The sequence below is a fragment of the Arvicanthis niloticus genome, unplaced genomic scaffold (genome assembly GCF_011762505.2).
Source record: "Arvicanthis niloticus isolate mArvNil1 unplaced genomic scaffold, mArvNil1.pat.X pat_scaffold_195_arrow_ctg1, whole genome shotgun sequence".
Classification (NCBI taxonomy): Eukaryota; Metazoa; Chordata; class Mammalia; order Rodentia; family Muridae; genus Arvicanthis; species Arvicanthis niloticus.
The window spans coordinates 1-61,082 of record NW_023045816.1 but is presented as its reverse complement, the minus strand read 5'-3'; the positions used below and the strand labels follow the sequence as shown (position 1 = coordinate 61,082).

At 49.4% G+C, this 61,082-nt stretch overlaps 2 protein-coding genes across 5 annotated transcripts; one reads left to right on the top strand and one right to left on the bottom strand.

The window, feature by feature from the left end:
* The first annotated feature begins 11,534 nt into the window (after positions 1-11,534).
* LOC117701702 (conserved oligomeric Golgi complex subunit 2) lies at positions 11,535-44,565 on the top strand. Of its 2 annotated transcripts, XM_034493227.2 has the most exons (18): positions 11,535-11,683; positions 16,157-16,318; positions 17,633-17,698; positions 19,657-19,737; positions 20,576-20,679; positions 23,011-23,119; positions 23,790-23,969; positions 25,756-25,880; positions 27,172-27,298; positions 33,813-33,952; positions 35,690-35,751; positions 36,795-36,946; positions 37,899-38,072; positions 38,754-38,826; positions 39,089-39,231; positions 41,317-41,456; positions 42,746-42,926; positions 43,947-44,565. In XM_034493227.2, the coding sequence occupies exons 1-18, from the start codon at positions 11,612-11,614 to the stop codon at positions 44,055-44,057; spliced, it is 2,202 nt and encodes a 733-aa protein (XP_034349118.1). In that variant the 5' UTR covers positions 11,535-11,611; the 3' UTR covers positions 44,058-44,565. The 2 variants fall into 2 exon arrangements, with proteins under 2 accessions (XP_034349118.1, XP_076562400.1); XM_076706285.1 differs by lacking the exons at positions 11,535-11,683; positions 16,157-16,318; positions 17,633-17,698; positions 19,657-19,737 and adding an exon at positions 19,851-19,974 and having other exon boundaries at positions 43,947-44,205.
* Positions 44,566-47,082: 2,517 nt separating this feature from the next.
* On the bottom strand, positions 47,083-59,675 carry LOC117701700 (angiotensinogen). 3 transcript variants are annotated; one of them, XM_076706286.1, is made up of 6 exons: positions 59,536-59,565; positions 59,080-59,260; positions 53,725-54,574; positions 49,651-49,918; positions 48,158-48,302; positions 47,083-47,539 (listed from the first exon to the last, which is right to left on the bottom strand). In XM_076706286.1, the coding sequence occupies exons 3-6, from the start codon at positions 54,542-54,544 to the stop codon at positions 47,348-47,350; spliced, it is 1,425 nt and encodes a 474-aa protein (XP_076562401.1). In that variant the 5' UTR covers positions 54,545-54,574; positions 59,080-59,260; positions 59,536-59,565; the 3' UTR covers positions 47,083-47,347. The 3 variants fall into 3 exon arrangements, with proteins under 3 accessions (XP_076562401.1, XP_034349114.1, XP_034349115.1); XM_034493223.2 differs by lacking the exon at positions 59,080-59,260 and having other exon boundaries at positions 59,536-59,675; XM_034493224.2 differs by lacking the exons at positions 59,080-59,260; positions 59,536-59,565 and adding an exon at positions 59,322-59,479 and having other exon boundaries at positions 47,268-47,539.
* Positions 59,676-61,082: the final 1,407 nt, after the last annotated feature.

Sequence of the window (61,082 nt, the reverse complement as noted above, 5' to 3'; positions counted from 1 at the left end):
AACATTAATAGGACAGTGGGATTGTGGGCCTGTTTAGAAGTTAGTTCCTTGGGGTGACTCCAATCCACCAAATCAGCCCAAGTCTGTGGAAGCTGCAAGAATCAGCTGGAATACCACGAGAAGTTCTGTGGCGCATTTAGTTCTATGAAGTGAAGACCGGGGAAGACCAGGGAACAGTTGCAAGGCGTAGCAATGCAAGAGTGTCCTCTCGATGTCTGTGGGGTTATATTTATACTCTTTCTAAACATCACACACCCTCTCAAGCGTTTACTCCAGCAAAATGTCACATGACCCCTCACGTGTCTGCTTCGCTTCGGCAAAACATCCTCTCCCAAGACAGCTTCCAGAGAGATATCACAAGACACAACTGAGTTTCCAAAGAAACCAGGAATTTCTACCTCAAGCGTGCATTAAGACTACTTAATGTGTAGACATTTATTACACAGCGACAGTACATGGGAACCAGAGGTCTAAGTACCCAGGGCTGAAGGGGAATCTCAAGAGAAGCTCACAGGCAGGACCCCAGGGGGGCTTCCAGCACCCAGGGTGGATCCAGAAGCCAAGGAGTGTTGTTGGAAAAATGGAGTTACTGCTGAATCAGTGCACAACCCTAGAGTTCATGGTGCCCATTGTCACAAATGTTAATGAGCAAAGATAGGAATTAAATTCTTAAGTTGTATTTCAGAGAGAGAAGGCAGTGCACCAGCACCCTAAGAATTGCCTTTCATTTCACCTCCAGCCAGCAGGCCTTGCACCAACAGGAGCAAAGGCTTTCAGTCGTGCCACAGTTTACGGTCAGGTGGTCAGCCAGGGTGCTGAGGTTCATGTGCTGGGGCTTCTCTCACTGTGTCTCCCGCACTTCATCTTCATGACTGCTTCTTACTTTGTGTGCAGAGAGGTTTGCATATTCCCGCTTGTTTTATCCACGGCCACGGTGCCTCGGAGTCCTCCTGCAGTGCCACCAGGGATTAATACAGAGGAGCTAACCCAGGGCAAACAGAAGTATTTACACTGTCTAAGTGCTGATCGTCTCCTACAATATGAAGAAGGAATGTGTTCCAACGGCGGAGAGTATAAAAAGTGTTCCTGTCCATGCCTCTTGCCCCCCTCTTCCTTAGGACAGATGATTTGGGGTCTGGAACTCTGAGACCGGATTTGGCCACCTCAGCCCTACCAGTGACGTTAGGCAACTGTTGTAGAATAACACCACACAGAAGCCTGATACTTGTGCCTAGGTCAGAAAGATGTCTGGTTTTGGCTGAGGCCAAATCTTTGGTAGCGCATTCACCCAGCGTGTATGAGACCCTGGGTTCAATCCTCAGCTCCACACGAAGGTTCAGATTTAGGAAACATGAAGAACCATGAGGCTGGATCCTGTTCGGTAGTAACATTAACAAGACTCACTGGCAGTCTAGACACAGGGACAGAGAAAGGAAGAAATCATTTCAAGGGGGTGCCTCTCCCCCCAAGGTGGGGGAGTCACTCACCCTGTTAAAAGAAGAGGTTGGCTACTTTTCCCATTGATACAGGCGCTCAGTTATAGTAGGATATCCTCCCGCCTCCACCCCCCCCCCCGAAGGTGGGAGGAGCTAAGGTGGGAGGAGTAAGGAGAGGAAGAAGAGGAGCTGGGGAAGAGAGGATGAGAGAGAGAGAAAGAGAGGGAGAGGGAGAGAAAAAGAGAAAGGGGAACATGGAAGCGGATGTGTGCATGTCTCTAGCAGTTAAAGGTAGTTGGTATATCTAGGTTGGGTATTGGGTTACACCTCTGTGTGAGCATCTTGTTATTGAGCATTGCCAAACATATAAAGCCCTTGGATAATCTAAACATTAGAGTCTCATTTGTACCGAGCTCATGTGGATGGTGGGATGGTCTGGGCGCTGCCCAGCCTTGTGGAGACAGCGTGGGAGATTGGCAAAGCCATCTCCCACTCTGGTGTCTCATGGGTGGCAGGGCTGATGTCTCTGGTCGCCTGAGCTGTCGGCCTGAACTGAGCAGCAGTGGTGAGCCGCCACCACTTGCAGGCCTAGGCTAGTCAGGAACATGGCGGCTGACTGAGAAAAGCCAGATTGAGTGTCACCGTCTTAAATATCACCCACGACACTCAGCTCACTTTCTCCTTTTTATTTAGTCCAGGACCCAAGTCCATAGGATGGAGCCACGCATTTGTCGGGTGCTCGTCCCATCTCCCTTCATCTTGTGCAGAAACTCCTCACATGCAGGGCTTTGTTTCCTAGGTGATTCCTAGAAGCTGACGATCAGTATTAACGAACACAAGATTGAAAATGATTTTATCAAGATAATATAGAAAAAAATAACTTCACTGGGATAAAATGTTCCTAATATAATTAGGATTTTAAAAAGACACTTAACAATATTCCAATTATTTCACACACTATACCACCCAGACTCTGAAAAATATAAATCAAAATTGCTACTTGTATTTTCTATTGCATATGAGAATACGATAACTTGGTAATCCCTCAAAACAAACAAAAAATTCATTTTAATTTTAAAAGACAGCTGCCCATCACCTGAATCAAAGCATTTTAACATTTGCCACCAAACTTTCAACGTAAACATATAAGAGATGCAGAAGTCTTTAAGTTGAGGTCTTTGACCCACTTGGACTTGAGCTTTGTGCAAGGTGACAAATATAAATCTATTTCCATTTTTCTACATACTGACTGACAGTTAGACCAGTACCACTTATTGAAGATGCTTTTTTTCCCCATTGTATATTTTGGGCTTCTTTGTCAAAGATCAAGTGTCCATAAGTGTGTGGTTTTATTTCTGGGTCTTCAATTCTATTCCATTGATTAATTTCTCTGTCTCTGTACCAATACCAGGCAGTTTTCATCACTATTGCTCTTCAGTACAGCTTGAGGTCAGGGATGGTGATTCCCCCAGAAGTTCTTTTATTCTTGAGAATTGTTTTTGCTATCCTGGGTTTTTGTTTTTCCACATGAAATGGAAATTTGCTCTTTCCATGTCTTTGACGAATTGTGTTGGAATTTTGATGGGGACTGCACACTGAGTCTAATAGAAGAAAAAATGAGAAAGAGCTTCGAACTCAGGGCATGGGCGGGGCATGGGGCGGGGCATGGGGCGGGGCATGGGGCGGGGCATGGGGCGGGGCATGGGGCGGGGCATGGGGCGGGGCATGGGGCGGGGTGGCAATTTCCTAAACAGAACTCCAATGGCTCAGGCTCTAAGATCAAGAATCGATAAATGGGACCTCATGAAACCGAAAAGCTTCTGTAAGGCAAAGGACACAGTAACTAGGACAAACCTACAAACTGGGGAAAAAAAATCATCACTGACCCCACATCTGATAGAGGGCTAATATTCAAAATATATAAAGAATTCAAGAAGCTAACCTCCAAAAAAAAAAAAAAAAAACCCCAAACAACCCAAAAAACAATGGGGTATAGAACTAAACAGAGAATTCACAACAGAAGAATCTCAAATGTCAGAGAAGCACTTAAAGAAATGTTCAAAGCCCTTAGTGATCAGGGAAACGCAAATCAAAATGACCCTGGGATTCTACCTTACACTAATCAGAATGGCTAAGGTCAAAAACTCAGGTGACAGTGTTAGGAGCCGCAGTGAGCGTGACAACATTCGCCATTACAAGATGGTGCGGGCATCCTGTGCTCCCACAAGTAAACATCTGACTGCGCAGGTGCAAAAGGCAAAAGCTCGCCAAAGTCACTGCCCAACCCGGGGCATAATATGGGGTGATGAGTGAACAGCCAATCAGAAGTGAGCACGCCACTCTAGGGTACATATAGCAGTGCCTTTCCTGGGCTTTGGGTCTTCCGCTTCTGTTGATACAAGAATAAAGCCTCATTGTAGTAACCACCCGAACACTGCCTCACGTGTCTCTTTCGCGGGCGAAGGGGACTTGAAAAGGGGCGCAGAACATGACAGCACATGTTATCGAGAATTCAGAGAAAGAGGAACACTCCTCCATTGCTGGTGGGATTGCAAACTGGTACAACCACTCTGGAAATCCATCTGGAGGTTCTTCAGAAAATTGAAAATAGATCTACCTGAAAACCCAGCTATACCACTCCTGGGCATATATCCAAAAGTTGCTCCAACATATAACAAGGACACATGCTCCACTATGTTTATAGCAGCCTTATTTATAATAGCCAGAAGCTGAAAACCACCCATATGTCCCACGACAGACGAATGGATACAGAAAATGTGGTTCATTTACACAATGGAATACTACTCAGCTATTAAGAATGATGACATCATGAGTTTTATAGGCAAATGGATGGAACTAGAAAATATCATCCCGAGTGAGGTATCTTAGACCCAAAAGGACATGCACGGTATGTACTAATAAGTGGATATTAGCCAAAAAAGTACAGAATGCCTAGGATACAATCCACAGAACTCAAAAAGGTTAACAAGCCAGAGCAGCTAAGACAGACACAGATACTTACACCTAACCAATGCTCTGAAGTTGGGGACCCCTATGGTTGAATTAGGGAAAGGCTGGAAGAAGCTGAGGAGGAGGGCAGCCCCATAGGAAGACCAGCAATCTCAACAAACCTGGACCCCTGAGATCTCTCAGACACTGAGTCACCAATCAGGCAGCATAGGACTGCATGATCAGGCCTCAAGTGAGAGAAGATGCACCTAACCCTTGAGACACTTGAGGCCTCAGGGAATGGGGGAGGGGGCTGGTTGGGTGGGGGATGGTTGGGGGGTAGAGACATCCTCTTGGAGATGGGGGAAGAGGAATGGGATGAGGAACTGTCTGAGGGCAGAACGAGAAGGGGATAATGACTGGACTGTAAAAAAAGATTAAAGATAATAAATAAAATACAATAATAATAAAATAATAAAAAATAATAAAAGAATAAAGAATCCTTGTTTATCATTTTAAAAAGAGATGCAGAAGGGCTGCCAGTACTGACATCATCCTCTAGAGGGCGTTTACCTGAAGTGTAGCCTCAATTCATCCTTTGGTATCAGCCCAAGGCATGAGCTGGGCAGACCCCCATTCTGCTTGTTCTCTGGCAAATCCTTTTGTTAGTTTATGACTTTTTTTTTTTTTTTTTTTTTTTTTGAGACAAGGTCTTTCTCTGCAAATCCAGGCTGAACTCAAATACATTATGAAACTCAAGCTGATCTGGAATTCCCAATTCTCCTGCCTCAAACTCCCGAGTCCCAGAACTACAAGCGTGTACCACCACACAAACACCTAGCCTCATCTCTCAGTTTTCCTGACAACTGTACGTAGAATCAGGAGCTCTGAAGTGGGACTCACTCAGATGCATCTCTGCGCAGTATTCTTCAGGGAGCTTGCAGGGATAGCTCAGCTTGGCAACTACAGCTTATTTTAGCAGCTGTCCTCTGAGTAAAGGAGGGCAGAGAGAAATACAGGAGTTACTGGGGAGACACACAGGGTCAAGTCAAGTCTCATGACGAACAGCCTGTAACCCCAGCTACTTGGGAGGCTAAGGCAGGAAGATCACAAGTGCAAGGCTACCTGTGCTACATAAGGAGTTCATGGTTGCCTTGGGAACGTAGAGGAGTTGGAGAATGGATCAGTAGCTAAGGCTGCATACTTCTCTTGCAGAGGACCCAAGTTCATTTCCAGGGCCCATGTCAGACAGCTCACAACTGCCTGTAATTCCAGCTCCAAGTAGACCTGATACCTCTAGCCTCAGTCTGTGGGTACCTGTACTCATATGTACACACAGAAACTCACAATTAAAAATAAAACACTTTTTTTTTAAAGTAGAGCTAAGACTGAGGATATAGATAGTTTAGTGATACAGCCCATAAATTCATGGGGGCCTTCATTTAATCCCTAGTGCTTGGACTGGTGAAGACCTGGTAGGATTCAAGAAAGGCTTTTGAAATATTGATAGGATGCATCATGCATCCTCATGAGCTCCCCAAGTCTTTGTAGACATGGGAGCTGAGAGTGATCTTCCTTGCCCTAATAACCCCATGTGGTGGTTTGAATAGGTATGGCCCCCCAAGATACATGTGTTTAAATGCTTGGCCATAGGGAGTGGCACTATTAGGAGGCGTGGCCTTTTAGAAGAGGCGTGGCCTTGTTAGAGGAAGTGTGTCACTGTGGAGGAGGGGCTTTGTGGTCTTAAATGATCAAGCTGTACCCAATGTGAAAAACATCCAGTTCCCTCCTGCTGCCTTCAGATCAAGAAGTAGAACTCTCAACTCCTCTGGCACCATGCCTGCCTGGATGCTGCCATGCTTCCCACCATGATGATAATGGACGGAACCTCTGAAACTGTAAGCAAGCCCCAATTAAATGTTGTCCTTTATAAGATGGTTATGGTGTCTCTTCACAGCAGTAAAACCCTAACTATGACAACCCCACTTTGCCCGATTTCCTTTAAGGACACTGAGGTCAGGCTACACACTCAGACTCTGGGGTAGGTATACAATCCTTTAAAATCGGAAAATCCTTGGTCATCAGCAGTGAGCAGGCCTCTAGTTCTGTGTGGTGATGACCAAAGAAAATGCCCACATGAGTCTCCTGAGTGTGATATTTCTCTTTGCAGTTTTTGAGTGTTCAGTTGCAAACCTGCCAAAAACGGGAAGCCTATAAATAGGGCAGAGTGGGAAGGAAGAAATGGGACTTGTCACAATGCCACTGGAAGTGGGGAACTAAGAATTTTCCAGAGATGGCAAGTCGAAGCAGGGTAACTGTTTACTTAGAAATAAAGTAGCAGGTGCGTGCTTCACGAGAAAGGAAAAGATCAAGGAACAGAGGAGACTTAACAAGACAGAAAGATGTGCCAGCATAAGGTCTCCTGAGGAAAAGCTGTAGATCAGATATGGGGCAAGAAACAAGAAATGTCAGCCACTTACCGGGTCTGCCACTGCTAGGTTAACTTCATATTCGTGTCCTGACTACTCTTTCTTCAAGTGCAGTGAGCGAGGCCTTGTTATGAGATTGTATTGTGTTCATTAATCTTTTTGTTGCTGTGGCCAAACATGTAACAGTAAGTAACTACAGGAGGAGCTACAGGCATTTGGTTCATCTTGACAGGGAAGGTATGGCAGCAGGAGCCCAGGGCAGCTGGTCACATGACCTCAACAGTCAGGAAGCAGAGATGAACGCTGGTACTCAGTTCGACATCTCCTTTTTAGTCAGTTGGGAGCTTGTGGAATGGTGCCACTCACTATTCCAGCCGGGTGGTTGACTCTCAGGTAAACGCCTCTGGAAACACTGCCACAGACACACCTGCAGGCGGGTCTTGTAGGTGATTGCAAATCCAGTCACACTGACAATGAAGAATTAACCATGTACTTAAATATGAAGAAAGAGATGCATGGCTGAAGAGTAGGCACCAGGAAGTGGGAGGTAGCCATGACACCCCTCATGGCTGCCCACAGCCAGAGGGATAAGGACAAACAGCAGAGATGCAGGCCGCTTTGGAGAGAGGCTGTCCACTGACTTCTGAGGAGGTGTTGTATGCACTGTGTAACACGGCAGAAAATGGTCAAAGTGTGAGCTCGGAGTGGATGTCAAGACCGTGCTCTTGGGCAGGTCTTGTCTCCACCCTCTCCCAATGTCATCCGGATTCTTTAGCACCAAAGCTGATGTGCTGCTCCTGCTAGGTGCTGGGTTGAGGCAGAATGACAGTCCATTTGAGAGGCTCTAGGCTGCTCCCTACCAAATTCTGGGAAGAGAACAGACTCCAGGACTCTGGTCCATTCTCCTCTGCCATTTGTTTTAGTTAGGATTTCTATCGCTGTGATGAAACATCATGACCAAAAAAACAACTTAGGGAGAAAAGAGTTTATTTCACTCACATCTTGGTATAACAGTTTATCATCAAGGAAAGTCAGGGTAGGAACTCAGACAGGGCAGGACCTGGAGGCAGGAGCTGATGCAGAGACCATGGAGGGGTGACACTTACTGTCTTGTTTCACATGGCTTGCTCAGCCTGCTTTCTTTTAGAACTCAGGACCACCAGCCTAGAGGTGGCACCACCCACAGTGGGCTGGGCCCTCCCCCAGTGATCACTAATTGAGAAAATGCTTTCCTGCTAGATCTCGTGGAGGCACGTCTTCAGCTGAGGCTCCATCCTCTCTGATAACTTTAAATGTCAAGTTGACACAAAACCAACCAGTACAGCTGACCCCTTGTCAACTTGACACACATCACTATTTTTGACACACATCACTATTTTTTGACACACGTCACTATTTTTTGACACACATCACTATTTTTGACACACGTCACTATTTTTGACACACATCACTATTTTTGACACACATCACTATTTTTGACACACATCACTATTTTTTGACACACATCACTATTTTTGACACACGTCACTATTTTTGACACACATCACTATTTTTGACACACGTCACTATTTTTTGACACACATCACTATTTTTGACACACGTCACTATTTTTGACACACGTCACTATTTTTGACACACGTCACTATTTTTGACACACGTCACTATTTTTGACACACATCACTATTTTTTGACACACGTCACTATTTTTTGACACACATCACTATTTTTGACACACGTCACTATTTTTGACACACGTCACTATTTTTTGACACACGTCACTATTTTTTGACACACGTCACTATTTTTTGACACACGTCACTATTTTTTGACACACGTCACTATTTTTGACACACATCACTATTTTTGACACACATCACTATTTTTGACACACATCACTATTTTTGACACACATCACTATTTTTTGACACACATCACTATTTTGACACACATCACTTTTTTTGACACACATCACTATTTTTGACACACATCACTTTTTTTGACACACATCACTTTTTTTGACACACATCACTATGAAGCCTCAGTCCTTCCTTTCTTATGCACACCCAAGATCTCACATTAAAAACATAACTTTAAATGTCCTACAGTCTTTACAAATTCCAACATTAAAACTTCAGTTCCTTTAAAATATCTGATCTCTTTTTAAAATTCAAAGTCTTCTAAAAATCAAAGTCTCTCCACTGTGGGCTCCAGTAAAATACTTTCTTACTCCAAGGGGGGAAAAATCAGGGCACAGTCATAATCAAAGCAAGACAAAATTAAACTCCAACTGTACCGTCTGGGATCCACTCACGATCTTCTGACTTCCCCAAGTGGCTTGGTTCAGTCCTCCAGCTCTGCCCTCTGTAACACACACACACACACACATCACACCACACACACACACACACACACCACACACACACCACACACACACCACACACACACACACACACCACACACACACCACACACACACCACACACACACACACCACACACACACACACCACACACACACACACCACAAACACACACACCACACACACACACACCACACACACACACACACCACACCCCCCCTACACCCCCCCACACACACTCTATATCTTGTAGGCTTTGGCTGGCTCCACTCCACTGCTGCCGCTGCCGCTTGTTCTTGGTTGTCCTTCCATGGTACTGGCATCTTCAAAATGCTGGGGTCTTCTACTGCAACTGGGCTGTACTTTGACCAATAACTTGTTGGCACCTCATGGTTCCAAGCCTCAACTTCAACTGCTACTGAGGCTGCACCTTCAATGATGGCGGCCTCTCACAGTGCTAAGCCTCAGCTGCTCTCCATGACCCCTTCATGTCTTTAAAACCAGTACCACCTGGGTGATTCCTATACATTACCAAATCCAGCTGGAACATGAGGTACAACCTTGGCCACCTCTGGAGCATAGCTTCTCTCCGCTCTCAGAAAACACTTCCCAGAAAATTTCACCTCAGGGATGCTGGTCTCTTCTTAATCATCACTCATTTCTTAAGTCCAGATAACCAGCATCGATAGTCCCAGTAATGTAAAGGATTCACTTTGGTAGTTCTGGTATCTTATTAATCACAGCCGATTCTTCAGCCCCAACCAACCAGAACCATAGACTTAAATCAAAATAGCTGACAGCCCTGATAGTCTTTAAACTTTCTTCTGAAACTTCACAAGCCAGGCCTCCATCCTCTGCATTGCTCTCAATATTCTTATCTTCCAAGCTCCTACAGAACATCCCACTGAGCTCTTAACACTCAATGATTCTTCTAGCACAAAGTTCCAAAGTCCTCCCACAATTCTCCCTGAGGTCACAGAGAGGTCACCACATCACTGAGATCAGGCTTGCCACAGCAATACCCCATTCCTGGTACCAACTTGTCTTAGAGTTTTCTATAGCTGCAACAAAACATCATGACAAAAAAAAAAAAAAAAAAAAAAAAAAACAAAAAAAAAACCAAGTTGGGGAAGGAACGGTTTATCTGGCTTATACTTTCAGATCACAGTTCATCATTGGAGGAAGTCAGGACAGGAACTCAAATAGGGCAGGAACCTGGAACAGGAGCTGATGCAGAGGCCATGGAGGGTGCTGCTTACTGGCTTGTTTAGCCTGCTTTCTTATAGAACCTAGGACCACCAGCTCAGGGATGGCTCCACCCACAGTGGGCTGGGACCTCCCCGCTGGATCTCATGGAGGCATTTCCTCAGCTGAGGCTCTTTTCTCTGTGACGACTCTAGCTTGCATCAAGTTGACAAGCAAAGCCAGCCAGTACACCACGGAATCCCTTCAGCAATTGCAGGATTAGCTCACTAGGCTGTACATGTTCAGGTTACTTTCTTTGCTAAAGGATGGAGAACAATATCAGAAGGGAATGTCAAGTTCTAGCTCCAAGCTTCTATAAATCAGGCAGGTTTCCCAGGAGTCTTTGTTTCTCTCTCAGCCAACACCTGGGTCCTTCCCTTGGTACTTCCAATTTGCCACTCCGTAATTATAGCTATAGAAGGCCACATCTTTCAGACCAATATCAGCAGAGAACTGTTCACTTTATTAGGTACGAGGATAATATTTTGAGTTGGCAAGAAGGGCTTTGTCTGTTCTTTTACAGGAGGAATTGCTAAATAAGGTGTTGGTAAAGGGTTCTAACAATATCTTCCATTGTCAGCCATGCTGGTGGCGGTGCCCTGGGTAACGAGGACCTGGAGACAGGCTGGGGTTACTAAAGCGTAGTCAGTACATGGAGAGTTAGCATTGCCGAGACTTGGACTTGGTAATAAAAATAAAATATATTTGCCCATCCAGCGCAAGCTCAGGCGATAGGGTCTCTGAATTTTACCCCAACATTCAGATGGAGGGATCGTTTCCTGTCTGGGCTAAACTGAAATGCAAAGGGATCACCTTCCTCTGACCATCTTTAAGGACCATCTTTAAGGGCAGTGACGTTTTCTCCTCGGAGGCGGTCACTCTGGAACTCTCCCCAGGAGAAAAGAACAAGGTTATCCTGGTTCTTGACTTTTCTCCCGGGCGAGCGGCTTTGGTGCGTGCATGAGGCTGCAGTACCACGCTCGTCTACCAGAGGCAGTAGCGCCAGACTGCGTGCGTCGGGCTCCAAGCAAGCGTCTCTCATCGCCAACAGTGCGCAGCCGCCCGCGGCGCTCGTCTATTGGCTGCCGCTCGCCGCTGCCCTGCTGGCGGAAGCGGAAGTGGAGCTGGGACGGTTGGGGGGCGGGGCTGCCGCGTCCCCTGCGGTCTTGGCGTTGAGAGCCAGTGGCTGGCGTGATGGAGAAACGCAGGATGAACCTGCCCACCGGGCCGGACACGCTGTGCTTCGATAAGGACGAGTTCATGAAGGTGAGGGCACCTGGCAGATCCGCCGCCGAGTTGCCCGACGCTCAGGCCCTGCGGTTCCCAGAGGTTCCGGCCGGTGTCAGGGACGCGGGATGGAAGGTGGCGGGGGTGTCCAGGCTGAAATCGCTTTGACATTGAAGGGAGCCTGACAGCCTCGCCACCCTGCAGCCCAGCAGCGACTCTGCTTACAAATCCAAACCGAAAAGACTTCGCTGATAGCTTTTCACCAAGCAGGCACAGCCTCCGAACGGCTCAGGCTTTGAGCCGAAACTGAAGGAGCTTGGCCTGTTAATTGCACCTCTCCGCTGTTGTCACTTAACAATCCCAAACATATCTACACCCAGTTTCTTTCTTGCGTCAGGGAGGGTTTTGAGGTGTAGCCCAGGCAGGTCTCCATGCTCCTGTCTCAAGCCTTCCACGGGCTGAGATAATATTAAGCAAATGAGTGTGGGTATTACAGAATAGTGTGTGTGTTGTGTGTTTGTTTGCATGTGTGCACCCTGCTCCCCTTTCCCGTGGTAATTTTTCCCTCTGAATTAACTGGCCTATCTCTGTTTTGGTATTTGCATTTAGGTTACATGACCAAAGAAAGCGCTGAGGTTTTGGTGTTTGGTTTTAATTTATATGTATCTACCTTACTGTGCCCACATAGGTTTTCATGTATGTGAAAGGTTTTTCTAGAGCTAGGGATGAAGTACTGTGTGTGTGTGTGTGTGTGTGTGTGTGTTTGCCTTCCTGAGTTTATGTGCACACTGTGTGCAGAGGCCCCCAGATTCCCTAGAACTGGAATTACAAGTGGTTGTGAGTTGCCATGTGGGTGCTGGGAGCCAAACTCTGGTCCTCTGTAAAAGTAGTAAGCACTGTTAACTGCTGAGCCATCTCCAGCCCCAACAAATGAATTCAAATGGGATACTTGAAGGACTGCTTCAGAAAGCCCCTGTTCCATCCCGTGACTTATGGATACCTTGGAAAGAGGGTAAAGAGAGCAGAAGGTGCACGTCGGGCACAGGCATCGGAGGAAGAAAGCTTGCCCAGGGAGCATGGCCTGTTTTGACTTTAGGTGAGAAAACTCACTGCATTCACCGTTTAACTGGGACCTCCTGCATGCCTAGTGCCAGCAGCCTTTCTGGGCCATTGCCTCAGGCTTGGGCATTGCCTGTGACTTCCTCACTCACACTGACTTGATGGCTCTGTTAAATGCAGGGTCTAAGAGTAGATGGCACAAACCGAGAATAGTTAGGCAAGCAACATGAGCCAACTGGGGACGGAATGGCCGGCCTCTTCCGTGCGCTTTCATGCAGTCAGCTCTCTGAGTGGGCCACGCAGTTTGTAGTTCTGCTGATGTGACCAGTTCAGTTCGATTGTAGAGGAGACGACATGGAGCAGCCATTGTGCGTAATGTTGGTTTTTCTAGGTGGAGCCAGAAATTAAGGTCCTGTGTTATTTGCACTTCCTTTAAAGAAACGTTTTATGAGTTAGTTTGGTGGCAGAAAGGACAGGAGTGCCTGTTATCCAAACTGTATGTATGTTTGTATTTTATTCAACATATGTTTCAGTGGCACAGGGGTTTGTGTCTTCTTCTTCACAAGGTTAGGATGTCAGATGTGCGCACTAGGAGAGTGAGGCTACTCGGACTGCAGGCGTTTGGTTAGAAATGTGTTATCTTGACAAGATGATGACAACCTCCCGAGGGGTGGGAGCAGTTGTTTGCTCACTTGTTGGCCACCCTACTGTGTGCCAACTACAAGTCTAGATTTGAAGAGACAAGGGCAGAAAGGCGGGGCTTGAGTGTTGAGCATGAGGAAGCATGTGTGGGTTCAGAAGCTGAGCTTGGTCAGTGGTGGTTGGAGTGCAGAGGGATGTCAGGACCCAGACTGGAAATACAGGTGGGTCAGGACGGGAAGTGCAGTGTGCCCCGAGTGTCCTGCGAGGGGTTTATGCTCCACCCAGGGCTCTTCATGAAGCCGAGGTCACCTTTAAACGGGAACTTACAGGATTTTATATCATTGTATCAGAAGGAGCTGGGGCTGGAGAGATGGTTCAGCGGTTAAGAGCACTGACTGCTCTTGCAGAGGACCTGAGTTCAATTCCCAGCAACCACATGGTGGCTCACAACCGTCTGTAAGGGGATCTGATGCCCTCTTCTGGTGTGTCTGAAGATAGTGACAGTGTGCTCATATATACATAAAAAGAAATAAATCTTTAATATATATATATATATATATATATATATATATATATATATATTGCTTTAAAAATTATTTTTAAAAAGAAGGAGCCAGTGAAGCAGGTAAGAAGGTGTTGGTAGTAGAAGGCAGTATTTCTGACAGAGGTCAGAGGTCAGACCGCATGCTTGGGCACGCTGACATCACATCCTTCCCGGCTGTCAGCACATGACGTCATTCCTGTTCAGGAAACACAGAACATCCTCCCCTTGCTGATGACAGCACCAGTCTGGCATCTGTATGTTCCCTCCTTGTGGCTGCTGCGGCCTGCCCCTGGGCTGTGCCATCAGCTGCCCTGAGACTCTGCTTCTACATTCACAGGCCTGATGTCTCTGCTACGCCTTCCCTGGTTCTAGCCTTCTCCCTTCTCTCCCTGTCACTCACAGCATCTGGCTGGAGAGTTGTTACTGCTGTCTCACTGTGTTCTGTTCTCAGTCCTAGGACCAAATACCTGACAGAAAGCACCTCAGAGAAGGGTTTGTTTCAGCTTACGGTTTGAGGGACTACAGCCAGACTATCATGGCAGAAAGGAATGGGGACAGAGCTTCAGGCCTCTCGTTGGTCTCTTCGCACTTGCAGATAGGGAGCAGAAAGTGATGGATACTAATGCCGACCTCACTTTCTAGAAACCCCCTCACAGAGATGCCCCGACATTTGTCTCCAGAGTGAGTCTCATCCTGTCAAGCTGACAGGACCAACCGTCATGCTCATCTTCCCTCATGAGATCCCAGCAGGTGGTCCTTGCCCCTTCATCCCCTCACATCTCTGGCAGTCACCTGGATACTACTTTTTCTTGACAAGCAGACTGGAAGCTCTTTTCCTTTTCTCTCTTTCTTTTCCCTTTTAAACAGTAATTTGCTGTCTAGCCCAAGCTGGCCTTGAACTCTTGATCCTGCTACCTTAGTGAACTAAGTTACTACTGATTTTTTAGCCTTTTGGCTACAGACAAGGCTAGAACCAAGCTACTTAGAATATCTTTGATTCTACACCGAGTAGCTCTGCTGTGACAACCAGCAAGCCTAAATAAAAGTCACTTGGAATAAGACCCTTAGTTCACGTGTCAGATGTCTTGTCCAAGGTCATGTACCTACTTACACTTAGCTGGGGTTGTGGACCGTCTTCTCCCCAAGCATCTGGCTGTGGCTACAGAAGGAGAAGCAGGTGGCTTCTGTGAATGACTGAGGTGGTTTGGTCTGGAGGAAGTCTTTTTGTCTAGATGATCACGGAGGGTATTTGGTTGGCTCACTGAATTGTTAACCAGTACCTGAAGAAGTGGTGTGTGCAGACCTTAGTATTTTAGTTTAAGATGTATGACTCTGAGGTCACTCTGCTGGCTCCATTTCGGGATGGTCTCTTCTGTGCTCACTTTGTTTCTCTCGGTGGTGGGAGAACCTGTGGGCATTTGCAAAGGGTCTGCTGCAGAGTCTTCTGGATTTGTGGTTTTCCCACCCCATCCTGCTGGGTTAACGCCACCCTTACGTAATTCAGTAAAAAGTGGTCTCAGCAAATCGCCTGTTTCCAGCCACTCCACAGCTCTGCTTTACATCTCATGGAAACGAACGCTTCTTTCCAATCACACTCCGGGTTTATACACTGTTAACGGAATTATGCAGTCATAACAACGCGTTCTGGGGACTTGATCTTGCCTTAACAAGTTTGGGAACCGTTACACTAGATGGAGCAGGTGAAATAGACAGTAACCTGCTGGCTGTAGGTCCATCAGCCTACCAGGAGCTTAATGCTAGGAGGATGTGGCTGAGAGCCTGGGTGGCCTGAGAAACTGCGGCGGGAAGTGCTGGGCTCCATGCCTGTTCCACGGAAGCCCATGCTGTGGACACTTGAGTGCACACTCAGTGTTACAGGAGACACCAGAGGTGTGTTTTCTGGGGGAAGAGTTAGGTGCATGTGTGCACATGTGCATGCAAACCACAATGTCAAGTGTGTGTCTCATAAAGCACAAACATTTCACTTTCTTTTTTCTTTCTTTACTGGGTTCATAGTCTATTGGCTACTCTTTTTCCACTGAACATTTAATACTTTTAGAGTTAAGGGAAGAAAGCTGTTTCTGTCTTTAGAAGAGCCTTAACTGAATCGTGTCCATTTAGAAACTTAAGGTCCCTGTAGAATGAGATCACAAGATGGCCGCCCTGGCCCTGTGGGCACCTGTGTGAGTGACAGGCCCTGTGAGTGGTAGACTGTCCCCTCCTCCTGTCTTCATGTGTCACTCACTTGGCTTTTCTGCTCATTCCAGGAGGATTTCGATGTGGACCATTTTGTGTCTGACTGCAGGAAGCGGGTGCAGCTGGAGGAGCTGAGGGACGACCTGGAGCTGTACTACAAGCTGCTGAAGACGGCCATGGTGGAGCTCATCAACAAGGACTACGCCGACTTTGTCAACCTCTCAACAAACCTGGTGAGCGTCCCCCACTTCCCCACCAGTGGTGCGACATGAAGGTCCTCTCTCCCGAGGGCCGGTACTTACAGTGCAGCATTGTGGAAACCATGTAGTTGCAGGGTTCAAGCACTCGGTGACATCAGTCGGGCACAGAAGAGCTGTTGATTAGTTCTTGCTGACATAGAACTGTGTGGCTTTACAACTCTCTTTGTACTTTTGGCTTTCCTGAGATGGGTTTTTATGTGCTCTTGTTGAGGCAGAGTCTCTCTATAGCCCTGGCTGCCCTGGCACTCTGCGTATGCACCGTGCTGGTCTGAAACTCAGAGATCCTCCTGCCTCTACTTCCCAAGTACTGGAGTAAAGGTGTGTGCTACCATACCTGACTTCTGAGACAGGGTCTTAATCTGTTGTCCTGGCTGTCCTGGAACTTACCGTGTAGCCGAGGCTGGTCACAAACTTGCACACAGTTGCCTCTTGCCTCTGTCTCTGGAGTGCTGGGTTATAGGTGTTCATTACCGTGCTGGCTGGCTTGATTATTCTTGAGTTTGTGTTGGGTATTAGCTGTGAGCGTGGTAAAGGGAGGGGCAGCAAGAGGCCATTTTTATTAGATCCTGATAGGTTTTCAGGAAGTCCCATTGGTTAGGCTATTGTGCCAGAGCACATGACAGCCATTCTTGGGGAGAGCCTACTCCCTGGTGTGACACATGCACATGCCAGCAGGGAGCAGTAGCAGTGATCTGCAGGAGGCTGGCCTTCATGAGCAGGGAGGAGCGTGCCAGCAGCTGGGCAGAGCAGCATCTTTTTTTTTTTTAAGTCTTATTCATATTTTAATTTACTTTTAAGTGTTTGTCCTAAGAAATATAGAAAGCACAACCTCTAGGAATCTTAAGAAACATGAAAATGAATGAACTGTGTTTGCTTTGTGAACGTACTTTAGTTATTAAGGTGACTGTTCCAGTAGTAGACTTAGAAACTTGAAGATTATTTCCCTGCATATAATTTGGATATTCCCCGAGAGTTATCGGATTTAGGTGAGATTCTCTTTATCAGACTCTGGCACCAGCCAATTGAAAACCATCATGTTCAGATTGCAGTCACTGTACTTGATGTGGCTGCCAGGCCTTAGCGGTGAGCACTTGTCCTCAGCTCACCCCAACATCACAAAACCCCCAAATCTTCCAAAGATAACTTGTATGTAAGGAGGCTTGCATATGACCTCCTTCTTCTCAGACTTCAGGGGTAGCCATACCCTGCCAACAGCGGCCATGGGCACGTAGATCGTTACACTGGATTAGGACTGATGATTTTGAGCTGTCTTGATTTTGCCTCTAGGTTGGCATGGACAGAGCCCTCAACCAACTTTCTGTGCCTTTGGGACAATTACGAGAAGAGGTTCTGGTAAGTTCCTCATGGTTACTAACTGGTCTGTTATAAAGCACGATGCTCCTGTCTGCTTAGCAATCCAAGATTCTGGTCTGTCTGTTGGTCCTCATGGTCAGTCGTTTTAGTTTTCATCTCAAACATTGCCCATAAATGCTTCTCTGTCTTAGCATGTGATATTACTGTCTGCAGCATGCCTGAGGGCAGAGTCTCCAAGTGCATGGCTTTAAAATGGCCGACAGCTCAGCCTGTTAGTGACCAGCCACCTGGCTTGTATCCTAAGTATTTGTTATTTTATAAGTATTTTCCCAGATGATAAATGGTGTGTGGTTAGGGTCCTAGCCAACAAAGCTCTTTAAACTCCAAGCAACTGAAGGAAGACACCAGTTTAACAGAATACCCTATGCACAAGAATTTAAATGTTTCTCTGATGTACTGTGTGGCACAAGAAAGCCACCAGGGGTAGACTTCTGGGTGAGCGTTACAGTGTGGAGGTTGGTGTCACCCTGTTCTTTGTCTGCTGGTTCATCCCATGGTTCATCCCACAGTCTCAGGTCCCCTGACTGCTAGGCCCTTTGGTCCTGTGAGGTTTTCACATGCTTGGTGTTCTGTACCTTGTGTGTGTCACCTTGATGGTGAAAAGCCTTAAACCATGTCTGAACATGTGACATGTGTGTATAGTATTGGGGAAATAGTGCCCATGTCAGGCGTCCTTAAGACAGGAGACAGGCAGGAGGAGGCCTGCATGCCACCTGAGCTTGGCTTGGAGCTCATGAGGAGCACTTCTGAGTTACTCTTCACAGAATGAAAGCTAAAGATTCTGTGGCCCACTGCTGGGTTCCACATCCTTGGCTGCCTGGAGCTCCCATATCCGCATCTCTCAGCTGTCTGTGGACTCTGCCAGCAGCCAGCTCTCATACCGACTTGTTCTCTGTTCTTCCTTCCCTCAGCCCTTCCCTCTGTCCCACTGTCTGCCTTGCCACCACATCCTAGACACATCAGCCAGACTCTGCTGGGTTTGCTGGCCTTTGAGATCCTGAGATGGGGAATTGTTGTTTGCCTCATCAGGAGCCAGTATTACAGAACTTTATAGCATTTAGAGAATTGACTTTCTATAGAATGTTTGTGATTCCCCACTTACCCTAGTCTCCATCACCTTCACTCATGACTGTCTCCCACTGGGCCTAACTCAGCAGCTCCAGGATACGCTACTGTTTCTGTCCTTCTGGCCTCTTGTTCTAACTTCCCCATTCTTACCAGGCTTTTCCCATATTGCTCGAGTGGATTCTAGTCTGAAGAAGCCAACACTCACCCCAACCCTTAAATTCTCCTTCTCTTCAAAGGGAAGCCTGCAGATGCCAGGATGTGCCTCTCCACCAGGTGTGGGGCTGTTCTCTCTGGCCGTTTTGGTTTTTTTTTTTTTTAAAGATTTATTTATTTATTTTATGTATGTGAGTACACTGTCGCTGTCTTCAGACACCCCAGAAGAGGGCATCGGATCCCATTACAGATGGTTGTGAGCCACCATGTGGTTGCTGGGAATTGAACTCAGGACCTCTGGTAGAGCAGTCAGTGCTCTTAACCACTGAGCCATCTCTCCAGCCCCTCTAGCCTTCTAAGGATCTCCCCTTGTGAGTGTTGCATATTTGCAAGGTCTCTCCCATATGGCACCCTCTTTAAATCCCAGATGCTCCCAAACACAGGCTTTGATTGTCCTTCCTCCACTGCAGCTGACTGTGGTGTCTCTTGTTTGTTACTTCTCTGGCAGTTAGTCTGCTGTGACCTTGGCTTTGTGTTTCACTGTGCCTCCATATCCTAGGTGCCTTACAGGGATGCATTCTATCCCATGCTTTGTAACTTTGTTGATATCTGAATATTGGCCTGGATATACTAAGTCTTATGAAATAGAATTGAATGTGTCAGCTTTATAATGTTACATTTAATATTTGCAAAACATTTTCCTTATTCTTTTCAAGAGTCTCAGGTCCTCTGTGAGTGAAGGAATTGTGGCAGTCGATGAGCGAATGTCTAAGCAAGAAGACATTAGGAAGAAGAAGGTGTGTTCTGCTGTCGACCTTGCTTCAGTCTAGTTCTTATCACCACTGTGGGGCCTGTGGTGCCCTCGCCCCAAGTACTCTGCTGAGCAGAATGATGACATCAGTGTTTATGCAGACGTCTTCCCATCGCTGGTCTCTCTGAGGAGAGAGGATATGTTAATGTTTTAAGGCAGCATGTTACGTGCCACAAACGCCCGTCCTCAGGCTGCTCATGGTCGTCAGTGAGGACGCCCTGAAGTAAGACAGCATTGCAGATGTCCCTGAGTGGTCACTAGCTTAAGTAAATTAGGTAGTAAAACTGAAGCTTAGCTCAGCGTGCCATTTGTCCCCAGCACAGAGGGTGTTCTTGTGCACTTTGAGAGATGGGAGCTCAGTGCCTGCCCGCAGCTCATCCTTTGGGCATCACCTCAGTGAACCCTGTGTCTCCCTCTGCCCCACTGTGGACGTTTTTGTCAGTAGTAAGTGTGTTTATTGACTTGAAGATATAAGTTACCATGTTCATGTAGTTAGAGAAGATATATATATATGATATATATATATATCATATATATATATAACTAACCATGGAAGTACATTTTAAGAAAATAAATGTAAGGGCTGGCAAGATGGCGCACCATCTTTTTTGTTGTTGTTGTTTAACTATGATAGAATTTTGAAATTCACCGTAGGAAAGCCAGAATTTACATCCTTGGGAATTGAGGATCTTGTAAGAATATGTAAAGTGTGTGATGTTGACCTTTGTCTCTCCTTTATTAAAATGAGGAAGTAAGTTAATTAAGATTCAGCAACCTGATAAGTGCCTCGTCTGGCTTGGTTTTTGTTTGCTGCCCTTTTATAGATGAGTGTGTTGAGACTTATACAAGTTATTCGATCGGTTGAGAAAATTGAAAAAATCTTAAACTCCCAAAGTTGTAAAGATGTATCTTCACATGAAGCCAGCAGGTAAGTGTTTTCACTGAGTACTTCACATCCAGTCTAAAACATATGAGGGGGACTCTTTTCTGGACAATAAAGAGAAAATCTGAGTGTAGTTTAGTATTTTTAAGTGATTCGGCCAGGTGTGGTGGCTCCTGCCTGTGACGCCAGCATTTGGGAGCTGGATGTTATGCTGAGGGACCAGTGGTGTTGACTTTGCTTTGCCTGCTCTGCACCCCATGGGGACAGTCCTTCCCAGCCTGTCCTCAGTCGGCACCTGACACAACCCCAGCTTCTTTCCTGGCCACCTGTTCTATTGCCCTTCCTCACATTCCTGCTCAGTCTAGGGCACAGTCTCAGAACTCTGCCCTTAGCACACACCGTGGGAGGCCTCTGTGATCTTACAAGGGACACTGAACTGTCCGCTGCCAGGAGCTCTTGCAGCCTCAGACTGGATCACTGTGACCCACCCAGGCCCTCCAGCTGCTCCTCAGACAATGCAGTCATGGAGGGGACACTGATGCTTGTATTTCTCCTCGCTCTGCCCAAGGCAGAAGAGCTCCACACAGGCCTTCCTCCTTATCTCAGGGAGTGAGTGCTTCTTCCTTCCCTGCTCTCCAGGGTGAAACAGCTTCCCCTTTCCTCATCTCTCATCTCTAGAACTGCCTGCTTCCCCCTGGTGCCAGCTTGGAGCCTTGGAGGAGCCATCCCCCAGTGTGCACAAGGCTGTCGCTGCAGGCTGATGCTGTGTCATTGCCACACATGCCTTCTTTCACTTTCTCCTCCATGCCAGATTTAGGCCTGCCGCCCACCCTGTCAGTCTGTGAATTCAAACCCCCAGGCCTCCCTTTCCATGACACGGTTCTCCAGACTTCCTGGAGTCTGCTGTGGCTCCAGTGTCCAGACCCCGTCCGTCCTCAGGGCTTCTTTCATTCTCGTCTCCCCATGACTGCCCAGTCCACTTGAAATGCATAAAGTATGGCCAGCTGGTGTGACTATGTAAGTGGAAGTAAAAGTTAAGTGTGGGGCTCGGTGACATTCCCCCTGTCATCTTGGAGACTGTTGATCTCTCCTGCTCTGGGAAGTTTCATGCGGTTCTGAATCCGAGTGTACAGACAAGACACACAGAAGTTACCACAGAAAGCCCCCCCTGCCCTCACCTCCCTGCTGCAGACCACCCAGCAGAAGCAGAAGCTGTTGGTTGACTTGAGCCCTTTCCTGTAGATTGTTGGGTCCCTGGCATCAGGGTCCAGTCCTCATTACCAGTGCCAGTTGCTGGCAGGTTCCCAATAAAGGTGCCAGGCAGTGCCCCTAGGGAAGAGTAGGCTTCCTGGTAACTACACGTGTGTCATTGTGCCTGCCTTGCTCTGTGCCACCTCTGGGAGTTTTGCTTAGCTCAGATCAACACTTGTCATTGTCACAGAGGGAAGGCAAGGGCATATTAGTGAACAGTTAGGCTGAGAAGTATTTAGACACCAGATAGAAGCAATCCAGGCTCCAGAAGAGCTGCAGACACTAGAGACAGGAGCATCTTCTGGGCAGCCTTTCTCCTCTGTGCTGAACTAGCTTTGATGGCACAGTCCAGGGTCAGTCTGTCCAATGGCCTCACCGCTGTTTCTCATGTCCTTATGCTAGGGTCATCTTTCCTAGCCCAGCTCCTCCAATAAACCACACTGTCCCTTTCTACTCTCCCCCCTCGAATGGCATTGGTGCTTATAGCTCGTGGTAGGGGACTGGAGCTCACATTGTACTTTGTGCCAGATACTCGCTCAGTGGCTTCTCTCTAGGACCTGCAGCATACAGAGAATGTTCTTTTAGCTATTGGTCACATTACTGTAAGCTATTATTTAAATTGAAAGATATTTCAGAGGTTATATTTATTGCTACTAGATGGCCACCTTCACTAAAATGACAAAAGTATTAGGGGTTTAAGAAGTGTCAGAGGCAATTTAGAAGCAGGGACTTACGTGGATAATGAGAAGGTTGAGGGATCACGAAGCAGAGAGACACACAGTCAGAACAGGGGCAGTTGGGAGCAGGCCTTGGAGAGAGGTGACCTTGGAGAGAGGTGCTAGGACATGGCCCCCTGTGAAGCTGGCAGCCTTGAGGCATCGCCGGTGACGTGCGAGTTAACACTGGCCCACTGTGGCTGGGATGTTCTGGGCATGCCTATTGGGAGGAGATAGAGATGGCACAAAGATTGATTTTGACCTTGTGGCAAGGTGGCCACTGTCTCAGAGCTGGGCACCACTGTCTGAAAGCTGAACACTGCAGTTTGAACCCATATGGCCTGTCAGCTGCCGTGTTCTCTGGGAAGTCGGTGCCTTTGCAGCTTCATTCTCTGCTTGTCTCTCCCAGCCCACTCTTGACTGGACAGGTTTTGGAGAGAATTGCCACAGAATTTAACCAGCTTCAGTTTCATGCCGTGCAAAGCAAGGGCATGCCCCTTTTGGACAAAGTGAGACCCGTAAGTGTGGGTTGGGGCTGGGCTGTGGGCTGTAGAGACTCAGTCAATGCTTTTGTCTATCAGCGTGCCTGGCACCGACGTTGACCCCAGGCTTCGGTTTGGGCTTTGAGACTTCTATTCCCAGGTGTCAATCCCTACAGATTTTGTGAAAAGTCTAAGTCACACACTCCAAGTTGTAGGGTAGCCACTCTAAATCTGAGACCATATGGCACAGATGACATTGAATTTTCCCAAAACCCTAGACTGAGGGTTTTTTTTAACCATTTAGTGCGGCTGTGGGCATGGGCGTGGGTGTGCTGGCATATCTGCAGATGTCCATAGAGTCCAGAAGAAGGTTTTAAGTGTCCTGAAACTGGAGTTAGAGGTGGATGTAAGTCACGCAGTGAGGGTACTGGGAGCTGAACTCTTCACATCTATAGTGTCTGTCAGAAACCAGTTTACCTTGTAACTTCAGAGAAAAGTGGCATTTCTCAATATGACAGTCTCTCCATAAATTCTTCTAGTGATCTACTTGGAGAACAGTTCATGGGAGGAGATTGGCTGTTACCCCAGGTGGGGTTTCTCCTAAATGTCCACGTACTGTCTTCTGTGGAGTTACGCACCAATGTGCATTGTACAGCCCTTTGGAGTTTGAGAGCCATTGAGCGTGAGCTTTCTGCTGTCCCCACAGCGCATAGCTGGCATCACTGCCATGCTGCAGCAGTCTCTGGAAGGCCTCCTGCTGGAAGGCTTGCAGACCTCAAACGTGGACATCGTCCGGCACTGCCTGCGTACCTATGCCACCATCGACAAGACGCGGGATGCAGAAGCTCTGGTTGGCCAGGTCCTGGTGAAGCCATATGTCAATGAGGTCTGTGCTGCTGGTGTAAGGGGTAGAGCTGGATACAGCAGAGATGCAAGGAGCTTGTTTGTGTGTGCATGTAGCAGAGGGTCCTGCTCACAGTTAGCAGTTGGAACTGAGTGCACTGATGGATATTCACAATGCAGCTTGGGTGTGTCTTCAGCTCTGCTGTCAGTTCCACCCCGAAAGAAGGCCTGGGTCAGAACCCATCAGCTCTGTTAACGTGGTACGCCGTGACCTTAAGTCACTAGAACACAGGCTCCCCACCGGTCCTATCGGTGAAATAGACTAAGCGATCAGCTGGTACAGAACAGCGTCCAGAGCGGTGAGACACTGCAGAAGGATGGGTGGGATACTCGCCCACAGCTCCTCAGGGAACAGAAGACTTTGGTCAAGGCTTGAGAAACAGGAAGGAATTGTGGGGCTGGGAAGGTGGGGATGTTCAGAGATCGTCCTTCTCCTGTTGGGTCAGCTATCGGTAGGGGATGGTGTGTCCTGCTAGGAACTGTTAGCATCTGTGATGGCAGAGGGCTGGCCTGTCCTCCAGCCTGCCACTGTACACATTTGTCATTAAGTACAGAGATTAATTTTAATCCTGGGCAGCCTTAGAACTGCTAAAATGAGCTTTCAGCTTCCCGTGTTCTCCCTCGTTACACTCTGTAGTTGTCTGTGGAGGGAAGAGAACAAACTGTCAGCAGGACATCTCAGTCACAGAGACAAACCTGAGTCAGTCAGCGGGACATCTCAGTCACAGAGACAAGCCTGAGTCAGTCAGCGTGACGTCTCAGTCACAGAGACAAGCCTGAGTGTTTCACTCGACTGAGTCTGCAGTGCTGCCTGCCGTAAAGAAGTTTGGAGTTTGTGGTATACTGGGTACACTAGTTTGCTTTCTGTTGCTATGGTGATACACCATGATCAAAATCAACTCAAGGAAGAAAGAACTGTTTTAACATACAATTCCAGAGGGACAGAGTTCATGATGGCCGAGAGGACAGTGCGTGCTGGCAAGAGCAGGAGGATGGCTGCTTGCATTTTTATCCAGTACAGGAGGCAGAGAGCAGGAGCAGGAGATAGGGTGAGGCTGGAGCCCTCAAATGATGCCCACAATGAAATACGTCCTCCACAAGGCTCTGCCTCCGAGAACCGAGCACTCAAACATGAACCTGTGGCCAGCATTTCTCATTTACAGATACCACTGAGTAACTTGTAGCCTTCTGTCTTTTAAAAGTTAATGAATTTTTGTTAGGATTTGAGTTTCAATCTTATAGCCAAAAATAAAATATATACATGAAGTATATTTTTATTTCTCTGCCTCAGACCCTGTCCTAAGCCCAGTAGTGATAGGAGAGGCCAGGGTTAGGCTGTAAGGAACTGAAATGAAATGGGCCCCTGCTCTGCCCTTGGCCTGTTCTGGGGGAAGCAGGTTCTTCAGCCTCAGGCCAGTCTCTGCCACCTAACCTCCTCCTTCCCTAGAGCTATGGGTAAACATAGCAACTGGTTCTGAATGTGACCAGCATAGTCTTACTGATTAGAAAATACACAGCCAACCTGCATGTGAGGATCCACATCTAATCTACCAGCACTGGGAAGGCTGGGGCAGGCAGATCTCTGTGCGCTTGAGGCCAGCCTGATTTCCTTAGTGAGTTCCAGTCTAGCCACACAGTGAGAGTCTTAAAAAACAAAAACAAACAATAACAGCCGAACAGAAAGCGGCCCAAGTGTCCCTCCCACCTCTAGTGTCTAGTTCATGGTTCCTTTTGAATGCCATTTTTCAATAGTTTTCGTTTGTCCGTAGGTGATTGTTGAACAGTTTGTTGACTCTCATCCCAGTGGTCTTCAGCTCATGTACAACAAGCTTCTGGAATTCGTCCCTCACCACTGCCGCCTTCTCCGGGAAGTCACGGGAGGAGCTGTGTCAAGGTAAGCTAAAGGCCTCAGCCTGACCTGCACCCCAGGGCTGGCTCAGTGAGCAGGTCCTGTGTGTCACTGCTCCTCCCCTGCTGGCTGGAATGCAGCTCTGAGCTCAAGTGCAGGATGAAGCCAAGGCCCCTCCATACTCCTCCATGTTCCTTTTCTCAGCTGCCTTCCTCCCAAGTCCAGTTTAAACTGAAAGTGCATTCTTTTCATGGCCCACACCCCGTTCTGTATCCAGAACAGTTGTTTTCTGGTTTTGTGGTGCTGAGCTTAAACTCATGGCCATGTACATGGCAGGCAGAGCTGCCCCCAGTCCACAATTCACCTCAGGCTGTCCTTAGTTCTCCTCCCTTGGTCAGTTTCCATTCTTCAGTAAATACTGGTTTGATTTAACCATTGCTATCTGACTGTTCTGTGATCTGACTCAGGAGGATCCTGAGCAGGCTCCAGGCTCCAGGCCTCTTGGTTCCAGCCATAGACTTTCTCAGACCAGCGTACTGAGCCTTCTCCCAGTTCTCAGGACTTGGAAGTGCTCATGGGGACGGGGTAGCCCTCTTGGCACAGTGGAGAAGGCCTTAGCTGTCTGGTCCCGCACTGCCAGCTGACCTCTGCATACAGAACCCTCTTTGTGAGCTTGTGTGCTCTGAACTCAGTGCCAAGTTTTCAAATTAGAAATCCAGCACCTAGTGTAGGACACTAAGGAACAAAGCACACAGACTGACTTAGTGTCTTCTCAGTCAGGATTGGGACCAAGATTTTACATGAAATATAATAGAATTTCAGAGCTGAATCCACGTAAGCGTGTGAAACACTGATAAGTTAGTGAATTTATCTGCCTTATAGTAAGTTTCTTGAATGCAAGGGTTGCTTTCCTGTGGTATAAGGCTCCTGGTTTTGATGCCAAGTCTTGTTTTGTGGCCCAGCCTGGCCTTGAGTTTGTAACCCTTCTATCTCAGCCTCCCACGTGCTGAGGAAGCTGACCTGTGCCAATATTGGCTTATGGCTGCTGTTTCCCAAGCTGAGGGTTTGGGTGATGTCTGTGAGTAGGAGAGCTGTATCCTGACAGGGTGGGGGAGGGAGGGTGGGGGTGTCAGGATCCTGACAGGGTGGGGGAAGGGTGGTTGGGGGTGTCAGGGTCAGTGTAGCACTGAGACCCAGAAGTGAAATCGAAATAACCCAGACAGAACATACGGTCTTCAGAACAGTTCAAATAGATGAGGCTGAGGTTCTCTAAGTGAACACAGTGCAGAAAGTAGAAGCTGGGTGAACTGACCAACCCTGCCTCCTTGTTCCACAGTGAGAAAGGCACTGTCGTTCCTGGCTACGATTTCTTGGTGAATTCTGTGTGGCCAGAAATAGTTCGAGGACTGGAGGAAAAGCTACCCTCGCTCTTCAACCCTGGGGACCCCGATGCCTTTCACCAGGTAATGGCTTGTCATTTGAAAAGTGTCCTGTGCCTCAGAAAAATGGCAGTTTGATTGATGTAGTCTCAGGCTGCTGAAAGGCAAAACTGTTGTTTTGATTGTTGACGGAGTGTTCTTATTGGACACACACTGCTTCTCTCGAGTGTGGATATGATACTTGGAGGAATGAGAATGCTCTCATTTTATCTTAAGATTGCATTTCTATTTATCCATATGTGTGAGTAGATGTATACTGTACTTGAGTACAGTATACAGAAGAAAGTTTCAGGCCCCCCAGGGCTGGAGTACAGTAGATTGTCAGTCTCATCGTGCATGTGCTGGGAACCAGACTCAGGCCCTCTACAAGAACCATATGCAGAGGACTGGAACGATGGCTCAGTGGTTAAGAACACTAGCTGCTCTTCAGAGAACAAGGATTAGGTTCCCGGCACCCACGTAGTGGCGTACAACTGCTTATAGGTCAGTTCCGGGGCATCTGAAGCCTCTCTGACTTCCTCAGGCACCAGACATGCAAGTGGCACAGATATGCATACAGGCAAAACATCCATACCATTAAAAAAGAGAGAAGAGAGCAGTATGCACAGCTAGCTACTGAGCTGTCTTTCCAGTCCACATTCTCATCTTAGATCGTGCTCATAATTCAGTCTAGAGGCCATGTATATAGATAACACACAACACTTTCTGCATTCCTTTAAAAAGTCTTAAGACTTCACAAAACTAATATCCATGCAATTGTTTTTCATGAGAACTCGGCTGTGGGCTAGGTAAGAGCTCGCGGTGTGGGAAAGCGTGGGACCCTGAGTTCTGATTCTCAGCACCCCCACACGTGAGGTGTATACCACGGTGGGAAGGAGGAAGCTGTGCAGATCGCAGGAGCCCCACGTGTGTGCTGCACCACAGGTGTCGGAGCGTGGCGGTGGCTGCCGAGCCTGGTTTGACCACTCTCCCTCATAAGCAGTATTTACTGTAGTCATGCGGCTCTAAAGGTGTGGTGGGCATGCTCGCCCCCTCTGCTCCAGCTCACTCCTGTGTTTACCTCCCCTCCTCTCCCGTTCCTCTCTCCTTTTCCTACCCTAGGCTTTTGAGGATTTTTTTTTTTTCCTTTAGACGGATTTTTTTCCTTCTGCAGAGGCAGGTGTGTCCTCCCTCTTCACTCAGTAAACTTACAGAGGATTCGCATTCTGTGCCGTCTTCCTCAGTAGGATGTGAGCTCTGAGCTCCTGGTGCCGCTCCCTGCCACTTCCTGTGTGATGTGTTTAAAATAGGCATTTCCTGGTGTTTGGAGTCATCGCCCTGCAGACCCTCCCTCCCTGTTGTTGGCTGCTGCTCCCTGGGGGATGTCAGCACATTCTTTCTTCTTCCTAATTGCAGTCCTTGGAAGGTTCTGTAGCATCATTCTCAATCTGTGGGTCACAACCTGTTTGTGGGGGTCGAACGACCCTCTCACAGAGGTCACATGTCAGACATCCTGCATATCAGATATTTACATATGATTCATAACAGTAGCAAAATTACAGTGATGAAGTAACAACTAAATAATTTTATGGTTGAGGTCACCACAGCACGAGGAACCCCATTAAAGGGCCACAGCCTTAGGGAGGCTGAGAACCACTGCTTCATAGTAAGGCTTACTGATGGCACATGTCGTGTCTTTATAATAAAATCAGTTTATGTCTGTCGGCACATAATGACCTTGAGTTTCTTTGGGGAAGGTAGTTTGCTAAGAAGTCGACCTCTGCAGTTGGAGTGAAGACAAGTATTTTCATCCATTCTGGAGTGTTTGTGTGTGTTGTCTCCCCAGCTGTTACTTTGATTCCTCAGGCTCTTGGCCCTCCTCACCCCTGTGTGTTGCTGTGCTCCACGTGGTGCTCAGGACCTTCCCCCGGGGCAGTGACCATCCCTTCAGTTGTGTCTGAACGGTCTCTGCTGAGTGTTCAGCGCTCCCTGGTTTTCTAATCTGCTCTATAATGTTAGTGCCTCCCGCGGTCTATAATGTTAGTACCTCCCACGGTCTATAATGTTAGTACCTCCCACAGTCTATAATGTTAGTACCTCCCGCGGTCTATAATGTTAGTGCCTCCCACGGTCTATAATGTTAGTGCCTCCCACAGTCTATAATGTTAGTACCTCCCACGGTCTATAATGTTAGTACCTCCCATGGTCTATAATGTTAGTACCTCCCATGGTCTATAATGTTAGTACCTCCCACGGTCTATAATGTTAGTACCTCCCATGGTCTATAATGTTAGTACCTCCCACGGTCTATAATGATGTTAGTACCTCCCACGGTCTATAATGTTAGTGCCTCCCACAGTCTATAATGTTAGTACCTCCCACGGTCTATAATGTTAGTACCTCCCACGGTCTATAATGTTAGTGCCTCCCGCGGTCTATAATGATGTTAGTACCTTCCGCGGTCTATAATGTTGGTACCTCCCGCGGTCTATAATGTTAGTACCTCCCACAGTCTATAATGTTAGTACCTCCCACGGTCTATAATGTTAGTACCTCCCACGGTCTATAATGATGTTAATACCTCCCGTGGTCTATAATGTTAGTACCTCCCACGGTCTATAATGTTAGTACCTCCCACGGTCTATAATGTTAGTACCTCCCACAGTCTATAATGTTAGTGCCTCCCGCGGTCTATAAGTGCCTCCCACGGTCTATAATGTTAGTGCCTCCCACGGTCTATAATGTTAGTAGCTCCTGCAGTCTATAATGTTAGTACCTCCCACGGTCTATAATGTTAGTACCTCCCACGGTCTATAATGTTAGTACCTCCCGCAGTCTATAATGTTAGTGCCTCCCGCGGTCTATAATGTTAGTGCCTCCCGCGGTCTATAAGTGCCTCCCACGGTCTATAATGTTGGTACCTCCCGCGGTCTATAATGTTGGTACCTCCCGCGGTCTATAATGTTAGTGCCTCCCGCGGTCTATAATGTTAGTACCTCCCACAGTCTATAATGTTAGTGCCTCCCACGGTCTATAATGTTAGTGCCTCCCGCGGTCTATAATGATGTTAGTACCTCCCGCGGTCTATAATGTTGGTACCTCCCGCGGTCTATAATGTTAGTACCTCCCACAGTCTATAATGTTAGTACCTCCCGCGGTCTATAATGTTAGTACCTCCCACGGTCTATAATGATGTTAATACCTCCCGTGGTCTATAATGTTAGTACCTCCCGCGGTCTATAATGTTAGTACCTCCCACAGTCTATAATGTTAGTACCTCCCACGGTCTATAATGTTAGTACCTCCCACGGTCTATAATGTTAGTACCTCCCGCGGTCTATAATGTTAGTACCTCCCACGGTCTATAATGTTAGTACCTCCCGCGGTCTATAATGTTAGTGCCTCCCGCGGTCTATAATGTTAGTGCCTCCCGCGGTCTATAATGTTAGTGCCTCCCGCGGTCTATAAGTGCCTCCCACGGTCTATAATGTTAGTGCCTCCCACGGTCTATAATGTTAGTACCTCCTGCAGTCTATAATGTTAGTACCTCCCACGGTCTATAATGTTAGTACCTCCCACGGTCTATAATGTTAGTGCCTCCCACAGTCTATAATGTTAGTGCCTCCCGCGGTCTATAATGTTAGTACCTCCCACGGTCTATAATGTTAGTACCTCCCGCGGTCTATAATGATGTTAGTACCTCCCGCGGTCTATAATGTTGGTACCTCCCGCGGTCTATAATGTTAGTACCTCCCACAGTCTATAATGTTAGTACCTCCCACGGTCTATAATGATGTTAATACCTCCCGCGGTCTATAATGTTAGTACCTCCCACGGTCTATAATGATGTTAGTACCTCCCGCGGTCTATAATGTTAGTACCTCCCACAGTCTATAATGTTAGTACCTCCCACGGTCTATAATGTTAGTACCTCCCACGGTCTATAATGTTAGTACCTCCCGCAGTCTATAATGTTAGTGCCTCCCGCGGTCTATAATGTTAGTACCTCCCGCGGTCTATAATGTTAGTACCTCCCGCGGTCTATAATGTTAGTACCTCCCGTGGTCTATAATGTTAGTACCTCCCACGGTCTATAATGTTAGTACCTCCCACGGTCTATAATGTTAGTACCTCCCGCAGTCTATAATGTTAGTGCCTCCCGCGGTCTATAATGTTAGTGCCTCCCACGGTCTATAATGTTAGTACCTCCCACGGTCTATAATGTTAGTACCTCCCGCGGTCTATAATGTTAGTACCTCCCGCGGTCTATAATGTTAGTGCCTCCCGCGGTCTATAAGTGCCTCCCACGGTCTATAATGTTAGTGCCTCCCGCGGTCTATAATGTTAGTACCTCCCGCGGTCTATAATGTTAGTGCCTCCCGCGGTCTATAATGTTAGTACCTCCCACGGTCTATAATGTTAGTGCCTCCCGCGGTCTATAATGTTAGTACCTCCCACGGTCTATAATGTTAGTGCCTCCCACGGTCTATAATGTTAGTACCTCCCGCGGTCTATAATGTTAGTACCTCCCGCGGTCTATAATGTTAGTACCTCCCGCGGTCTATAATGTTAGTACCTCCCACGGTCTATAATGATGTTAGTACCTCCCGCGGTCTATAATGTTAGTGCCTCCCGCGGTCTATAATGTTAGTGCCTCCCGCGGTCTATAATGTTAGTACCTCCCACGGTCTATAATGTTAGTGCCTCCCGCGGTCTATAATGTTAGTACCTCCCACGGTCTATAATGTTAGTACCTCCCGCGGTCTATAATGTTAGTACCTCCCGCGGTCTATAATGTTAGTGCCTCCCACGGTCTATAATGTTAGTACCTCCCGCGGTCTATAATGATGTTAGTACCTCCCACAGTCTATAATGTTAGTACCTCCCACGGTCTATAATGTTAGTACCTCCCACGGTCTATAATGTTAGTACCTCCCGCGGTCTATAATGTTAGTACCTCCCACGGTCTATAATGTTAGTACCTCCCGCGGTCTATAATGTTAGTGCCTCCCACGGTCTATAATGTTAGTACCTCCCGCGGTCTATAATGATGTTAGTACCTCCCACGGTCTATAATGATGTTAGTACCTCCCACGGTCTATAATGTTAGTACCTCCCACAGTCTATAATGTTAGTACCTCCCACGGTCTATAATGTTAGTACCTCCCACAGTCTATAATGTTAGTACCTCCCACAGTCTATAATGTTAGTACCTCCCACGGTCTATAATGTTAGTACCTCCCACAGTCTATAATGTTAGTACCTCCCACGGTCTATAATGTTAGTACCTCCCGCGGTCTATAATGTTAGTGCCTCCCGCGGTCTATAATGATGTTAGTACTTCCCACGGTCTAGAGAGACACAGGAAACTTCCCGAGACTTTGGCTCATACAGATATGGATCGTGTACCAGAGAAACCCATTCGTCCACTGTGCTGTTTGTCCTGTGTATAGAATATTGAATGATGTGATGACTTGTGTTTTCGATAAGCTGTGTAAGCAAGTTTCATGATTTTAGAAATGCTGTGTTTTAGGTTGGATGCTGTATGTGGGGTGAAGGAGCAGTGTGGTGTGAGCCAATCGGGGTCTTTCTATTTTGCTGTGTTCTTCAGAGACTCATATGGACCATGGTGGCTCGGCAGAAGTTTGGGCTCAGAAGGGAAACTTCTGAGAGAACCTGAACTCCAAATTCTGAGCAGGCCTTCTGGCCCAGGGTTAATGGCCTCATTTTCTGTGGGTCTCTATCACTTCTTTAAGAAATGCCTCTCGCTTGAAGCCCATACCACAGTTCTTCTGAAAGTGTGGTCCTCTGTACTCTGTCAGCCTTGCTGTTTCTAGAGACAGTTCAAGTACCTTTGTCTCAGCTCCTCACACCTAGACTACCCTCAGAGAATAAGAGATACCTGAACTAGCTAAAAATATTTAAGATCTGTGGCTTAGTCTCCAATGACGTTCCTGTCTGTGTGACAGGAGCTAAGTTCAGGGAATTAGTGACATGGGGTTGAGCCCTGTCTACCTGAGAAAGTCCAGTAGGGTTTTCAGGGAGCCTGGGACTTAGAGAATGGAGACCCCACAGAAGGTAAGTGTGGCTTGCTATGTTTCCTAGCTGTGTCTGAGGGGGGAGGGTGTCATGGTGACGGTGCACATGTTTAGCGCGTCTGTCAGTCCTATGGTCTTTCATCCACAAGAATCATACAGTGTCTCCTCCAGTGGATTTTCTTTCCTCATTTCCTTTTAAAAGACCTCTGCTAGGAGAGATGAATCCTTCTCTTAATCTTCTGCCTGTGATCCCATGGGAAGCTCAGGGCCGCCCTGGACTGCAGAGGAACACCTGGCTTCAGATGGGCTTTTCTCTGACACCTGGGTAGTAGCACAGTCGCTGTGGTCATGCTGACACTCTAATGAAGGGGGAGTTGGAGTTATTAGGAGGCCGCCCTGAGGACAGGTGCTCCTGCCTGATTCTGCGTTGATCTCTGCAGTCTAGGCTACAGTCTTGAGCATGTGCTCCTGACTGTCTAGTTTGCTGATGGAGAAAATCCCACTGCTTGTTCCTGTTCTAGAGATACACGGTGAGCATGGACTTTGTGCGGAGGTTTGAACGACAGTGTGGATCCCAGGCCAGTGTGAAGCGACTGCGAGCACACCCCGCCTACCACAGCTTCAGCAACAAGTGGAACCTGCCTGTTTACTTCCAGATAAGGTCAGTCACTCACCCCATCCTGCCCTCCCGTAGGTGTTGGAAAATGGACGTTTGGTCCCTGGTAGAGAAAGTAAGTGCACATATGACCCACACAGCTTCAGACTATACAGAGGTTGATTGGAGTTTCTGGAGTATGATGCTAGAACATTCGTATAGTGTACAGTCTGCAGTTCCTTCTACGATGTGGACTCCATGATGTGAAGGTTTAGGTATCTTTACTCCCCCTCCCTGTCCCCACCTCAGAGCTGCATGTCCACCGCACATATGCGCTTCACTCTGTCTGGTACTTAGAGCAGAGGAAAGCAACACCCTCGCGCTGGGATGCCACAGGTGTCATTCTGTAAACATGCTTTGCTTCCCTATAGACCATGATGCTCAAGGAAAGATATGAGTAGAGTCTTTCCCCAAACCCAAATGTTTCCTCTCCTGAGCTCCCACAGACAGTGACACTCAGTGCATCTGGAGGCTGCCGCATGGCTGCTCAGGGCTCACCGTGGAGGTCAGCAGCTTGGCCTCCATAAGGCAGGTAAGCCTGCTGGCTTGGACCTTTCTTTCAGAGTTGTGTTCCTTGGTTCAACAGCAGATGTCTCACTGCTGAGCAGTGCTGACTGTCAGGGCTCTGTTCCTATTGTTTCCGTGAACTCTCTGAAGCATTCATGTAGCCTGGGGCCTCATGCCTTTACCTAGGTTGCTAACTAAGCCTGGTTTTCTTTCCAGCTTCATGCTCTGTCGGGTGCTATGTTCTAGTCCACTGAAGACCGTAGCAATGGCACATCCTCACCTTGGGCTTCTTAACATGGCTCTACCTTTCCATTGTGGACAGTAGAGCCAGGCCCTTGGCCTCTGCATCAGTCTTCTTTCCTATGTTTTGTGTAGATTGTGAAAGATGCCAGGCAGCATTCTCAAGGCTGGTGTGCACCCCACCACCCGTAGCCCTTTCTCTGTCCTTGCACTTGGATGCTGCTTCCTGGGCTGCTCCCTCAGCCTCTTGCCACTTCTCTCTCTGCTTTGTGTTCCTTCTGTGCCTCCTCTCTGCTGTTGCCGAGACCAGCCTGCTGTAGGCTTCCCTGGCACCTGCTCAGTTCATTTTCACAGATGACTCTCAGGTATCAGTGACATGAACTCATCTTGAACGTTAGTCAGGATTCCCCATTACTGAGGGACTTAGCAAGTAGCAAGAATGTGCAGAGACTGCAGCTTGGAAATAGCGCTCACAGAGGCAGCCAGTTGTCAAACATGTTGCCTCTGTTAGTGAAACCCAGGTCTGATGGGTGGCTGGACTCTGGGACTGGCTGCCATCAAGGTGTAGGCTGCAGCAGGAAGAGTCAGCAGAGGATGAAGGGTGTGTGCAGTGAGCCCAGGGTTGACAAATGCAGGTACCAAGCCAGTGCTCTGTGTCTTAGTTTCTTAGTGTGTCTTAGTCTTCACTGTGGTATTGCTGACTCCGGGGGGTTAAAGATAGCACTGTGTGGCCTTGAGCTGTTACTGCAAAATGGAACTAAGGGGACCCTCTCAGTAAGGCTTGGATGGCGTAGATTGAGACTAGCTGCAGATAGCAAAGAACGCTGCAGAACAGTGGCTTCATTTGGGAGCTTATTTCTTGTGTAGGAAAAAGGAAAAGGGCATCTGGACATCCTGAGAATACCAGGTGTCCGTGGGCAGGAGAGCAGACCACACAGGAGAAGCATCTTACAGACCCGTCCAGACCCCGACGCTGACCATGTCCTTCTTCCTCAGATTCAGAGAAGTGGCAGGATCCTTAGAAGCTTCCCTCAGGGACGGGCTAGAAGATGCTCCAGGTAAGCTCAGCAGGAAGCAGCAGGTGTCCCTAAAGGGCAGCTCAGCCCTGGTCCTGAGTATGCTCCTGCCTTCTCTCGCCACACAGGGATTTGTGCTGTAAGAACACTGGTTAACATGATTAAGCAAGCAGGACCTCCCCGTAATGTGCTAAGCACGCACTCCTCTAGTAAGCTACATTCTCAGACAGTTTACTTTTTTATACAACAAATAGAAAGCAGTCTTGATGTGTTGAATTCTTGCTTTTGAGAGGTGATGGCAAAAGATGCTTTATAAAGTTACAAACGGACCTTTTCCTCCTGAATGCAACATGTCAGGGCCGTGATCCTGTGCACGGTCCTGGTACCCTCTAGACTCTGTGATCAATCTTGAGATTGGGTGCATTTGTGTGGAATGACTGTAGATTCACTCAGCTATCTATAGGCTTCTGCAGTTCACCTCCTTCCTGCCCCAGACCAGCTGTGGGAAGGCAGGCGGCACGTGGGCCTGCAGGCTTCCGTCCCCTCCTAAGGATGACTCGGTTGGAATACAAGCCAGGCCTCCTGGGACTCCGGGCAGGTGGCAGCTGCAGGTGTTCAGACTCAGGACACACCATTCTTGGTAGCCATTGAGATACTTAGTATTTCTGTGGCACACAGGTTCCAGGTTCCTGCTCTGACACTGCCAGGTCTATCCTGAAACCCTTATTGAGTCATGGAGTTGTCTCTTCTGTCCATCTCTACAGAAGTCATAACGATTGACCTCTGTGTGGGTAGTAGCCAAACTGCGGTAGGGAAAAGTAAAACCTGAAGTGTGAGCTTGCACATTGCCCACACCATTGCGTGTGTTGTGTGGTAGAAAGCACCTGTTAAGACAGTTGAACCTCGTGTTTGATGCTAACTCCCATGCCTGGAAACTGTCGGGTGAGTTACCGAAGGGCTGTCCGAGCATCTCTGTTGGCCGCAGGTCCACAGTGTGCCCTCGTCTTTCCTGAGTTGTGTCAGTGCCTAGGGTTAGACAGCAGCTGTGACTGGATGGTGTGCCTGAGTCCATGCTTCTTTTCCAGCTGGAAGTCCATATTGCCTTTTGGCTTCTCACAGAACATGGATCAGCCTGGGCAAATGCTGGTCGGACGAGATGTTCCTGCCTTTGCTGGCTCACCGGCTGTGGAGGCTCACGCTGCAGATTCTGGCCCGATTCTCTGTGTTTGTCAGTGAGGTGAGTGGGCACCATGCATCCCCCTCTACCCAGCCAGCATGGGAGGACTTCGAGGGGCTTGTGGCTAAACACCCACAGGGTGTCCAGAGTGTCCCGTGGTGTCAGATCCAGCCTTGGGCACCTGGCCACATGCTCAGGATTAATTACTGAGAAGTCCCACCCTAGTGACTTTCTCGTCTCAAAATCAAATTCCTAAAGTACCCTGAAAATAAAATGTTCATTTTAATGAAAAATATTAGAAATAAAAGTAAATAAATAGGTTTAAGTTTTAAATGGTGAGATGATGATCGAAACAGAAGTAGTCACCCTCCATTTTAGGCCTCCTGATCCTCTGCAGCCAGTGCATTCGCTCTCTGCACCCCAGTTCCTGGCACACAGTGAAGCCCGTGGCTCCGTCCCGGGGGTTTGGTGCCACTAAAGCTGAGCAGCGGCCTTAGGTTCGTCCAGACATCAGTTTTAGAGCCACCTCAGGGCCACCATCAGTGACAGACACAAGCCGGCCCTCACGGTACAGAAGGCTGGAAACAGGGAGACAGTGTTAAAGAGAAGAGCAGTGCGGTGCAGGCACACTGCTGTCTGCGCACAGCAGGCTTAGAGCGGCTGAGGCCCAGCATGCTCTGCCACCCTTCGCCCTGTAGACTTGACTCTCTGGCTCTTTGTAAATTGGCAAAATGGCTTCTATGTGTGGCTGTGGTGAAAATGTACCTGTGAGCTGAGGTCCAGGAAGAAGGGAAATCTGGAAGTCGGGGTGTGTGTCTCCTTACTTCCCTGTTCACAGACTTTCCTACCCCACTGGCTGTCCCAGAAGACACAATTCCAAGAACAGCAGGGCCCAAACCCGCCTGAGATAGACATGCTGTACCCTGCAGCCAATGTGTGTGCAGAGCTCCTGAACAGATACAAACGCCCCGTGTCTCCGAGGGAGTGTTTGATCCTTGAAATTCCTTTCCAGCTCTCTGTCAGGCCCATTTCCAATGAAAGTGCCAAGGAGACTAAAAAGCCTTTGGCTGGCAGCAAAGACCCTTCGGAAGACCAAGGAAGCCATCCTTCAGAAGCAGGCGCCGCATCCATCTCCAGCACTCGGCTGGTGTGTGTGGTCTCAGACCTGGGCAGGATGCAGGAACGGGTGAGCTTTGTTGCCCTGGTAGATACATGGATCTGTGAATTGTGGGGTCCTGTGTGACGACATTCTGCCCTACTGGATGTTTCCCTCCACAGTAACCTCTGAGTATGCCACATCTTTGCTTCCTCGTCCCTGCTGTGAAGCACTGTGCCCACTGCTCCTTGCTCTCAGCAGAAAGCTAACCCTCAGCATAAGCAGGCTCCACTCTTCCTCATCAGCTCAGCTGTGCTTGGGCACAGCCTGCGGTGGGCTGGCCTGGAATTATTTTCACTTCCCTGCCCAGATGTCTGAGCGTGCTGATGGGATGGAAGTCCCCACCCACTTTCTCTGTTGGGCCGTGGTTTGCTCCCAGCATTCAGAGAACTCTATGGGGCACACTTAAGAGTTTACACCTTCAGGTAGACTTTTCTTTTCACAGTTTATATTTTGTGTGATTGAACAAATATATTATGTGAGAAAACATGGCCTATTTCCTGTGAGCAGTGTGGGTGTCATGGAGAGCTGTAAAATGAGTTTGGCTTTTCTGCCTTCAGCAGCCATGCGTGGCCCCATGCTGTGCCCAGTGGCCTACGTAGGGGCTCCACCGCCTCGGGTTTCAACACTTGTCACTCATGCCTGAGGTTGTGGACGCAGAGCTGCTCGTTCTGATTGAAAGAAGGAACTAGTGTCCAAAATGTGTTTCAGCTTCCAGATCTCCTGGAGACAGTCAAGCTGAAACTTGAAATGGTCGGCTTTAAGAATTTTTCATCTATCTCAGGTAAAAAGTGAACTCAGACTCTGAATAAGAAATGACGTTACATACAATGCTGTAGACTCCTGGTGTTCAGACTGACACCTCGACTCCAGTCGTGAATTCTTAGCTCTTTCTGTGTTTTGCTCGTTAATTTAACTTCTATAAATGAGATTGCTATTTTGTACTAATGACTTGATTTATTAGCACACTCTAAACACCATGGTCACATTTTAATGAAGCTTACTCTAGCTGGACCAGTGACTCACTCCACTGCCCTGTGTCACAGCGGCCCTGGAAGACTCCCAGAATGCCTTGTCTGCCCATGTGCCGGCTCTGAACAGCAAGATTGTCCAGGACCTGAGTGAGTCTTGCTTCAGTTATCTGAAGAGTGCCCTGGAGGTCCCCAGGCTTTACCGCAGGACCAATAAGGTCAGTATCACTGTGGAGAAAGCTCTGTGGTGTGCAGGGCCAGGGAGATGTGGGCCACAGTCAGGTCTTAGGGTAGACTGAGGTAAAGGACTCAGGAGGGCCAGGAGCCAGCTCAGCTCAGTGTGTGCTTGGCCCTGTGGGCTTTAGATTTTAAGGAAAACTACTTTTTGTATGTGTGTGAGTGCAAACTGAGCTGGAACTCACTCTGTAAACCAGAGAGGCCTCAGTCCCACAGACGTTGGCTTGCCTCTCTGCCTCTGAATGCTGTCATTAAAGGTGTGCAGTACCACAAGTACTGAAAAGTACTTTCTTTAAAAAAAAAAAAAAAGGAAACAATTAAATTTTTATTTTCCTTGATGTATATGACTTTTTTCCTATATGCATGTATAAGCACTGTGTGCCTGCTTGTTGGATTCCCTGGAACTGGGGTTACAGATGGTTGTGAGCCACCGTGTGGATGCTGGGAACCCAGGACCTCTGCAAGAGCAACAAGTGTTCTTACCTGCTGACTCTTTTTTCCAGCACCAAGAAATCATTTAATTGCATTTCTAAGTCTTATTCATTTAAACTTATTTTGTCGTCATATAGTCCCCTAAATTCTTAATTAATCTTACTCCAGCAAATCGTTATTTGGAAATACCCAATTTCCCTTGTTCTTTCAGTGAACACAATAGAGAACAGCATTGACAATGTTAGCAGCCAGTGAGCTAGCCCAGTGGGTAGGGTGTGTGTTGCCAAGAGCCCAGGCTGGCTGGTGCTGCAGACGCTCTGGTGGAGGCTTGGGCTGTGGCCGAGCCACTGGGGATTCTTTTTCAGCGCATCCTCGTGCATTCTCTCCTTGTTCCTGCTCTCGTGACTGGTTCTTCCTCTGCTTGTCTTTCACGGTCATGGTGAAGTGCTAGACTCAGTTTACTGCCTTTTTGTTTACCCCAGACTCACAGGAACAGTGACCTATGACCTTCCTTTTGTTTACGTGCTAAGCAGCTCCTGTTAGCATTACCCATTTGTTACAAGAAGTTTAGAGTATGGGAAGGGCTTCCTCGATGCTGGGCTTATGTTGACCACCGTTCGAGTGCGGTTGCTTTCCTCTTCTTGTCCATTGTCATCGTCGTCATCATCATCATCATCGGCATTGTCATTGTCACCTTGGGAACAGGGTTTTACTCTGTATCCCAGGCTAGCTTAGAATTCATTGTGGCTGAGGTTACCCTCAAGTTCATGGCAGTCCTGTGCCTGAGCCTTCCAAGTGCTGGGCTTACAAGTGTGAGCTGTCTGTTTTCATGTCAGTTTGGACTTGCAGAGCCCTATATGGTAGTCACACCTGCAGTCCCCACACTTGCAGGCTAAGAGGAGGATCACAAATTTGATGCCATCCAGAGCTGCAAAGTCGGGCTCTGACTCCAGTAAGCAAACCAAGCAGATCTAGATCTGCACCAGGACCACCACTTGTAACAAAGTCTCCTGCTTTGCTGTTTGTTGTTGGACCTGAAGCCCCTTAGGTGGGAGGGGCCTGAGCACATTCCCAGGTTCCTTCCTTTCCCTTCCATTTGGTCTGTGTGAATATGCACTGCACCTCAGCCCCCCTGAGCCCTGGGGCAGTCTTCACCAGCAGGGCATGGAACCAAGTCCTCTGTGCCATCCTGCTACTTAAACAAGATGTAGAACCAGCCATGGGCATCTGTCTAGTGGGAGGAGTCAGGACTCAGCCCTGTGCATCCTGCCGCAGAATCAAGCCTGATCTGGAGCAGAGGCAGGGGGTTGTCTCCTTGGCCCACTGCTGCCCCAGGTGGTTTCTGTGGCCCTCTAGTTGCTTTCTGGGAGGGATGGAACTGTTTGCTGAACATTAATGGTATGATGACTTTTTTTTTGTTTGTTTATTATTTTGTTTTTTTGAGACAGGGTTTCTCTGTGTAGCTCTGGCTGTCCTGGAACTCACTCTGTAGACCAGGCTGGCCTCGAACTCAGAAATCCGCCTGCCTCTGCCTCCCAAGTGCTGGGATTAAAGGCGTGCACCACCACCGCCCGGCTGCATGATGACTCCTTATTTCCTTGTGTCCCTAACTCCTGTTTGCATTGGCATTCCAGGAGGTCCCCAGCACAGCCTCTTCATACGTGGACAGTGCACTGAAGCCACTGTACCAGCTTCAGAGTGGACATGGGGACAAGGTGCAGCCAGCAGTGATGCAGCACTGGTTACAGGAAGCTCTGTCTGACAGCACTCACAAGTAAGTTAAAGGCCTCTGGTGAGCTGCCCGTCTGCACCCTAGGCAAGGGCTCCTAGAGCATTGGGTTGCACGTAGAAATCGCAGCTGTAAATGGGCAGGGTGTGGGCAGGCACTTGATCCTATCCCTCCCTTCCTCACCCTCTCTCCACCTGCAGTACAGTCAGGTTGACTTGGGTTCTGTGAGTCCCCAACCCTGAACCCCGAGGGCACCTTTACTGCCATCCCCGCTCAGCACAGACGGGTCCTTCCTCTTCTCGGCAGACTTAGATGCAATAGAATTACAAAGTATGCTCCAGCTGGTCCTGAGATGATGGGAGGGAGGGAGGGACCGCACCTGTAAAGTGTGATGCCCAGAAGGTCCAGGCAGGAACAGGTAACTGGACCTCTTCCTAGCTCCCTCATGGCTAGTGGAATGGCCACTGGTTCCTGGTGGAGTGGTTGTCTGGCATTCTAGCAGTTCTGAGTTCCATCTGCAGCACAGGAGAGAGGGAAGCTGTCTGTGCCTCTGTTTTACTATTGGTTTTCTAGTAAGGTTGGTTTTCATTTTGAGTTCAGCCCCGAACCCCCACCTTGCTGTGGGTCAGTTTAGAAGCAACAGTACCGTGGTTTTGTAGGCAAATAAGTTCCCAGTGCCACACAGCCAGCTTGTCAGCCAGGCGAGAAAATGACGGATTTGCAATGTTATGTGAAAGCTTGGGAGTAAGTGAGCTTTGTTGAAAATCTGAGATATGTTTGTACTTTAAGAGGCAGAATGCTTGACTGGTCTGGCCATGTGGTAGAGGGACTTGCACCTGGAAAGGACACTGGCCCTCAGTTCTGTATTGAGAACTAGCATCTTTATTTGTATGTACATGGGAGGCTGGAGGTCAGTTGTCTGTGGCTTCTTCTGTTATTCTCCACCTTGTTGAGACAGGCTCTCACTGAGCCCCAAGCTCCTGAATTCAGCTTTGCTGCCTGGAAAGACCCCGTGAGTGTCTCTCTACATCCCAGTGCTAGGATTATAGGCCAGTATCATAGATGCTGGGATCTGAACCTAGGCCCTCATGTGTGCACAGCAAACCCTTCACGTGTTGAGCCTTCTCCCAGCCCCAGGACTAGTGCTTTAAGCAGACACCTGTGCACTCTCAGGGAATGTCATGCTGGAGACTTAGGAAACATGACAACACATTTCTCAGTTGAGCTGTTGTGTGTGTCATTGCCATCTTAAGAATCTCTGACTTACAAAGCAAGTTCCTGCATGGTGTCACCAGTGTCTGTTTCCAACCTGTCATTACCATCTCATGTCCAAGGTACTTTGAGACTGTTTCGGACGTGCTGAACTCTGTGAGGAAGATGGAGGAAAGCCTGAAGCGCCTCAAACAAGCCAGGAGATCCCCAGCCACCAACCCTGTCAGCTCCAGCGGCGGCATGAGTGACGACGACAAGATACGGCTGCAGCTGGCCCTGGACGTGGAGCACCTGGGAGAACAGGTGCCAGCAACATGGGCCTGCTCTGAGGCCAGGCTAGCCAAGGCTGAGGTGTCACCTCTCTAGGGCCAGTGATAGAAAAGAGTCAGGCCTAACTTGCTGTGAAGAAGGGTGTGTGCCAGGAAGTGGGTGGTAGAAAAATCAGAGGACCCCAGGGGTCTCCTCCCACCCAACAGCAGGTGTCCTGGGTGCTTCAGCTCTTGCTCAGGCTGTCAGCAGAGCTGCCCTTGCTGCCCACAGTCCTGAGCCGGTGGTGAGGCCTGCAGCCTCCCACCCTGTGCATATAAAGCACTGATTGTGATGTCACGGGGGGGGGGGGGCTGATGGCGGCTTGTAGGCCTCCCGTGAGGGTGTGGTGAGAGCAGCAGTGCCGCCAGGTACAGATGTAGGCAACTGCCTTTCTTGACAGTCAGGTCCATACATAGCCTGGTATCCCTGCATTCAGGATACCCAGGCAGGAGGATTGCCAGGAGTGAAATTGTAAGACCCCGTTTCAAAAAAAGAGAGTGAGATAGTCTGCACATATCTGCCGCCATGTTTATTCCATAAGGAATCTGAAGTCTCACAAGCAAGACATGGGCAGAGCAAGAAGGAGGGATGTGCTGTCCCTGGTGCTGTTGAGGTGGGACACCCGGTAGCCCAGAGCGCTGCCGTGCTCGTGTCGTGGTTCGTTGCTCTCTGAGAGCTGAGCAGTGCTTTGTGGGAAACTCTCCAAGTAAAGAACAATTTGCTGTTCTATTCACTACACGTGGGTTTGCTCTCCTCGAATTTTCTGACGTCCGCAGAAGAGACTGCTACCCTGTCTAGAGTCTAGTGTGGTGGTGGGCTGAGGGACTCAAACGTGCTAGCTTCTTAGAATGTGAAGCACGTGACCCACACTGTGCAGGTTTGCACCAAGCCAGCCCTTTGCTCTAACAGAAAGCATTCCCCTCCTTCCTTGGGAGCCCTTCCCACCTCAGTGGGGCAGGCTCGGTCTATCCTAGCTTCAGTCACAGTGACAATTCATTCTCATGGCCTTTGCAGATACAAAAGATGGGCTTGCAGACCAGTGACATCAAGAGCTTCCCAGCCCTCACAGAGCTCGTCCTTGCTGCCAGGGACCAGGCGACTGCAGAACAGCCCCAGGCATCCTGACAGGACCTGGAGTGGAGAAGAAAGCAGCCCTTGTCCCCCAAGTCGTCCAGCAACAGCCCGCACCTCTGCCCAGCGCATGCGGGCCATCTTTCACCAAGAAAGAACCAAAAGCCTTTCCATCGTGTGGAAGAGTTTTTATGGCATTCGAAGCTTTTGACTGTAGTTTACAGATCAAACTGTTTTATTTTTATTGTAAATCTTAGTGTAGACAAGCTGATGTCTGCAGTAGGTAAAAATAAATCTACAAGTGTGGCTGTCGGGCTGTCCTGGCCCTGCAGGGGACGCCCTGGGCAGGATGCACCGGTGCAGAGTAGAACATTGTCCCCAGCCTGCGACCTGGGAGACACTGTCAGCTCTGTGCCTCCTTAGAGGCTACAGAGTGGCCAGCCCATCTGGGCACAGAAGAATAGCACTTCTGATCTTGCTGTCCACACCTCTGTCAGAGCCAGGGCGGACAGTAAAGATTCATTTCCTAAATAAAAGAAGTATGCTGCAAATGTGTAAGTCATGAACTCAGTCCCAGTGGCCTTCATCATGCCTGCCTTCAGTGACATGCATTCCCTGTGGCACAGATGGAGGGTTCCTGTCTCTGCAGATCTCCCTCCAGCTGCTTCAGCTGTGTGGAACAGGCCTCTGCCAAGGAGCTATGCTGTTGATAGTCAAGAGAGGTCACAGCTGCGTCTTGAACACACATGTGTCATCCCCAAGGAGCCCTGCCTATTCTTGTCCAATGGCTTTGTCACTTGCTCCCAGAAAGGAGAGATCACAGTGTCCAGCCCAATTCTGGCATTGCTGTTTCCCGTCTATGGGTAGGTAACTGGCAGGAGGAATTTAAGCCCAGGCAAAATAGCTCCAAACTCAAATTGCCAGCCCAGGTACTCAATGTACACACTGGCCTCAGCTTAGAGACTTGGAGGTCAAGAGTGGGCCAGGAGGCCTAATCTCTTACCCTGTTGGCTCTGACTCCAGACGGTTACATTCCAACCTCCCTAGGGTGTTTCTGTCCTTGAGAGCAGGATGTCTGGGCAAAAGCTAACAGTCTCAGACTTGGGTCTAGCTCCTCAGAACAGCTTCTTGTTCCTGTTCCTTAGTTTCCCTGTTGAGAGTCAGTTTTATTCACACAAGTTTAAAGTTGAAGCTATACATTTTCCCAGCTTCAGCATCCACACTAAAAACAGTCTCCCATGCAGTTTACTGCTTTCTGGCAAAAGAGACCTGTAAGGAGGAGGCCAGTCTGTCATTCAGGGACCTGCAGCTCACTGTCTCCCTCCTATTAACCAAAGGGCATGCATTCATTTTTTAAGCTGCTCTCCGTGACCAAAAATATGGCAACTGATTGCGAAGAAATGATTCTGTTGTAGAGGCAGAAGTTCAAAATCAATGTGTGCTACTACCACCTGTGGCTCAAGCTGTTCTCTGTTGGGAGGACCCATGGAGCACTGAGGAGCCAAGCCAGTGAGGCTGGGGAGAGCCGTCCATGCTGAGGACCGCAGGTCTCTGTGAGCAGCAGGACTTGTGCTGGCTTCTAGCTCGGGCACAGGCAGAGCTCAGCTGTGCTGTACCCACCAGGGCACTGACACCAGGTGGATTAGAAGGGTGCAGTCCAGGCTCCAGCCCTGTAACAAAAAGTGGGGAACAAGCAAAGCTACCCATGGCGAGCCTGGCTGCTGTAGGGGACAGGGGTCTTCGGTAAGGTCTAACCCTAATGTTTGCTCCGTAAGGGACCAGTCTCAGAGCCTGGATAGCTACTCACTGCTGTTGTCTTCCATAGACTCCTAGGATGGTTCATCTTGTCAGCCTGATGGGATTTAGAGTCATCCAAGAAACAAGCCTGGGCATGCCTGTGAGACAGCATCCCATGGGCTAAGAGAATGAGCTGAACAGCAGCCTCACCCCCCAGCACCTCTGTGTATGTGTGTGTGGGGGGGGGGTGAGGGGTTATAACGTGGTGTCCATGTGTGTGTCTTCACTAGAAGTGGCCAGCTGTCCTGTGCCCCACTCCCACCCCCTCCCCACCACTCAGACATGACCTGGAATAAACCCTTACATTGCTTTTGTCTGCCATTTTGTCACAGCAATGAGAAGTTCACTCTACCTCCCTCTGGACCAGGGTCTCTCTTAGCATCCCTATAAGCTCATAGGCCAGGGAGAGTGAAGAGTCACTATGCTGCTTGACACAAGCAGGGGATGGGCTAGTTAGATTGCCACACCCACAGGGGATGGGCTAGTTATTTGCCACACCCACAGGGTAAAATGCCATTATTGTGGTATTGAAAACCAGAGAGGCGTTTTCAAGACGGAACAGGACTAGGATGAGGAAAGCCGAGGCTCAGGATGGACCTTGGTCACAGGAACATGCTCTATGCTCCACCTGTCCTTATGGGACCCTGTGGTCTCAACTCCAAGCTCCAGAGCAGCCTATGAGGTTATTCTGTGCTTATGCAGAAACTCCAGCTTAGGCCAGAGAGGCGACTCTTATGTTTTAACACAGAATTTCCCACTGTCTGTGCCCTGTGGGTTCTGCTGTACTCTCTGGTCTTTTCCTGTGGCTAACACACTACATTGCTCACCTGCTTCCTGGTTTGTAGAGGGAGGAGGCAGCCTGACACTGACACACACACACACACCATTTCCTCAGCATAGTCCCAGATCTAGGAGCTGTGGATTTAATCTCAAGGGGACAGATAGAGAAGCAAGTAGCAACCCTGTGTCTGGTGTAAAGGAAGCCCCCTCCACCCAGGTCCTCTCTCAGTGCCACTTGGTGACGGCCCTCTCCTCCACTACCTGGCCGGCACACATTGACCTCCCTGTCAAGAACTTCAGGATCATAGCTCAGCCTGTCAGCTAAACTAAGCATGTCTGTTCTGCTGATAATACTGTGTTTAGCTTATCATTGAAAGACAATTCTCAGCACAGTGAGGAAGATGTTTTCAAAACATGGTGCTAGAGATAAGAAATGGTAAGGCATTGTAGAGACTCTGGAGGTCACGGTCTCACACTCAGTGAACTAATTACAAACCCAGAATAAGGGGACAATGTTCATTTTAATGTTAAAACCCAATTTCGGTTCTCAGATAAAAAGGGGATGCTTTTTGGTTTCAACAACAGTTGTTTGGTCCAAATTTTTTCCAGAATGGCAGTCCTGTGCAGAGTGCCAGCCCCTGGCTCTCACCCCAGTGTCCAAACAAACCCACAGCCCGGGAGGCCAGCTCTGCTGCTCAACATTTATTCTCTGTCAGCACAAGTCTCCAAGGAGACCGCCTCTGCCCTGCCTCAAAGGGACCCAGGCCTCACACCACACTCTGGGGGTTATCCACTCTGCCCAGAAAGTGCAGTGCGCCTGATTCCTGCTCATAGATGGCGAACAGGAAGGGGCTGCTCAGGGTCACGTCCAGTGCCTCAGGTGAGGCAGGCTGCTGGGCAGACTCGGTTGGCTGCTCTTCCTCTCCCGCTTTGAGTTCAAAGAGGATGCTGTTGAGAACCTGCAAAGCAGAGACATCTCTCCTTCAGGAGGGATTACAGGCCAGGGGGACACTGTCCGGCCTGCCAGAAGGAAGTGTGGACACACCTGTCCTCTAAATGGGGGCTGAGCACCAACACCCAGCCCCCACAGAGGCTGCTGCTCAGCATGCCCCATGTCCTCATCTCCACCTGCCATCTTGGTATCTCCCATATTTGGCTAAATGGCACAGTGGGGTCAGTGACTCCCCTACAGTGACTGATTCCCCTCTGTTTCCCAGCATCATTTGCAGTGCCAAGTATCCGGGCACATCTTCTATTTTACATAGTTCTCTATCTACTGCTGAGATGCTTCCCAAAGAAGCTGCAGGTCAGAGCATCGGGGCATTTCCTCTATCCTAACCTACTACAGCTTCATGGAGGATGCAAGGCTGGACTACGCAGGAACAGAGATGGGCCTGGAACTAGAGATGCCAAGAGAGCTAAGGCAAACCGCTGTTCTCCATGTCACTGGGAGCCAGAGAGCCCTGGCGGTGCCTACTGGGCCTGCTCTCTTTTTCTTGCCATGCTGGCCTTGGGCAGCTTCCTCCATGTGGCCATCCACCCTCCCTCCCCTGCGACACAGCCAGGGTGGCACTCACCTCTCCCACTCTGGGGTTAGTATCACCAATCTTGCCCAGATTTGCCTCAGCACCCAAAAGTGTGGACAGCTTGGCCTGGGCCAACAGGTCCTGCAGGTTGTAGGATCCTCCAATGTCCAGCTGAGGCAGGGTCAGGCGGATAGCCCTGTGGAGATAACACCTTTAGAGGCCTGGGGAGCTCCCAACCACTGAGAAAAGAGTGCTCCGTCGGCCAGTGTTGTGTAGCTATGTCCTGAGTTGAAACAGTCCCTGCGGGAAGGACGTGCATAAGACACAGCTGGAGAAGGATGCTCTGGAAGCTGGAAGACTCACAGGCTCCTCCCAGCATTGTATAAACAGGAAATGATTGCTGGGGAAAGGAGACTGGTAGGGCTGCCTCCAGGCTGTGCAGGGAGCTCTAGAGATTTTATGGGTGATCGCCATGCTGCCTCGTGAAGATAACTGCAAGGAATGCTCTTGAACAGCCGAATTCTACTAGGAGGGAGTTGATTCTTGGATGTGAAGTATGTGCCCTATCTGGGGTGAATTCATATTTGCTTGTGTCTCCCCAGGAAGGGCCACACAATACAGGACATTGTCACCCTAAGGAATATCTCAGAAACAAACACAACAAAAACCTCCTGAAACAGGAGGAGGACCTGAAACATCTACTGTGGAGAGCTTGCTGATGGCGGACAGCTCTCTGCCCTTTGTTGTCAGCCTGGCTGTATAAGGAGCACCTTCCCTGGAAAAGCCAAAGATGCTTTTGAATAACAGTCTACTAGGCAGACAGAGTACCTCATCTCTATCATCCGGGCACTTGAGAAGCAGAGGTGTGAGAATTACCACAAACTCTAGACCCTCTCGAAAGCCAAAATGCTAATAACATAATGGCCCCTGTGCTGGAGTGTCCTATGTCAACCTGACACAAGCTAGAGCCTCAACTAAGAAAATGCCTCTATAAGATAAGGCTGCAGACAAGCCCGCAGGACATTTTCTTAATTAGTGGTTGATGGGAGAGGGCCCAGCCCATTTTGAGCAGTATCACCCTGGGCTGGTTGTCCTGGTTCTATATTAAAGCAAGCTGAGCAAGCCAGGGGGAGCAAGCCAGTAAGCAGCACCCTCCATGGCCTCTGCATCAGCTCTCCTGCCCCCAGGTTCCTGCCCTGTTTGAGTTACTGTCCTGTCTTCCTTCAGTGATGAACTATATGATCTGGAAGTGTAAGCCGAAAAAACTTTTTCCTCCCCAACTTGCTTTTTGGTCATGGTGCTCCGTTGCAGCAATAGTAACACTAAAACAGCCCCAGCTGACTCGTTGCCTCTCTGTGGAGGAATGTAGTATCCATAGCTTCAGCGATAACAAGCCATACCCACAACCGCACTGCTCTTGATGGCAGGATGGGGGGAGGCGGCGGTAACCGGAAATACTATTTACGTGAACAGGCTGATGCCTGAGTATGCACCAGATGCCATTCATGCAACTCTACTTCCCAAGGGTCCCGCCCACTTCCTACCGAGGAGGCGGGTTCTTTATCCGAGTCGGGAAGTCGTGCTGGAAGACAAGGGCCTCCACCCTGTCCAGATCTGAGATGCAGTGGGGCTGGATCAGCAGCAGGGTGGCACTCTCACCCAGGGACACGCACGTCATGGAGAAGTTGTTCTGGGCGTCACTCCAGTGCTGGAAGTTGCCGGTGCCCGAGAGCATGGGCACAGACACGGAGGTGCTGTTGTCCACCCAGAACTCATGGAGTCCAGCCAGCTGGGAGAAGCCTCTCATCTTCCCTGAAAGCAGCAGAAACCAAAGGAAAGCTCAACAGGGGTAGGATGGGGAGGTGGGGCGGGACTCTTCCACCCTGGCTCCTGCCTCAGCTTCCTCGCTTGTATTCCCGCCATGACACAGGCACAGGCCTGGAAACTTCACTCTCAGCTGCTCTCTGCCACTTTTGCAAATTGCAGCCACTTGAGCTCCCAACAGAGATTCCCCAAGGGCAACAGAAGACACATCCCATAATGGTGTGGGGTCTGAGGTCTCACATCTGACATCTGAGGGACTTGGTCTGCCTCTCCCTGACCAGGCAAGCTCAACCCAGGCCCGTTCTGGTTGGCAAACTCACTTTTTAAAACCTTAGAGATTATGGTCTGGAGAGATGACTCCATAGATAACTACTTGCTCTCTGGGACTGATGACCTGTGTCCAGAGCCCCAGTCCCTTGTAACAGCCAGGCATGGCTGTGCAGGTCCATAATGCCAGCACTAGGGATGAGGAGATAGACAGACCCTTGGAGCTCACTGGCCAGCCTAGCAAAAATGGTGAGCCCCAGGTTTGGTAAGAAACACTGTCTCAATAAATAAATAAATAAATAAATAAATGAGAAAAACAATAAAAGACACCCAGCCTGTTTCTCTATGCACAGGGCATGCATATACATATACCACACACACATTTAAAAAAGAAAAGAATAGATATTTTTAGAGCAGCATTCGATTCCCAGCAACACGGAGCAGCTGGTTTGGCTTCCTGAGTCCTGCTCTTGCTGTCTCACCATGGAGTCCTTTTGAAGCCATCAGTGAGCAGACACAGACATCCCATCTGCTCCCAGAAACCTTGGTTCACATGGTGCCTGCTCTGATTGGACACTCAGCCGGATTAGACAAGCCTGCCATGACCTCGCCCAACCCTGAGGCATCACCAGAGCCTTTTCTCTCTGCCTACCTACAGCAGCCTGCTAGAGACTGGGCCCTGTCTCACAAGCAACGTATTTGATTGCTGCTGCCCAAGCTCCTGGACCAAGACTCCAAAGTCCAGCATACCTTGCCTAGAGACAGATGTGACTCTACAATGACCAGTGACCAATGCATCAGAGCACAGGGCCTTGGGGCAGGGATGAGTGTTCTCTCTCTCTCTCTCTCTCTCTCTCTCTCTCTCTCTCTCTCTCTCTCTCCTGCTGAGGGCAGGAGTGAACTAGGGACAGGATAGGGAGAAAGCACGCTCCAAGCTGAACTACCCCAGCCAGATGCCACAGGCTCAGCCTGCACTGCACTCAGACGCTGTTGGACTCTCCTTATAATTGCCCTACCTAACACTGAATTCAGGCTCGCACACAACCCCCAGTCCTGCCATTTACCATGAAAGGGATGTTTAGAAGTTCAAGACATAGGGCTGAGACTGAGGTGCAGGCCCAGCTCTACAAAGGATGCCTGCTTGGCTCATGTGGCACCTGCTCTGATTGGACACTCAGCCGGTTCTGGTGTATGAAGTCAGGGGTCACCAGTGTGACTCTAGCAAGAAGGGGTTGAGCATGGTTTGGCTCCACCTAGACTCAGACTCTGAGGAAGTACAATGGTCTTGACCTCAGAGCCCTCTATGGTGAGTGACAAAAGCCTTTCCCTAAAGGCCAGGAGAGCGGCTCACACCTGCGATCCCAGCACTCAGAACACTGAGGTAAGAAGTACCCCAGAGACGTCAAGCCAGTCCAAGGCACTCGGTGAGACCCTGCCACATACATGCAGTTCACAGGAGAGAGAAGCTGACAGTCACCTCAGGGACCTCGAGGTTCTGCAGTTTAGGGGGAAAGCACTGAATTTTTATCTCTAGCAAAAAGAAATGAGAAACAGGAGAAGGCTTTGAGAGAGACCAAAGCTCTTTCCCTGTTCTCTCCATGCTCCCTAGACCCCTCCCTGTTCGTCAGCCCTACTCTGGGCTGAGTCAACTTCCCCCCAGTCATATCCCCTAGTCTCACGGACCTGCCAGGGCCATTCAAGCTCTGGGGACATCAAGTACTGGGCAAAGAACACTGGAGAGACCACAAGCCCAAGGCCACGAGGCTTCATTAGATACAAATACTTAACTGTCCCCAAGGCTATTGCTAAGGGAACCTGGAGTTTCTGAGGCAGTCTGCAACCTCATGGGTGTGAGGAAGAGGGTAGGCCTCTAGCAGATGGAGATGAGTGGGAAGTCAGGCAGCAGTGAGGTCAGGACAGCACAGGTGAGCATCCAGGCCTCTGAGCGCTGACACAGTTCATCTTTTTCCTTCTTCCCCCCCCCCCCACACTTCCCCTTCCTCATCTCCTTCTTCTTTTTCTTCCCCCCTCTCTTCCTCTTCCTCCATTTTCCCCTCCTCTTTTCCCTCAACCTCTTTTTCCTCTTTCTCCCCTTCCTTCTCTTTTTCCTCCTCCCATTCTTCCTCCCTTCTTCCTCCCATTCCTCATTTTCCTCCTCCTTCCTGTTCCTCTTCCCTTTCCTTCTCTACCTCTTCCTCCTCCTCTTTCTTCTCTCCTTTCTCCTGAACCATCTTCCCATTCCTCCTCTCCTCCCTCCTCCTTTTCCTCCTCCCCCTTTCTCTTCCCCTCCCTCCTCCCCTCCCTCCTCCCCTCCCTCCTCCATTCCTTCCCTTCACCCTCCTCTGTCTCCTCCCGGCTGGCTCTGCAGTCTGGGTCTGTGAAATCAGGCCTCCTCTATGGACCAACAGTGTCGCCCTTTTGAAGTGCTCCTTTCTCAGTGACAGTCTTCCCAGGTTTTCTCATAAGGATGATGGCTCAGTTCTAGACTCCTATCCAACTTACACAGGTGTAGCCACCCTTCACCAGCCTCAGGGCTGGCCCTTTTCCTCAGCATTCTGGTCTCTCCCTTTCCCAGTCTCAAGACAGGCCAAGGTCTTTCCCCATGTGAATTCATAGACTGCAAAGATATTGTCACAGTGGCCAAGTCCTCCCTGATCCCTCTACCTCTACCCCATGCTGGGATGTCTTCCTGCTGGCCCCCATCGACGCACCCCTCCCCTAGTAACCATCAATTTAAAGATCTGGGACCCTGGCAAATGCTCCCAGGATGGTGTCCCTGGACCATTGCACACCTTTGGGTGGTATATTGCCCTCCCCCCACCCCCCGCCCCGTGCTCACACCTGCAGTACTGTCACAGGCCAAGGTCTGACCTCCTAGGAATAAAACTGTCCTACTCAGCCCACAGGAGAAAGAGCATCCTCCCAGGGTGTGCTCTCTCTGAGCCCCGCCCCTCCACACCCCCACCCTGATCTCCTGAAGCTTTGGGGGATGTTTGCCCTTGGCCTTCTCCAACCTGTTACTACTCACTCCCTTCCACCTCACAGTTAGCGCTGTTCCATGCAGTGCTGCCTCAGGCTTCGCCCTTGTTGGGGGGTGGGGGGGTCTCCATACTTGCTGATGTTTAATAAGAAACTTGGAGGGTCAGGTTCTCCTGTCCCTGGAAGACCCCTGCCCAGTCTTACAAGTAGTAAGAGGTCATCGGATGGATGAGCAGCTTCCTGGACTGGGACATATGGGCAGCTCCCCGTGTTAGCAAGTAAGCTGGGTGTTCCTGCAGGGGTCAGTCACCCTAGTCTCCGAAGCATGACACAACCCAGAAGGACAGTTGGGTGGGAGGCAGAGGTTGTGCCATCTTGAATCTTGAGCCAGGTTTGCTTTTTTTTTTAGCCTCCAAGGCATCACCAGTAACACCGACGCAGAAACCTGTCATCTCTATCCATCTCACACATGAACCACGGGGATGTCATGGAAACCCAGTGCCCCCTCTGGTACAAGCCAGGGCCAGTGACCCAAGCGTTTGCCTCACCTTGGAAGTGAACGTAGGTGTTGAAAAGTAGGGTGCTATCTGTGCTGACCCCCTCCAGTGGCAAGTTCATCTTCCACCCTGTCACAGCCTGCACGAACCTGTTGATCTTCTCTGCGGCAAGAGCTGGGTCAGTGGATAAGTCCAGAGAACGTGGGAAGAGGGCAGGGGCAAAGGGAGCCAGGCTTTGAACAAATGGCTGCTTTAGGCGCAGGCCTGGGGCAGTGAATAGGCCCACCACGGTGGACTGTAGCAGGGGCATCTGGCTGCTGCTCCCACCCTGGGTGACCAGCAAGCCCTGAACGGCCTGCAGGGCAGTGAGGACCTTGTGTCCATCCATTCGGGAGGTGCAGTCTCCTTCCTTCACAGGGACACCCAGCAGCGCCTGCAGCTGTCTGGCCGTGGGATCCAAGGATCCAAGGTAGAAAGAGACCATGGTGCCAAAGAGTGCTGGTGGAGAGAGAATGGCCACACCCCCTGCCTCTCTCAGCATCTTGTACATGCGGAAGCCCATGAAGTTGGCAATCATTGCAACCTGGGCAGCCCGCTGCCGATCCTCAAACCCCAGCTTCTCAGTGGCCAGCACGAGCTGGTCACGCAGGGTCTTCTCATCCACTGGGGAGGTCTTGGCCTGAATGGGCACAGGCTCAAAGGTCGGCTCTGGGAGTGTGTCCACATTGGGGTTCTCCAGCTGGGCACAGGTGCTCTTGCTGTAGTAGAGGAGATAGAAGGGGTGGATGTATACGCGGTCCCCAGCAGTCAGGCTGAACCAGGTCAGGATGCAGAAGATGGTGGCCTTCAGGCCTGCCCCCGTGGGAGTCATCGCTGATCTGTGTGCTTGCTTCTGCGTGCCCTGGAGTAACATTTTGTGAGAGTGACAAGCGGTTATTTGGAGCCCTGAAGCCAACCAAACCTTTAGCTACCCTGGTATTCCCAGTGGCTGTGTGTAATTTGCATTCTATGGCTAAACTGCCATGTGCTGTTCCCACTCTCCGAGCTACTGGCTTTGGAAGTTGGGATGACTTTTCCTCATCCCCATTCCAGGGTGTGTAAGCATGTTTGTCCAGTTGTCTCCACTGGGTAGTGTCTTGAGAGACTGATTGGGTGTTTGCCATGTGTCTGGTGCTTCTATCCATCCCTTGCTATCTGTTTCTGCTTTTGTTTGATATGTACTTAAGAACTCACTCAAAGCCAAAAGCAAGGCTGCCATAGATGGCCCAGGAGAAGGCACCTACAGCTTGGGTCAGTCAGGAGAAGGAGTGCAGTCAGAGATCCCTGGGAACCCAGCATGATCCATATGGAAAGCATACTGCCATCCACTGAGTTGTTCCCACACTCCAGAGCCCTGGAGTGTGACTGTTTGGGAACAGAATCCAGGGCCTCGAGTTGCTAGGTAGGTGCTGTACGGTTACAGACAAGGTTTCGTGCAGCTCTGGCTGGTCTTGAACTCACTACGTACAGATTAGGATGACTTGGAAGTTCCGATCCTCCTGCCTCCACCTCCCTCATTACAGGTGCACCCCACCACTTGTAGTTTATAAGGAGGCTGGGAATCAATGCAGGCTCTCGCGCATGCTCGGAAAGCATTCTACCAACGAGCTATGTCTCTAAGGTTCAATAAGTTGCCCTGGCTAACCTTGAATTCATCCTGTATTCTAGGCAGCTTTGAGCTGTGACCCTCCTGCTTCAGCCGCCTGCGTAGCTGGGATTACAGGCCTGCTCCACCACAGTCATCAGATTGTGACTGTATTTGGAGACAGGGCCTTTGAAGACAAGGTAAAAGGAGCACCTCGCCAGTGGGCTCAGTTGCAAATTAACTGGCATTCTTATACACAGAGGGCAGCAAGGGACAGGGCTACAGATCAGTTGGTGAAGTGTTTCTATTGCAAGCTTGAGGACCTGACCTGGCTCCCCAGAACCCATGTAAAAATACTAGGTGTAGTAGCATATGCATGTAACCTCAGCGCTCAGGCACTGGAGACAGGTAGATTCCTGGGGTTTGACTCCCTAGGATTCTCTGGCAAATTAGTGTAGCCTAATAGGTGAGCTCTAAGTCAATCAGAGACCCTGTCTCACAGGAGATGAACACCATTTGGACATGACATGAAAGGTTGCCATCCAGTCTCTATACACATGTGGACACACTTGTACATGCAAACACATGTGTACACACGTGTACACACACACACACACACGAGGATATCAGGATACAGGAACAGGGAAATCTATTAGACTCACAAGGAGAGGAGGGGATCCACAAGCCAAAGGCAGAGAGGGGCCTCAGGAGAACTTGGCTCTGACCAGGCCTTGCTTTGGGTTTCTGGAGGCCCTCTTGTTATCATACTAGGCTGTGGCACAGTCTTGGTAGAGCCAGGCATGCAAGTGACAAAGGCTATGAGTTCATCCCTGGAGAAGGACATGTGGACTGCCCACTGGTCTTTGTGAAGCCCTTGTGTTCACGTGGGTGTGCCCTGAGATTGATTTTAGTGGCCATGAGATCCTAGCCTGCAGCCAGAGTTGGGAGGCAAAAGTCTCGCCTGAGCCTGGGTTCTTCATGCCTGTTCTGTGCTCCAGGCAGGCTGGATCCCACACAGCGGCTACAGAAGACTCCATAACTAGCCTGTCTGCCCAGCCTGCTCACCCTAAGTTGGCTTCAGTGGTCTGTGGTGGGCCAGGAGTTGATTTGTCAACTTCCCAGATGGCTATGAGGCACAGGAAGGGCTTGGGACTCTGGCCAGTCATGGGGTGGCCCGTTGAGCTGGATAGCCTTTTCCCTTGAACCTCAGCCCTGCTTCCAGCCTTGGCTACCACACACAGTACATAGAGTTAGCCTGGGATCTCAGAGGAAGGTTCCTAAGCTGACTCTGCAAAACCTACCCCTTACTCCCCCAATCCTGACATGGGGAGGTGAGTCTTATCCATCCTTCAGTTCTGACCAAGTGGACCACGTGCACTTGCTTCTATAGAAGGAACCAGCCTGACACAGGGCTTCCTGCCCCTTACCTCACCATGGCCACCACTGCTGGGCGTTGGCACCTCAGCCCTGGCTGGAGGTCACCTTGACCCTACCTCTCTGCTGCTTTACCTTCACATGTACAACTTCCACCTTCTGTTGTGCTCAACAAACCACCCGAGAGGTCCCTAAGTGAAAATCTTAACACCCAGCATTGTTCTGTTGAAGGTGCTATGGACATTTAGGGTGTATGTCCTAGTGGGGGCCCCAAGGCCACGGGGAGGGGGTATGCCATTAAGAGGAGTGGCAGGACCTGTGTCTTTCCTTCTTCATTGGTTTTGGTTCTTAGCTGCATGGGAAGCAGCTTGTTTGGCCAAATGCCATCACCGTCGCCAGCTGACACCCCAGCAGGTCCCAAGCAACAAGTCTGCCTGAATTTGACCTGTAACTCCAGCACCATGAGCCAAGACAAACCTTTCTCTTTATAAGTTAATGATCTCAGAATGTCACTATGGTGTTGCAAAGCTCCGAGGTCACCCTGGCCTCCCACACCCGGGGCGTGGCGCTTGCCTGGGCTGCACAGAGAATATCCTCCACAGACAGGCAAGGTACTCTTTGCTCTGTTCTGGTCATTCCACTGGTCACCTCGGGCTTCTGACTGTCCAGTACTTCTTCCTCCTGGCTCCACCCACCATTCTCAAAGAAAGTTTTGTGGTTTGGAAAAGCAGAGTAGAACACTCTGCCTGTTACCCACTGGCCCTTCCTAGGCAGAGGGGTGACTGCGTGCTGCCCACTTGTGCGTTATAAACCAAGGCACAGTAGGGTCAGGACCTGCCCTGGGTGCCCCTGCAGCAGGGTGAGCCATGGGGGTGGATATAACACTTCCCACATTGCCGTTCCTGTGAATGGCCTCTATCCTGGGGGCTGTGCCATGGCTGCTGTCCCAGGAAGCACATCACCACTGTCCTCAGGCACAAGTGACTGTTTGCTCTCAGCTGTAAGCTTCTGCCTGTCAAGTTCACTCAAAGTGAGATTGCAGCAGGAGAACAGAGGAGATCTCTCTCCCTTCTATCCTCTCCCAACCAGCCGCTTCTTTGTGTCCCTGTCTTGTGGTCCCTCAGGGCTATGTTGCCTGTCCTGTCATTATCAGGATGCATTTCCAGGGCTGTCTACCACCACCAGCTCATCTTTACCACTCAGAATCTACCCCAGGCTCCCCACACCCCTCCCTCACCTCTTCTGTACCTAGCAGCCACCGAAAGCACCTTGTACCCTGTAGTGGTGTATTTACTATGTGTCCTACTGGTCTGCCTCCCACAGGAACCTGAGTACTACAGGTTAGCCCACCTTCCTAAGGTCATCCTGGGACAGCCATGGATAGAGTCATCAGTGTCATTTGTAGAGGAACAGACAAGTCTTGTGACCTGCACCAGGTCACACAGCCGGGACGCAGACCTGACGCTTAATTTCACGAGTGGCATCTAGACACAACACACATTGCCTCTTGAAAGAAACAAGGAACAGAGGAGCCTGGGGCGGGTTCTGCACGGAAGAGCACTTTGTTGCACAAATATGAAAATCTGGGTTCATGTCCCCTGACCCCTTGTGAAAAACCAGTCACAACCGCATACTCCCCCAACTCTAGAGACGTGGAAGGAGGAGACAGGATGATCTCCAGAGCTTCCTGGCTGCCAACCTAACCCCAGCTTCAGTAAGTCCCTGTCTCAAGGGACTAAGGAGGACAGTAGCTGGCAGGACACCTGGCGTCCTCCTCTGGTCTCTATCTGTGTTCATGGCTCCTGTGTCTCCATGCTCCTGTCTCACAGTTTACATATACACATACATACATGCATACACACACACACATACATACACACGCACATACATACACACACATCATACACACACATGCCACATTCACATGAATACACACATACCTTGGTCTGGGCATGGTGACATAATCAAGAGGCAGAGGGAGACAGAATTTTGTGAGTTTTAGGACAACCAGAGCTACACAGTGAGACCCTGTCTAAAAATGAGGCCAGCACGCTCTACAGAGTGAGTTCTAGGACAGCAAAGGCTACAACAGAGAAACCATGTCTCAAAAAACAAAAGTAAATAAATAAATAATATGCACACACACGACACAGCACACCACACACACACACACACACACACACACACACACACCACGTTAAAAATAAAGAAGGAGCTCTCTTTTTGCTTAGCCTGACACGTATCAAAGTACTTCCATGTTACTGGGAGCTCCAAACTTAGCCCCAACCCTAGAGAATCTTAGAACCATGAGGAAACCTGTTTACAGAGGGGTAAGTTGAGGCTGTACAGGACATGGTGAGAAGCCGCAAGACACAGACCCCAGCATTGAGCCTGGACAGAGATGCTACCTGAGATGACCACAGGACTTGTCCCTTCTTGCTGCTTGCAGTCTGAACAATGAAGCCTTGTTCTCTTTTCAAGCTGGAAGAGGTCCAGTGGACTTGGCCACCCTAGTGCTGATCCTGTGAAAGTCCTCCTGCCTTTGAGGACCCATCTGGGCTCACAGGAAGCAGAAGGCCTGGCTCTCCCCTAACAGAAGACAAGCAATTCCCAGTAAGCCCAGAGTGGTGACCGGCAGGGGACAGCTTACCTGGACATCTAGCCTTTCAGGAGAGAAGCAGTCAGTGCTCACATCTCATGAAGCACCTGCTACCACAGACTTCTGGCTCCTCACTCAGAACAAATGCCATCCAACCCTTTCCAGTGTCTCTGCCCAGCCCTGCCTCCTCGGCCATACACAGCTCAGCTCCTGCCCAGCCAGATCCCATGAAGGACCAGAAAGGAACCAAGAGGGCTCTGCTTACCGTCAACTCCAGCCTAGACAAACACAGCTATCCCCTAGTGACCCAAACAGGCTTATTTATACTTGAGGGGTGGAGATGGATCTATTCCCAGGCTACTCTGTACAGAGGCTTGGGGAGGACCCAGGTCGGGGGACCATGGGAATCCAGGCTTGGCCAAGATGGAGCAAGGCCAGGGCGATGTTCCTCTGGGCCCCTTCCAGGAAGCCCTAGTGGCAGATGAGCTCCGTGCAAAAATGGGCTGGCATTGAGTTACACATTTACCCCAGTTCCCTGGAGCTGGGACTACAGTCACAGGACTGGCTGGGTTGTGACAACCTGAAGCCAGCTGTACTGGCCTTGAGACGTAAGCCCCTTGTGATGCACTTGTAAGCCTCTCAGGACATGCCGGGAAGGGGCCCACCTGCAGGAGGTGAAGCTCACGTCATCGGCTGTTCTCGGGATGGATGAGAGCAACCTTGACCAGTTGTAATTACGTTAGTTGCCTGTTCTGCACAGGGGCTTCCAGTGGACTGTGGATACACAGTACCTTCTGGAAGGAAGCACGTTCTGGAAACTTCTAGCCCAGCTGATGAGGCTGGGAAATTCCAACTGTGGTGAAGCCATATTGAAACAAAATGTTCTGAGCTTGTGGATGAAAGGTGGCTGTTTTGGAGGCTGGAGGTTTTGGAGCGTTGCCCCTGGATGTGGAGAAGAGTCACGAAGGTTTAGGGGATAAGACTGGTGGTCACCAAGGAAGGGTGGGAGCTGAGAGGACAGCAGGGGTAGGCCTGGAAGACGGTCCTCCCTGCAGTCCACCATGAGTGGTGACTTGCTTGCATTGCATCCAGAACTTCAAGCAATCTCTTGGCCATGGAGTTGACACAGGCACAACCTGCCTTCGCCCTAAAGTGGCACAGGAAAGCAAAGGCGGGAAGGGAGGATGGGCAGAGCAGTCCCTGGCTTAGAAGACAGATACACCATACAGAACTTGACAGCGTCTAAGCTGGGCTCTGGAAAGCGACCTTCTCTGGGCACTGATGTAAAATAACTACCAGAAGATCTCAGTGGGAGGCCAGTTGTAGGATGCAAGGCTGCTGCAGCCATGAGGGTCTGCACTCAAGACTAAAGAAGAGGATACCAGCAGCCCAGGGGGTATGCAGGGAGTAAGGGCTCAGGAAAGGTCAGTGGTGCACACATTCCCTGAGGACTGTGTAGATGCCTTAGTAGCTTTGGGGTTCAGCAGGGAGGCCTGGGCTGGGGACACAAGAATAGAGTTCCTGAATATAGTGATAGGAAGATCATTCCTCTCAGTTTCTGAGTCCAGAAGACTGGATTCTTCAGCTCACTGAACATAATTTTGTCCTCTGGGTGAAGGCCTCAAGGTCAGCTCAGGATAGGGCTAGTGACCAGAGAGTCTGGCCATGCGATCAGAAAGAATTTCCAGCCTCGGCCCTCTACAAAGAGAGAAGGGTGGGGATGGAGCTAGCCAGTGATGGCAAGGATGTCGCCAGTCATGTACACAGGGGAGCCTCAGTAAAGACCCTTTGCTTTGGAGAACTCCCAAGCTG

Excerpts from the sequence above, each read along its gene's own strand:
- LOC117701700 (XM_034493223.2), bottom strand. The coding sequence starts at position 54,544 with ATGACTCCCACGGGGGCAGGCCTGAAGGCCACCATCTTCTGCATCCTG. Across the intron at positions 49,919-53,724 it reads CACCTACGTTCACTTCCAAG|GGAAGATGAGAGGCTTCTCC; the intron begins GTGAGGCAAACG and ends TGCTGCTTTCAG. Across the intron at positions 47,540-48,157 it reads CTAACCCCAGAGTGGGAGAG|GTTCTCAACAGCATCCTCTT; the intron begins GTGAGTGCCACC and ends TCTGCTTTGCAG.
- LOC117701702 (XM_034493227.2), top strand. The coding sequence starts at position 11,612 with ATGGAGAAACGCAGGATGAACCTGCCCACCGGGCCGGACACGCTGTGC. Across the intron at positions 16,319-17,632 it reads TCAACCTCTCAACAAACCTG|GTTGGCATGGACAGAGCCCT; the intron begins GTGAGCGTCCCC and ends TTTTGCCTCTAG. Across the intron at positions 41,457-42,745 it reads CTGTCTGACAGCACTCACAA|GTACTTTGAGACTGTTTCGG; the intron begins GTAAGTTAAAGG and ends CTCATGTCCAAG.